Source organism: Mustelus asterias, unplaced genomic scaffold (genome assembly GCF_964213995.1).
Source record: "Mustelus asterias unplaced genomic scaffold, sMusAst1.hap1.1 HAP1_SCAFFOLD_774, whole genome shotgun sequence".
NCBI lineage: Eukaryota > Metazoa > Chordata > Chondrichthyes > Carcharhiniformes > Triakidae > Mustelus > Mustelus asterias.
The window spans coordinates 1-72,089 of NW_027590721.1; the positions used below are offsets into that span (position 1 = coordinate 1).

Consider the following 72,089-nt stretch of genomic DNA (forward strand, 5'->3'; position numbering starts at 1 on the left):
TGTGTGATAGAGAGGGTGTTTGCAGGCGACGATTTGTGCGACAAAGTCGATGTGAGATATAATGAAAGACATGAAGCATTTTTTTTGGGAGTGGAGTTTGGAAACTCAAATGACAAGCATCTGAGCGGATTCGGAGGAGAAATAGCAAACGGTATCGTGTGTGCTGATGAGACCATCATAGCTTCCTGCAATTGTACATTGTCATTCGTGTTATTCTTAGAACGTGTGTATATTGGGTGGCCTAAAGGAGGAGTAAAGGTGTATTTTATTGTAATCCATTTTTCATTGTTTCATAAATGTTCCTTTCTTGTTGCTAAAACTAAGTAGTGGTTCTGTGACTCTGTTAGTCCACGTTTATTTTTTTTTCTTTTTAAAAGTTGCAATCCTTTGAGCCAGAGTTTAATTCTGGGATCATCCCATCCCGTTATAACATCGACTGGAATTGTTACAGAAGTGGGGACCTGTCTGGAATTTCAAAACGTTGAGAAAGGGTAATTGGATTCTTAGTAAAAATTCAGTGGTAATTTTCACACGTGGAAGGCCAGTTACTGGATGCTGAACGGTAAAATTATTTTGGTGTTTATTGTACCACAGTTGGAATGCAAAATCCCGTTTATAAATTGCTCAGACGTTCCTGAAAATGGAAGGTGTAACACTGATGGGTTTACAGAAAGTAACTAAGACTTAGTTAACTGAATTGGCAGATAATTTGGAATGAGAGTGACTTGTCGGGGAAAGGAAAGGTGAAATTATTGAAAGTCCAGCGAAACATTTAAAATTGCAAGGGTTGTCTGACAGCCAAGTTCTTCAAAAAGTGGGGAAATTGGACACAAGACGGAGCTGGAGAAATTAATCGCTGCCGACTGCGTATTTCTCTGTTCAAGCCGAACAAAGATCCATCACCATCCAGTTATTAAATAACCTCCAAACAATTACCACTTATAGATATAGACACAAGAGCCAAACTATGAGACAGAAGAGAGAAGAATGCAAAGTGTTTAAGGAAGATTGAAACAAAGTGAGAATTCGCTACCCCTCTCCGCATGGCAGCATCAGGGCTGCCTGAGCACCACATGCGGTATTGAGAAGTCTGAGCTGAACCCCATGCTGATTGATCTGAGAAAAGTCAGGTATGGAAAGGTCTGGTCTGAGCACTTTCCTGAACTGAGAACATTCAGAAATTCCGTAAATGAGGTCCTTGAGAAAAACATTAATTCAATCTCAGAACTGGAACAAACTGTCAGCGGGTTTTCAAAGCAGTTACTGGAGTCTGAGAACAGAATTAGAAAGTTTGAAGATAACAACATAAGCAACGACAAGCTACTCTTTCATTTACTCTATCGAAATAGGCAGGTAGAGGAAAGATGTGAGTACCTCGAAAAATTCAGGAGACAGAATCCCCTGTGAATTTATGGGGTGCCAGAAAACTCAGAAGGCGGGGACATTATCCATTTGGTAAAAGCTCTTTCAATGAGCTACAGAAACTGCCAGTCGATGTTCTACTACAACTAGAGCGGGTTCATAGATCGTTGCAGCAAAAGCCGTTGAATACTAATGCACCCTGAGATAACCGGTGGTAAAGTTGCTCAGATTCCGGACACAAGAGTATATTCTCACCAAGGTTTGAGGGGAGAAAAATCTCCAATTGAAAGGAAGGCGATTCATGCGCGATAACGACGACTCACCACATCTGGAGTGGTAAACATGTGAATATACAGCTATTAAAAAGCAGTTTAGGGAGAAAAGCATAAGGTTTCAAAACATTAACCGGTGAGGCTGAGAGTCCACCTCAAGGATGCAAGCAAAACCTTTTCATCTGCATTGGAGGCTGCAGAGGGTTTGCAACATCTGGGCATCAGTGCGAGCCGATTGGAGGGTAAGCAGCTGGAGCGATCCTTGCACCAACCGCATCGCATGTTATTTGCTGATATTATTTTCCAAGTGGCTGAGATTTATTTTTTATATGCACTTTGCTTTATTCAGTGATGTTCAGAAAGTTTTAGCCAGTTCACATAACGGGTGGGGATATGAACACTTTGATGGGCGGGGTGGAGCAGTCTCAGCTGACCGTATCCATGGACACGGCTGCGCTTGTTTAGATGGGAGAGTTAACTCATGTGGCTTATCACCAATGGAGCTGTACTCCTCAGAGTCGGAACATCTGCTCTGGAGAATTGTTCTTATACTCAAGTAGACATTTAATGGGTTGGATAGCGAGCCACTTTTGTTGGTTTGAGCACATTTGGTTTTCAGCACTTGGAAATGGATCAAATTTGCAGTTAACCTTTTTATGTATATAGTTTTTATCTCACAGTAATCCCAAGGGAACCATGTAAAAGCCATTGTATTGGCAGTACATTTTTCTTTCTTTTTCTCCTTCCCCCTCTCTCAATGCTTTCTTCTCTGATACCAGGCTACTTGCCCAGCTGATACTCCGGTCAGATCAATTAAATGCAGATTATTATGGATGTGTTCAAGGTAATTAGCTAGAATGTAAACCTGATATAAACCTCTTAAGGGAAAAATGCTCTCAGCTGAAACATCAAAGCTGCAAAATTGCATTTTTAAAGGAAACACATTTGTCAGATAAAGAACATAGTAGCTGGGCAGATCTTGGGAAAACCAGGTCTTCTTTTCCTCTCACCCATCAGGGGAATAAGGGGTTTAACAATCTTATTTAACAGACTGGTGAAGATTTGTGTCCACTCACAACATACGGACAATGAAGGCAAATTCGTATTGCATAACGGAACAGGAGAAGGCACGGAACTTTCATTCATGTGCCCCAAATGAGAATGATCCCCAATTCATGAAAATATTCTTCAACCTTATCTCAGCTAAAAGTACAGGATTGTCCTTATTGGGTGAGATTCGAATTGTGTTCTGTCCCAAATGGGAGACTGGCTCTCAGCATCATCAAACCCGTGCTCCAATATAAGCAAATCACTGAGAAATCATGTTACTGAATCTAGGCTGCTGGACATATGGAAGCTTCTGCACCCGAGTAACAGAGACTTTATATTTTACTCCAAAACTCACTGCTTTCACTCTCGCATTGACTGTTTATTTACAATTGAGTCAGAGTCTCATAGAATCATTGACAGTGACATTCTCGCTATAACTCTCTCAGATCATAAGTCCATAGACTTGTGACCTGGGTCAAAAATCTACTGCAAAGAGATGGCATTTGAATGCATCTTTCTTAAATGATGATGAGAAAATAATTACAACGTTGTCTATAACTTAATACTGTCCCTGACCCGATGAAACAGTGTAAAGGAACATTTAAGGGGCCGCATCATATCATTTACTTGTTCCAAAAGGAAGAAGAATAAATTAAAGTGATCAAATGCAAAAAGGTAATTCATAATTTAGAACAGCAACACAATAAGCAGCACTCATTAGCTTTGATGGTCACCCTCACAAAGGCACGCCGAGCTCTCGATACTTGGCTTTCAGAACAAGTTGAAGGGTGTTTATGAGTTGCAAAACAGAGACATTACGAGCATGTTAACAAGGCGAGCCTTGGTAGTGGGGAAGGAAGCCACCAGGTCCATCGAGTCTGTACCGACTCTCCAACAGAACATCCCACCCAAGCACTTTCCCGTAACTCCACATATTTACCCCCGCTAATCCCCCTAAATGGATTAGTTAACAGAGGATTTGAACTATTTAAAGAATAAACTTGAAAAAACAAACTTGGCAGCGGTTCAGTGAAGTTCAGGCATTCGAAGTATTTGTGGACTATGGTGGAAAATACACAGAACAAGAAAATGAGGTTCTGGTCATTTAGAGTTGCTTCAGTGAAAAAATATAAAGGACAACAGACGAAAGATGATTGGGAAAAACAGGAATGCAATGTGAAGGTTGTGATGCGATCAGCCATGGACTTGTTCATAAGAACATAAGAAATAGGAGCAGGAGTAGGCCATCTAGCCCCTCGAGCCTGCCCCGCCATTCAATAAGATCATGGCTGATCTGAAGTGGATCAGTTCCACTTACCCACCTGCTCCCCATAACCCCTAATTCCCTTACCGATCAGGAATCCATCTATCCGTGATTTAAACATATTTAACGAGGTAGCCTCCACCACTTCAGTGGGCAGAGAATTCCAGAGATTCACCACCCTCTGAGAGAAGAAGTTCCTCCTCAACTCTGTCCTAAACTGACTCCCCTTTATTTTGAGGCTGTGCCCTCTAGTTCTAGTTTCCTTTCTAAGTGGAAAGAATCTCTCCATCTCTACCCTATCCAGCCCCTTCATTATCTTACAGGTCTCTATAAGATCCCCCCTCAGCCTTCTAAATTCCAACGAATACAAACCCAATCTGCTCAGTCTCTCCTCACAATCAACACCCCTCATCTCTGGTATCAACCTGGTGAACCTTCTCTGCACTCCCTCCAAGGCCAATATATCCTTCCGCAAATAAGGGGCCAATACTGCACACAGTATTCCAGCTGCGGCCGCACCAATGCCCTGTACAGAAGCAGCAAGACATCTCTGCTTTTATATTCTATTACCCTTGCGATATAGGCCAACATCCCATTTGCCTTCTTGATCAATGGTGGAGCAGTTTAGAGGAACCGAGGGGTCAACATTTGCTCCTAATGTGTATGGTCGTATGAATTGCAAACTTGAACCTGTGCAGAACAGATGAGGATGGACGACAAATTCAAACAATATTTAACCCTGATTCCGAGACTTCGATTTTCTGATTCCCAAATTCTGACAACTAATTATTCAGACTCTTAGAAGTGAAATAATTAGTTTGCAATCTTCACTGTCATCACTTACCTTTTAGGTTACTGGGTACTTCCGATAAACCTTGTGGGATGTTCATGTAAACAAATGCATCAGGACCTGATTAAAGGAATTACAGTCATGAAATCAGCTATGTGCAATATCAGAACAATCTGCAATGGTTAATTCACTGCGCGATTTTACTGTACCAAGTGTCGGTAATTCTTTCAGTATTTTCTCCAACTTTGGTAACCCACGGTGCATTTCCACAAAGGATTCCCACATCACCCTGAGAGCCCGAGGGCCTTTCTCTATCACCAGATTTAGGAGAAGTTTGGAACAGTCCACGAGGTTCCCACTGTCTGCGATTTCCTTTACTTTCTGTAAAGAATAATAAGGAGCGTATTGGAAAACAGAGTGAAAGGTAAGCACTGGGAATGAGAAGGAAAGGATCTGTTCAGGGATTTCCCAGGTGTTTTGAGGACAGGAGGCAGTCCCTGGACTGGGTCCTGATCCCTTCTTAACACTGAATAAAGATCACATTTTGATTCGGTCCTTAATTTAAACGACATATGAATAAACCAAATTTTTAATTTTAAATAATTTTCAAAGAGAGTGAGAAATCCCAGAGAACCAGCAATAATTTCAATGGGATTAATTCCATCTGAACTTCCGTGCCCAACATGACATCAGATTACTGTTAGACGATATGATCCACTTTATGATGTTGTGGCAGTGTATCATGTAAATGGTAAACACCGCTGCCATGTGTGTCGATAGTGGAGGGCGTGAATGCTGATGTTGGTGAGATGGGGTGTCAATCAGGTGGCTGTTTTGTCCAGGATGCTGTCGAGCGTCTTGAAAGTTGTTGGAACTGCGCACATCCAGGCAAGTGGAGACGATTCCATCACACTCTGACTGTGCCTTTTAGACGATGAAGAGGTCTTGGGGAGTGATGAAGTGAGTCACACTCCACAGAATCTGACCTGCTCTCGTCACCAGTATTTTGTGCCTGGTACAATTCAGTTTCAGGTCAGCTGCACCCCCCCAGCATCGTGATAGTGGGGGATTCAATTATTGTAATGAAATTCAATCGCCAAGGAGGGAGGGGTGGAATCTCTTTTGATGGCATTTGTAATTGCCTGGCATTTTTGTAGCGCGAACGTTACTTGGCATATCGCAGCCCAGGCCTGACTGGTGTCCAGGTTTTCTTGCATATGTGCACTAATTGCTTCAGCATCTGTGGAGTTGCAAATTGTGCTGAAAATAGTGCAATCGTCAGCAAACACCCCACATCTGAGATTAAGTTAGAAGTACGATCACTGATACGTCTTTCTCCTGCCAGAATATTGCCATGGCCCAAAGCATTTACAGTTTACATTTACTTTGGTTATTTCATGATATCATTTGGAGTGAACTGAATTAGCTAAGGACTGACATCTGTGATGACAGGGACCTCAATAGACAGTCACAATAGATCATCTACTGGCTCCTAAAACAGAAAAGGCTCGAAAATCTCAGCAGGTCCGACAGCATCTGTGGGGAGAGAATAGAGACAAAGTTTCGTGCCCAGATAATCCTTCGTCAGAGCTCTGATGAAGGGTCATCCAGACTCGAAACGTTGGCTCTATTCTCTCCTCACAGTGCTGTCAGACCTGCTGAGATTTTCCGGGGTTTTCTCTTTTTGTTTCACATTGCAGCATCCACACTATTTTGCATTAATTCTTTCTTTCACCTCCTGCGTTCTTCTGGCTAATAATATTTGCCAATGTTTCAGCTTTATCTTTTGTACTGGAATGTTCAGACATACTGAAACATATTTAATTTAGGACGTGGATATTTGGGGCGCCTAATACTCCAGATGGTTAGTTAATAATTCACACCAGCCATGGACGAATCCGGCAGGGATGCAGAGCTTTGGATCCGATTCATTAGTTTTCGGGTCACTTCCCTCATGCTTGTTCTGCTGTTTGCTATAAAAGCATTCCCGTGTTGAACCTTCACCAGTTTGACACCTGTTGTTGAGGTACCCCCGGGCGCTATCAATGGCATCCCCTCCTGCACTGTTCATTCACTAGGACTGATACACTGGCAATAGCAGAGCAGATGATATGCTGGGCAGTGAAGGTCGAATACAATTCTGCTGCTCCTACTGATTGATCACACTGTCTAATGGCTGCGCAGTTTTGACTCAACTGACCTGTACAAAACCTATCACATTTAACTCGTTGGTAAATCCACACAACACCTGAAGGTAAGTCAGGACTTTGCCTCCTAATGGAAAGTTTGTTGGTCACTCCGACAGCTTTGACCATGTGCATCTGGACCAGACAGCCTGATCAGGAGGAGGTCAAGTAAGTTAAACCTTTTGTTGATTCACTCACCGCCTGCCGCAGACCCAGTGCAGCAGCTATGCCCTTTAGGACGTTGCTCGCTCGTTCAGTGGTGGCGCTACTGAGCATGACTTGTTGATGGATATTTCAGTCCCCACCCAGAGTATATTTCCTGCCCTTGCCATCCTCGGTGCTTCCTCCAAACACTGTGTCACATAGAGGAGCACTTGTTCATCAGATAGTGGGCATTGTAGGCTGAAACCAGCAGGCAATTTCATTGCCACGCTTCCAACCGGATTATGAGACTTCAGGGAGTTCAGACTCAATGTTGAGGAAATCCAGGGCAATCCGCTCCCCACTGGATGTCTTGTGGGTCTTTCCTGTCAGCGGGACAGGTCATACCCAACAATGATGATGGTTGTATTTGGGACATTGTCTGCAAGTATGATGTTAAGAGGTTCATTGTTTCAGGGAACTGGTTGACTAGTCAGTGGGATAGCTTTCCCAATCTTAGCACTGGCCCCACATGATGAAATTTGTAGGGTCGACAGGGTTGGGAATGTAATTGTAATTTCCGGGTGAGTCATTCGGTTTCAATACTTTTAGACTTTGCAGCCATTTAATAAAACTGAGTTGCCTCTGAGACTCTTCAAGACGTAATCACACTGTTTTAGAGCTGGGGTCACACGTAGTCCAGACAAGGACAGCAGATCTCAGTCTACAAACGACATTATTGATTGGGATGGGTTTTTACATCAATGGATAATGTTTTCATGGTCAGCATTACCGAAACTAGATTTCAATTCAAGATGTATTAGTTGATTTTCATTTCCAAAATCTTCCACACTGGTTATTTGAAAGCATGTGCCCACAGTATTAGCCCGGATCTATGCATTATTAGTCAATGCCGTTATCTACATTGAGGAAGGGGTGTGGTGGTAATTTGGCAACAAGTGCAGGTTAGAGGCTGCGAATTCTGCAAGGGTTACCTGTGCATATGTAGAAACATGGAAACCAGGAGCAGAAGAACATTTATCATCTGCCATTCATCGAGATCATAGCTGACCATCTATCTCAATGATGTGGAGATGCCGGCGTTGGACTGGGGTAAACACAGTAAGAAGTCTCACAACACCAGGTTAAAGTCCAACAGGTTTATTTGGTAGCAAATGGCTTTGGTAGCTAGTGGTTTTTGCGACCAAATAAACCTGTTGGACTTTAACCTGGTGTTGTGAGACTTCTTACTGCATCTATCTCAATGACATATTCTCGCCTTCTATCCGTATCTTTTAAAAATGCATTTCTTTCTTGAATATATTCAGTGACTTGGCCTCCAGAACATTCAAGGGCAGATAATTCCACAGGTCCACTACCCTTTAAGTGAAAAACAATTCTCCTCCTCTCCTAAATAGTCTCCCGTATCCAGAGACTGGGCCCCCTGGTTCTAGATTCCCCAACCATGGAAAACTTACCCCGTGTATGTAGTCTGTCCAGTGCTGTTAGACTTTTATACATTTCAATCAGATCTCCTCTCATCCTTCTGAACTGTAGTGAAACTGGCAAACTTGAACAAATCCCTCCTCTTCGGACAGTGCGGCCAACTCTTGTGTCAGCCTCCGCTATATTTTCTCGATGGCAAATATATCCTTTCAAACCTGCACGCAATACGACAGTTGTGGTCTTGCCAAGGCGCTGTACAGCTGCAGATGGACATGTCTAATTATGATCAGAAGTCCTTTTGCAATGAAGGCACCATTCCATTTGCCTTCCGAGTTGCTCGAGGCATCTGCCTGTGCACTTTCACTGATTGGTGTACAAGGACACCCAGATCCCTCTGGCTGTTTACACTTCCGATTATTTCACCACTTGAATAATACTCTGTTTTTCCACACCACAGTGTATAACCTTACATTTAGTGGCATTCTACTGCAACTGCCACTCAATTATCTGCTCACCCACTCACCTTGTCCAAACCACTTTGACAACTCCTTGTATCCTCCATTCCCTTAATCCCACCCAGTATTGTTTCATCAGTAAATTTGAAACTATTACATTTGGTTCCCTCATCCTGATCATTTATATATTTTGAGAAAAGCTGGGTGTGAAGCCCTGATACCGGTGGTACCAAACAAGTCACTGCTGCCATTTATTCTCACTCTCTTTTTCTTGTGTATAAATCAATTTGGATCCACACTAACAAATTATCCCCTAACCCATGTGCTTTAATTTTGCCCTCTGACTTGTTATAAGGAATCATATCAAAAGCCTTCTGAAAGCACAAAAGCGATTCTTCTACTGGGTCTCTCTTAACTATTCTACTAATTACATCCCCAGAAAACTCCTGTCGATTTTTAAAGCATTATTTGCCTTTTATAAACACATGCTGGGCTTTTTTCGATCCCGTTAATGTTTTCGAACTAGTTTTTAAAGTTTTTCTGGCAACTTCCCCACTACTGATGTCCGGCTAATTGGTGTGTAATGCTCTTTTTTCTCTTCCTACATTTTTAAATAGTGGGATTACATTTACAACCCTCAATTCTGTAGGAATTTTGGACAATGACCACCAGTGCATCCAATATTTTCAGAGCCACTTCCTTTAATACTCAGATGTCGAGTATCAGGTTCTGGTGATTTGCCACTCTTTAAACCCATTAATATTCCCATCACATTTTTCTTACAAATACAGATTTCGTTCAATTCCGCCTGTTCATTTGGTTCCCTAACATATTTGAAAGTTGTTTTTTCTTTTCTGTGCCCTCTTTTGTGATGACAGAATGAAAGTTTATGTTCAATTCATCTGCCATTTCTTTATTTTCCTTGGTTCTGATAAGAAGGGACCTCCATTGTCTTTATTTATTTTTTTCTCTTCGCATATTTACAGAGACTTTTACTGTTAGTTTCTACTTGTCTGCAATTGTAATCTCATAATCTACTTCCTGCGCTGGATCATTTTTCAATCTTTTGCTGAATTCAAAACATTTCCCATCATCAGCCTTGCTGCCTTTCTATGCCAATTTTATATGGCTCCACGTTGGTTTTAATATTATCCCTAATTTATTGAATAAGCCACGTTTGAGCCACATTTCAGCAGTTTTTTTGTGCCAGACAGGATGTAAGCACTATTGTAATTCATGAAAACGTTGTTTAAAAATAAACCATTCCCTATCCACCTTCAACCACTTTAGTAAGGTTCCACCATCTATCTTTGATAATTCGCTTCACATACACTCTTAATTTCATTTGTTTAGATTCAGAGCCCTAGTTTCAGATTCAAATATTTAACTCTCGAACTTAATGAAACATTCTGTCATTTAATAGGTGCTCTTCTCCAAGGGAACTGCACAAGATTGTGAATTAATCCTTCATTACTCATTGCACAGTATCTGGTTTAGAATAGCCTGTTCGCTGGTTGGCTCCTCAATGCATTTGTCTAAAAAGAACACTCGAGGAACGCCTCCTCTACTATACCATTGCTAGTTTGGTTTGTCCAATCTCTGTGTAAATTAAATGAATACTTTGCGTCGGTATTCACAAAGGAGAGGGATGTGTTGACTGGGAGTGTCTCGGAGGGGAGTGTTGAACCGTTGGAGAAAATCTCCATTACAAAGGAGGAAGTGTTAGGTTTGTTAGAGAATTTAAACACTGACAAATCCCCAGGGCCTGATGGAATCTATCCAAGGCTGCTCAGGGAGACGAGAGATGAAATCGCTGGGCCTCTGACGCAAATCTTTGTCTCGTCACTGGACACAGGTGAGGTCCCAGAGGATTGCTAATGTGGTCCCGTTATTTAAGAAGGGTAGGAAGGATAACCCGGGTAATTATAGGCCGGTGAGCTTGACGTCCGTGGTGGGGAAGTTGTTGGAGAAGATTCTTAGAGATAGGATGTATGCGCATTTAGAAAGGAATAAACTCATTAACGATAGTCAGCATGGTTTTGTGAGAGGGAGGTCATGCCTCACTAACCTGGTGGAGTTTTTTGAAGAAGTGACTAGAATGGTTGACGAGGGAAGGGCCGTGGATGTCTTCTATATGGACTTTAGTAAAGTGTTTGACAAAGTCCCTCATGGGAGGCTGGTTAAAAATGTTGGATCTCATGGGATAAAGGGGGAGGTGTCTAGATGGGTGGAGAACTGGCTTGGTCACAGAAGACAGAGGGTGGTAGTGGAAGGGTCTTTTTCCGGCTGGAGGCCTGTGACTAGTGGTGTTCCGCAGGGCTCTGTATTGGGACCTCTGCTGTTTGTGATTTATATAAATGATCTGGAAGAAGGTGTAACTGGGGTGATCAGTAAGTTTGCGGACGACACAAAATTGGAGGACTTGCAGATAGTGAGGAGCATTGTCAGAGGCTTCAGAAGGATATAGATAGGCTGGAAATTTGGGCAAAGAAATGGCAGATGGAGTTCAATCCTGATAAATGCGAAGTGATGCATTTTGGTAGAAATAATGTAGGGAGGAGCTATATGATAAATGGCAGAACCATAAAGGGTGTAGATACGCAGAGGGACCTGGGGGTGCAAGTCCACAGATCCATGAAAGTGACGTCACAGGTGGAGAAGTTGGTGAAGAAGGCATATGGCATGCTTGCCTTTATAGGACGGGGCATAGAGTATAAAAGTTGGGGTCTGATGTTGCAGATGTATAGAACGTTGGTTCGGCCGCATTTGGAATACTGCGTCCAGTTCTGGTCGCCACACTACCAGAAGGACGTGGAGGCTTTGGAGAGAGTACAGAGGAGGTTTACCAGGATGTTACCTGGTATGGAGGGGCTTAGTTATGAGGAGAGATTGGGTAAACTGGGGTTGTTCTCCCTGGAAAGACGAAGGATGAGGGGAGACTTAATAGAGGTGTATAAAATTATGAAAGGCATAGATAGGGTGAACGGTGGGAAGCTTTTCCCCAGGTCGGTGGTGACGTTCACGAGGGATCATGGGTTCAAGGTGAAGGGGGGGAGGTTTAACACGGATATCAGGCGGACATATTTTACACAGAGGGTGGTGGGGGCCTGGAATGCACTGCCAGGCAACGTGGTGGAGGCGGACACACTGGGAACGTTTAAGGCTTATCTAGACAGCCATATGAACGGAGTGGGAATGGAGGGATACAAAAGAATGGTCTAGTTTGGACCGGGGAGCGGCGCGGGCTTGGAGGGCCGAAGGGCCTGTTCCTGTGCTGTATTATTGTATTGTTCTTTGTTAAGTCTTCTATGATTTCAGTTGGACCCTTATTGCATGAATTCTGGATTTCGTGTTTAACACCTGACCTTCTACACCCCACAAAGGCTGCAGCATTCCATGACGTCAGATCATCAACACCGTCAATTAGAAATGGATAAATAAATAAATCCTGGCCTGGATGGTGACACGCACTTCCAGGGAAAAATAAATTAAAGAAAGAGAAGCTCAACTTGTTGATGTTGGGGATTGAGGAGAAAGGGGTAAGAAACTTTTCCAGGTTGTTTGCAGTTTTAACATTTCAATATTAAGTTGTCATGCAGTCAAAACAAGGATATTACCAGAGTTGAGAAATTATTGTCAATGTGAAAATTTGTGAATGTTGGAATAATTCCACTCGGGCAGGGCAAAATACGGGATGTGTTCGTGCAAGTTTTCAAGATGCTGAAAGCAAGTAATGAAATCAATGTACAGCAACAATGGGGAGCAGTTGGGATTTTCGTTCCCAAAGTTTTCATTTGAGTCCCTTTCCCAGTTTTTGTTTGACACATTTCCATCATTCCAACTCTTTTGTGTTTTGAGCTGCTTTTCCCCACCTGCCTTTGTTGCCTCTCACTCGACTTTGTTCACTGCCACTAACACCATTTTCTTTTTTTTTCAGAATTATACCCAAACCGTTTCCTTTTCACAGATGCTGACAGATCCTCTGGCTATTTTCATCTCTGCAGATCGTTTTGAGATCACAATATTTGCTATGTGTCTCCTTTTCTTTCCTATTTTCCAGTTTCCTTCCTGTCAAATTCTACAAAGATCTTGTTGCATTCATTATCATTAGTAGCGTGGGAATAAAATTATGTGGTATTGTGTATTGAACAACAAAATACTGATTTGAATCAGTGAGATAATCCTTCCTCCTCCTGCAATCAGATATTTTTGTTTGGGACGCAGAAGTTAGAACATAGAACATAGAACATAACAGCGCAGAACAGGCCCTTCGGCCCACGATGTTGCACCGACCAGTTAAAAAAAAAAACTGTGACCCTCCAACCTAAACCAATTTCTTTTCGTCCATGAACCTATCTACGGATCTCTTAAACGCCCCCAAACTAGGCGCATTTACTACTGATGCTGGCAGGGCATTCCAATCCCTCACCACCCTCTGGGTAAAGAACCTACCCCTGACATCGGTTCTATAACTACCCCCCCTCAATTTAAAGCCATGCCCCCTCGTGCTGGATTTCTCCATCAGAGGAAAAAGGCTATCACTATCCACCCTATCTAAACCTCTAATCATCTTATATGTTTCAATAAGATCCCCTCTTAGCCGCCGCCTTTCCAGCGAAAACAATCCCAAATCCCTCAGCCTCTCCTCATAGGATCTCCCCTCCATACCAGGCAACATCCTGGTAAACCTCCTCTGCACCCTCTCCAAAGCCTCCACATCCTTCCTGTAATGTGGGGACCAGAACTGCACACAGTACTCCAAGTGCGGCCGCACCAGAGTTGTGTACAGTTGCAACATAACGCTACGACTCCTAAATTCAATCCCCCTACCAATAAACGCCAAGACACCATATGCCTTCTTAACAACCTTATCTACTTGATTCCCAACTTTCAGGGATCTATGCACACATACACCTAGATCCCTCTGCTCCTCCACACTATTCAAAGTCCTCCCGTTAGCCCTATACTCAACACATCTGTTATTCCTACCAAAGTGAATTACCTCACACTTCTCCGCATTAAACTCCATCCGCCACCTCTCGGCCCAACTTTGCAACCTGTCTAAGTCTTCCTGCAAACTACGACACCCTTCCTCACTGTCTACCACACCACCGACTTTGGTGTCATCAGCAAATTTGCTAATCCACCCAACTATACCCTCATCCAGATCATTAATAAATATTACAAACAGCAGTGGCCCCAAAACAGATCCCTGAGGTACACCACTTGTAACCGCACTCCATGATGAATATTTACTATCAACCACCACCCTCTGTTTCCTATCCGCTAGCCAATTCCTGATCCAATTTCCTAGATCACCCCCAATCCCACACATCTGCATTTTCTGCAGAAGCCTACCATGGTGAACCTTATCAAACGCCTTACTAAAATCCATATATACCACGTCCACTGCCTTGCCCCCATCCACCTCCTTGGTCACTTTCTCAAAAAACTCAATAAGGTTAGTAAGGCACGACCTACCTGCCACAAAACCATGCTGACTATTACCTATCAATTCATTACTCTCCAAATAACTATAAATCCTATCCCTTATAATTTTTTCCAACATCTTGCCGACAACAGAAGTGAGACTCACCGGTCTATAATTCCCGGGGAAGTCTCTGTTCCCCTTCTTAAACAATGGGACAACATTCGCTAACCTCCAATCTTCTGGTACTATACCAGAGGCCAACGACGACCTGAAGATCAGAGCCAGAGGCTCTGCAATCACTTCTCTTGCCTCCCAGAGAATCCTTGGATAAATCCCATCCGGACCAGGGGATTTATCTATTTTCAGACCCTCCAGAATATCCTGCACATCCTCCTTATCAACTGTAATACTGTCTATTCTACTCCCTTGCAACCCAGTGTCCTCCTCAGCTATATTCATGTCCCCTTGCGTGAACACCGAAGAGAAATATTGGTTCAATGCTTCACCAATCTCCTCCGGTTCCACACATAACTTCCCTCTGCCATCTATAACTGGCCCTAAACTTGCCCTAACCAACCTTCTGTTCTTGACATACCTATAGAACGCCTTAGGATTCTCTTTAACCCTATCCGCCAAAGTCTTCTCATGTCCCCTTTTAGCCCTTCTAAGCTCGCTCTTCAACTCCCTCTTAGCCAATCTAAAGCTTTCTAGTGCACTACCCGAGTGCTCACGTCTCATCCGAACATAAGCCTCCTTTTTCTTTTTAACCAACAAAGAAACTTTTTTGGTGCACCACGGTTCCCTAGCCCTACCAATTCCTCCTTGCCTGACAGGGACATACCTATCACAGACTCGCAGTAGCTGCTCCTTGAAAAAACTCCACATGTCGGACGTTCCCAGTCCCTGTAATCTCCTAGTCCAACCTATGTTTCCTAATTCTCTCCTAATAGCCTCATAATTACCCTTCCCCCAGCTAAAACCACTGGCCCGAGGTTCATGCCTATCCCTTTCCATCACTAAGGTGAACGTAACCGAATTGTGGTCACTATCACCAAAATGCACACCAACTTCCAAGTCTAGCACCTGGTCTGGCTCATTTCCCAGCACCAGATCCAATATAGCCTCACCTCTAGTTGGCCTGTCTACATACTGAGTCAAAAAACCTTCCTGCACGCTTTGAACCAAAACTGACCCCTCTAACGAGCTAGAGCTATAACAATTCCAGTCAATATTAGTCAAGTTAAAATCCCCCATAACAATTGCCCTATTACTTTCACTCCTAAGCAGGATTGACTCCGCAATCCTTTCCTCAACCTCTCTAGAACTTTTAGGAGGTCTATAAAAGACTCCCAACAGGGTGACCTCTCCTCTCCTATTTCTAATCTCCGCCCATACTACCTCAACAGATAAGTCCTCATCAAACCTCCTCTCTGACACTGTGATACAATCTCTGACCAATAATGCTACCCCTCCCCCTCTTCTACCTCCTTCCCTACTTCGACTAAAACATTTGAACCCCGGGACCTGCAGCATCCATTCCTGCCCCTGCTCTATCCATGTCTCTGAAATAGCCACAACATCGAAGTCCCAGGTACTGATCCACGCTGCAAGTTCACCCACTTTATTGCGAATACTCCTGGCATTGAAGTATACACATTTCAAACCCTGCTCCACCCCACCTCTGCAATGCCGTGCATTGCAGTCCCCATCCGTGCATCCCTCACTTTCAGCCCCACTACTCAGGATCCCTCCCCCCCCCCGAATCAGTTTAAACCTCCCTGCATGGCCTTAGCAAATTTACCCCCCAGGATATTGGTCCCCTTCTGATTAAGGTGTAGACCATCCTTCTCATAGAGGTCACACCTTCCCCAGTACGAGCCCCAATTGCTTAAGTACCTGAACCCCTCCCTCCTGCACCATCCCCTCAGCCATGAATTCAAACCTTCCCTCTCCCTATTCCTCTCTAAACTATCCCGTGGTACAGGCAAGAGTCCAGAGATAACCACTCTGTCAGTCTTGGCCTTTAGTTTCCACCCCAACTCCATAAATCCCTGCCTAATATCCCCTTCCCCTATCCTCCCTATGTCGTGTGTCCCCACATGTACAATAACTTGTGGTTTATCTCCCTCCCCCCTAAGAGTCCTGAATACCCTGTCAGACACATCCCGGACCCCAGCCCCTGGTAGGCAACACACCAACCCTGAGTCCCTACCTTTAGTTCCGACCCTCCTATCTGTCCCCTTAATTGTGGAGTCCCCAATCACAAGGCCCAGTCTTTTACAGCCCCTAACCACCTGAGCTTTCTCACTCGGCTCACCCCCAGAGATCTGCTCTCTATGCTCAGTTGATTCCTCCTCAACTGTAGCCTCCAGCACCGAAAACCTATTATGGAGGGGAACCGCCCCAGGGGATTGTCTTCCTTAGGTTTACACTCGACCACAGCAGTGAGGAGGATTACATTTTTGGAAGTGCTGTCTTTCAGATGAGACGTTTACACAAGATACAATCTGCCCATTGCAGTGGATGAAACATGTCGCACAGCACCATTTCAGAAAACAGTCAGAGAGTTATGCCCCAATCAACATCGTAAGAAGACGCATTATATGTTCAGTATCACATTGTTAGCTATGGGAATTTGATGTATGAAAATTGCCTGACATGTTTCCTATAATACGACGACTACAACTCAAAACTACTTCATTGAATACAAGGAGTTTGGAGATGCTTGGTAGACGTGAAAAACAATTTTTAAACACAAAATATTTTTTATATGCTTGTGTAATTGAAGATGCCTCAGTACAAAATAATTATTGAAGGAAGCAGTTGGATGAAGGGGCTAGATGAGTAGTTATTGGGTACACCAGACCTCTCTTTCACCCATTGTCCTTCAAGGTGGTAGAGGCGTAGGCTTTGGACGTTCTGTTAAGGGAGTGTTAGTGATTTGCTGCAGTGCATCTTTTACGAGGTGCACATGCTGACATTGTGACGTGGGAGGAAATATTTTTAAGAACAAATTCCATGCAAATCAAGTGGGTAGCTTCATTCTCGATGGTGTCGAGCTGCTTAGATAATGTTGGACACAATAATCCATGATTGTGGAGTGTATTCCGTCACGTTGCCCATTTTTGTCTTGTGGATTATTCACAGACTTTGGGAATTCAGGAAGAGAGCCTTGCAGCAAATTCCCAGCCTCTGACTCTTCTAGTTAAGGTTGTGTTCAATTGTAACTCTCATGGTTGTTGAAGGGGGTTTCCGCAATGGTCATGTGACTTAGTGTCAAACAGGGATGGAGTTGTGTGGCAGGAATATCACTGACCATTTACTAGACTGGATATTGTTCAGTTCCTGATATCTGAGGAGTTACAGATTAAGTTGTACATTTTAACATCAACACTAAAACACCTCCACTTCTGACCAATTGATAGCAGATAGGTCATGAAACAGCTGGATATATTTTCAGAGAACACAGGACGTTGAGGAACTCAAGTATGAGGGCCATGGGTCTGCTAGGATTGACCTCGAACAATCGCAACTATCATTGTGCTAGGTATGACTGCAGCCATTGCAGAGATTTAGCGCAGTTCCCATTCATTTCTATCGCCTGAGCATTCCATGATAGAGTTCAATCAAATAATGTTGTGATGTGAGAGGCAGACACTCGTGTTGGTCCATGAATGGACCAAGGGTTTAATGAGATCAGAAGGCAAGTGATACTGGCAGTACCTAAAAGGAACTTCAATTATCATGTTATTAAACGCTTAAAGTGTATTTATTCATGTTATAAAGAGGCTTGCATTAAGAATGCAATGTAGTGACAAAGATCAAACAAAGAACAATACAGCACAGGAACAGGCCCTTCGGCCCTCCAAGCCCGCGCCGCTCCCCGGTCCAGGATTGAATCCTGAATCCAGGATCCCCGCCCAATTTTCCAGCCTATCTACATACCAATATCCTATCCACCGAGCTGTCCCTCACAGCTACGATGCTTTGTTCATTACAACCTATTAACTATCCCCCACCCCCCCATTCCAGACCATGTGATCTCCAGGGAGAGGCGAAAACCCAGAGTGAAAAACCCCAGGGCCAATATGGGGAAAAAAAATCTGGGAAATTCCTCTCCGACCCCCTGAGGCAATCGAAACGAGTCCAGGAGATCACACTGGCCCTGATCGGAAAATGCTTCCCAACCCTAGTCATTTCCACTTCCACGAACACCATATGAATTCCCTGCCCCCGAGACAGGTTCCCAACTATCCGCAGTCTCGCTCTGTACTGGCACCAGCAAGATGATCATAGAATGAAGCCTTGAAACGAGAAACAAGGAACAATTAGCCCGCGCCGCTCCCTGGTCCAAACTAGACCACTCTTTTGTATCCCTCCATTCCCACTCCGTTCATATAGCTGTCTAGATAAGTCTTAAACGTTCCCAGTGTGTCCGCCTCCACCACCTTGCCCGGCAACACATTCCAGGCCCCCACGACCCTCTGTGTGAAATATGTCCTTCTGATATCTGTGTTAAACCTCCCCCCCTTCACTTTGAACCTATGACCCCTCGTGAACGTCACCACCGACCCGGGGAAAAGCTTCCCACCGTTCACCCTATCTATGCTTTTCATAATTTTATACACCTCTATTAAGTCTCCCCTCATCCTCCGTCTTTCCAAGGAGAACAACCCCAGTTTCCCCAATCTCTCCTCATAACCAAGCCCCTCCATACCAGGCAACATCCTGGTAAACCTCCTCTGTACTCTCTCCAAAGCCTCCACGTCCTTCTGGTAGTGTGGCGACCAGAACTGGACGCAGTATTCCAAATGCGGCCGAACCAACGTTCTATACATCTGCAACATCAGACCCCAACTCTTACACTCTATGCCCCGTCCTATAAAGGCAAGCATGCCATATGCCTTCTTCACCACCTTCTCCACCTGTGACGTCACCTTCAAAGATCTGTGGACTTGCACACCCAGGTCCCTCTGCGTCTCTACACCCTTTATGGTTCTTCCATTTATCGTGTAGCTCCTCCCTACATTATTCCCACCAAAATGCATCACTTCGCATTTATCAGGATTGAACTCCATCTGCCATTTCCTTGCCCAAATTTCCAGCCTATCTATATCCTTCTGTAGCCTCTGACAATGTTCCTCACTATCTGCAAGTCCTGCCAGTTTTGTGTCGTCCGCAAACTTACTGATCACCCCAGTTACTCCTTCTTCCAGATCATTTATATAAATCACAAACAGCAGAGGTCCCAATACAGAGCCCTGCGGTACACCACTAGTCACAGGCCTCCAGCCGGAAAAAGACCCTTCCACTACCACCCTCTGTCTTCTATGACCAAGCCAGTTCTCCACCCATCTAGCCACCTCCGTGACCGTGGAAATCCCGTCGATGTCACGCTCCAGCGCCTGTTCAGGTACATTGAGGGAGAATTTCGCATGGTCAATGCACCTAACCATCACATCTTTCAGACTGTCGGAGGAAAGCTGAACACCCAACGGAAATGCACACAAAAACTCGGCAGCACGGTTCCAAAGTAGTTAGCAGTGCTGCCTCATAGCGCCAGGGACCTGGGTTCAAATCCCGGCTTGGGTCAGTGTGTGGAATCTGCACAGTCTCCCCGTGTCTGCGTGGGTTTCTTCCGGCTGCTCTGGTTAGGTGCATTGGCCATGCTAAATTCACCCTCAAGTGTTCCCGAAAAGGCGCTGGAGTATGGCAACTAGGGGATATTCACAGTCACATCTTTGCAGTGTTAATACAAGCTTACTTTTCACAATAATGAATAAACTTTAAAACGTGGAACATGCAGACACCACGGAGACAATGACTCAAACCAGGAATCGAACCCGGGTTCCCAGCGCTATGAGGCAGTAATGCTAACCACTGTGCCACTTTGCCGTCCCAAACTGCAAAGTATCTACAACTTTAAGTCACTGGCAATGACTCATTTTATCTCTGCCACTTAGTGGAAGGAGGCTTGTGGGGTGCAAATTTTCCATATGGATTTGTCCTGTTTTGGGCAAATGGGATAGACATTTTTTACACGTTGTTGGGTAGATGCATTGTAGCTGCACTGGAACAGTTGTGTTTTTAGGAGAGCAGCAAGAGAGACCATAGCTTCTTACTGTTCAGCAAATTATTCTTCCTCTAATTTCATCAGGTCTGCGAAGTGAAAATGGGCAAAATCACTAAACCCACTATATCCTGGACTTACATGACTTTCTTTCACACCAATATGATCGCATGTTGCAAACATCAGACAGAGTCTCGCCACTCCTTCAATCACCTGTTCTAGTCTGTCCCGGTAGAATTTGGTCAACAGCAACAGTTGGTCATCTTCACAGTTTGTCAAGAACTCAGTGATTTTAGAGTTTGGATCTGTGAACAGAAATTGGAAAAAAATGAAACACAATGAGTTCCTATCTAGACTGTTTTAATTTCCCGTAAACTTAAAACAACCCACTTAAATGTCATGTGAGCCATGTTATCAACTATCTTTCAGAAAACATTCATGATATTTATCTCATTTGTGAATAAAACCCATGTATCCAGCTGACCTCCAAATCACTTCATACCCCTGGTTAGTAAGAAGCAATTCACATCAACTTTCCAATATCAATTACCTTTTTTGCAGGAAATGTTTTTGCGTTTCGAAGCATTTTTCAATTTCATTCCTGAAAGGTTTTGCCTTTATTTTAACTGCAATCGCCACAGCCGGGATTAGTCTATTCAGGAGCTTGTCTCATAAGAACATAAGAAATAGGAGCAGGAGTAGGCCATCTAGCCCCTCAAGCCTGCCCCGCCATTCAATAAGATCATGGCTGATCTGACGTGGATCAGTACCACTTACCTGCCTGATCCCCATAACCCTTAATTCCCTTACCGATCAGGAATCCATCCATCCGCGCTTTAAACATATTCAGCGAGGTAGCCTCCACCACCTCAGTGGGCAGAGAATTCCAGAGATTCACCACCCTCTGGGAGAAGAAGTTCCTCCTCAACTCTGTCTTAAACCGACCCCCCTTTATTTTGAGGCTGTGTCCTCTAGTTTTAACTTCCTTACTAAGTGGAAAGAATCTCTCCGCCTCCACCCTATCCAGCCCCCGCATTATCTTATAAGTCTCCATAAGATCCCCCCTCATCCTTCTAAACTCCAACGAGTACAAACCCAATCTCCTCAGCCTCTCCTCATAATCCAAACCCCTCATCTCCGGTATCAACCTGGTGAACCTTCTCTGCACTCCCTCCAATGCCAATACATCCTTCCTCATATAAGGGGACCAATACTGCACACAGTATTCCAGCTGCGGCCTCACCAATGCCCTGTACAGGTGCATCAAGACATCCCTGCTTTTATATTCCATCCCCCTCGCAATATAGGCCAACATCCCATTTGCCTTCTTGATCACCTGTTGTACCTGCAGACTGGGCTTTTGCGTCTCATGCACAAGGACCCCCAGGTCCCTTTGCACGGTAGCATGTTTTAATTTGTTTCCATTGAGATAGTAATCCCATTTGTTATTATTTCCTCCAAAGTGTATAACCTCGCACTTCTCAACGTTATACTCCATTTGCCATATCCTCGCCCACTCACTCAGCCTGTCCAAATCTCTCTGCAGATCTTCTCCGTCCTCCACACGATTCACTTTTCCACTTATCTTTGTGTCGTCTGCAAACTTCGTTACCCTACACTCCGTCCCCTCCTCCAGATCATCTATATAAATGGTAAACAGTTGCGGCCCGAGTACCGATCCCTGCGGCACGCCACTAGTTACCTTCCTCCAACCGGAAAAACACCCATTTATTCCGACTCTCTGCTTCCTGTCGGATAGCCAGTCCCCAATCCACTTTAACACACTACCCCCAACTCCGTGTGCCCTAACTTCTATCCCTACATGCTCTTGTCCTCTGGACATAAAATCCAACATTAAATTGTTTGTTTTACTTTATGCTCCCTTTTCACGATATTTTAACAATCTATATTCAGGAATTCCCAAGGTTCTGTAGAGCTTCCAAGTTTCTAGGTTTTCCACATTTGGAAAGGGCCCTGTTCTATCCCTTATTGAAAGTGAAGGACCTGATATTTGCCTGCATTTTAATCTATTTGCCACAAACGTGCCAATTCACTTAATTTACTGATATTTCATTGCATAAGGCGGGTAACTACAGGTCGGTTAGCTTAACGTCCGTAGTTGGGAAGATGCTCGAGTCCATTATTAAAGAGGAAATAACAGAGCACCTGAATAAGAATGGTTCGATCAAGCAGACGCAGCATGGATTCATGAAGGGAAAGTCGTGTTTGACGAATCTACTGGACTTTTATGAAGATGTCACTAGTGCGGTTGACAGAGGGGAACCGGTGGATGTGGTGTTTTTAGATTTCCAGAAGGCGTTCGATAAGGTGCCTCACAAAAGGTTGCTGCAGAAGATTGGGGTACACGGAGTTAGGGGTAAGGTGTTGGCGTGGATTGGTGATTGGCTATCTAACAGGAAGCAGAGAGATGGGATAAATGGGTGCTTTTCTGGTTGGCAGTTGGTGACCAGTGGCGTGCCGCAGGGATCGGTGCTGGGGCCTCAATTGTTTACCATTTACATAGATGATCTGGAGGAGGGGACTGAATCTAGGGTATTCAAGTTTGCTGATGACACGAAGGTGAGTGGGAAAGCGAATTGCGTGGAGGACGCGGAAAGTCTGCAGAGAGACTTGGATAGGCTGAGCGAGTGGGCGAGGATCTGGCAGATGGAATATAATGTTAGCAAATGTGAGGTTATCCACTTTGGAAGAAATAATAGTAAATTGGAATATTATTTAAATGGAGAAAAATTACATTGTGCGACTGTGCAGAGGGACCTGGGGGTCCTTGTGCATGAATCGCAAAAACTCAGTCTGCAGGTGCAGCAGGTGATCAAGAAGGCGAATGGAATGTTGGCCTTTATCGCGAGAGGGATGGAGTATAAAAGCAGGGAGGTCTTGCTGCAACTGTACAAGGCACTGGTGAGGCCGCAACTGGAGTACTGTGTGCAGTTTTGGTCCCCTTATTTGCGAAAGGATATATTGGCCTTGGAGGGAGTGCAGAGAAGGTTCACCAGGTTGATACCGGAGATGAGGGGTGTAGCTTATGAGGAGAGATTAAACAGATTGGGTCTGTACTCGTTGGAGTTTAGAAGGATGAGGGGTGATCTTATAGAGACATATAAGACAATGAAGGGGCTGGATAGGGTAGAGGTGGAGAGATTCTTTCCACTTAGAAGGGAAACCAGAACTAGAGGGCACAGCCTCAAAATAAGGGGGGGCCGGTTCAGAACAGAGTTGAGGGGGAACTTCTTCTCTCAGAGGGTAGTGAATCTCTGGAATTCTCTGCCCATTGAAGTGGTGGAGGCTTTCTCGTTGAATATGTTTAAATCACGGGTAGATAGTTTTCTGATCGATAAGGGAATTAGGGGATATGGGGAGCAGGCGGGTAAGTGGAACTGATTCGCTTCAGATCAGCCATGATCTTGTTGAATGGCGGGGCAGGCTCGAAGGGCCAGATGGCCTACTCCTGCTCCTATTTCTTATGTTCTTATATTGCCAGCTATATTGACGACAATGTTTCAATAACTTTGTGTCATAATCAGTTTTATATATCCATTTTTTTATTCCAACATCTAGGCTGTCAATAAATTTGGTTAATAATTGTAAGTCTAACACAGATGCTTCTGGAACACAGCAAGTTGCATCCTGACAGTCAGCCTAAATCACCATTTACCTCATCTCTATCCCTTGCTTTTCCACCAATTTCACAATGAGGTCACAAATTTGCCTTCAATTGCATGACAGAAATCTTAAGAAACTCTGTCCAAATTCCTTCTGGATGTCCATGTAAACAATGCCTATCGACATGCACTAGACATTGCTTTCAGCACAACTTCATTATATCAGTTTTACTGGTTTATAATTTGCTGCCACTATATTCTTCTCTGTTCCTTGTGTGAACTGCAGGTTCATGAATGAGGTCTGGATTCATTAACAGGACGGTGAAAACTTGGGAGTATTTTCTGAACCTACCATTGTCCAAAGTCAATCTTTTTGAAGATATTGGATATACTCCGCTGTTGAAACCTTCAGCCATTTTTCGATTCTGGTGCTCTGAAATAGACAAATCCAGAGCAGGGTTAAATGGAAACTGTGAAGTGAAAATGCCTTGTTTGTATCTTTAAGCAGCAATGTGATTTCCAAAATTTATATGGGGACAATCTTTTAGTATTTACAATCTCACAAACACCATGTAGATATGGTAGATCTGACGGTGACCCCACAACCTTGGTACTGCCTCTTCAAAAAATCATCTTGATTTCATTTGCCCTTGAAAATCCCTGGCCCATGTCCAGCCTCCTTTTCTCCAAAACACATGACGATAACTTTACCTGATAAATGTAGACACACCTTTCTTGGAACTTGTTTGAATACATCTAACTAGGTTTCCACCTACACCACAATACTGAAACAGCTCGTATCAAAGTCAAACATTACATTCGAGCAGAAATAAAATGGTCAGTGAAGTATCTTCAGCCGACTCTACGTCTCTGAAGCCTTTGGCACAGTTTGTCACATGATCATCTCTTCACTGCCTTCCAGCTGTGTGGAAATTGTCCCTGTCTGTTTGTTTATCCAGTAAATCGCACAGCACATATCACTGGCATTGGTTTATCTTCCCAATCCCATTCTCTGGACTCCCACTGGGTGGGCTATCTATTTATCATAAATGTATTGCTTGCCAGCATATAAAAAATAGTGTTACACATGCAAGATGATCTTACAAACTGCCCTGAAACTTGTTTCTTGTATCCTAACTTGCACCACGTCTCATTAACCCTAGATCCTTGTACACCATCTGGATCGAGCTTCTCAAACATACCCACTGACTCAAACTTCCCAGCCAGATATTATAGCCCAGCCTTAGATGTTGGCAATATTTCCGCACTCCTGAAAGTTTGGCCAGTCCTTATTTGGATTCTTCTATACATGGGCCCCTTGCCTTCAGCTGCCAAGAGACTACGCTCTGGAGTACTCATCCCAAACATCTTCCAGCCTGTGGAACTCTTTCTTTAATTGAGATACTCATGAAGAGCTATGGATATGAACAAACTGGTTTAGCATTGGGAGATATGGTGGCAGAATGGTTAGCACTACTGTCTCACATCTCCAAGGACGTGCCTTCGATTCCCGGCTTGGTCACTGTCTGTCTGGAGTTTGCACATTCTCCCCGTATCATTGTGGGTTTCCTCAGGCTGCTCCGGTTTCCTCCCACAGTCCAAAGATGTGCGGCTTAGGTTGATTATTCATGTAAGATTGTCCCTTCGTGTGGCGGGATGTGTTAGTTAGAGTGATTAATGGGGTAACTGCGTGGGGTTGTGGGGATAAGTCCAACATGCGATTGTTGTCAGTGCAAACTCGATGGGCCGAATGGCCTCTTTCTGCACTGTAGGGTTTCTATTATTTCTGTGAGGTTTCTGGGTGTCCTTCCTTGTACTTCTTTTGTATCTTGGGATGCGGCATCAAGTAGGCAGACTACCAGGGGAAAATTGAAACGTCAAAACACAATCTCTGTAAAGAGATTCAATGTCTATCCCAGACCTTGCAAATGCCCTCCAGGTAAGGAATTTCTCGCTCATGCCGGTGGACATGGCATGCTCCCCTTCCAGGGAAACCAGCAGTAAACCTGGCCACAGAAAATGAGTAAATTGTCTGAAGGAGAACCCTATCGAATCTGGTCTTCCTGGAGCCAGTAATAGCCTACAAGGCCAAAGCAGGAACGGGAGGGGCTTCCCTCCTGTTACCAGACATCCTCCCTATCTTCACTTCCACCACTCCCCCCTTCGCTTCATCTACTGTGGGTGCACTGAGATCGGAAACGGGGGGCAGAACTGCAAAAATTAACAAATTAACATGCTTTTCAGAAAACCAGAAAATGTGTGTAGTCAAGGTGAATTTCCCTGGAAACCTAAATGCCTCAAATGAAGCAAGAACTGAGAGTGTGTGTGTGAACAGAAGCAACTGACAGCGCTAAGTGATTGCTCCTTGCAACATCCCTCCAACGCAAGTCCACATGGTGAGGAGGATTCCGATATTTTGAACCCTCAACCTGGGATTGTGTCTGTCTGAATGATAACGATGGGCTCTATCCTCCCCGGGTTGGGCACTGTCTGATCTCAATCACTACATCTTGCCTAGTTAACAAACTTTCTGATCTTACTGGCTCCATCTACCCCGGGTTACACACTGTCTGATCTCACTTACTCCATCCTCCCCGGGTTACACACTGTCTGATCTCACTGACTCCATCCTCCCCGGGTTACACACTGTCTGATCTCACTGACTCCATCCTCCCCGGATTACACACTGTCTGATCTCACTGACTCCATCCTCCCCGGGTTACACACTGTCTGATCTCACTGACTCCATCCTCCCCGGGTTACACAGTGTCTGATCTCAGTGACTCCATCCTCCCCGGGTTACACACTGTCTGATCTCACTGACTCCATCTTCCCCGGGTTACACACTGTCTGATCTCACTGACTCCATCCTCCCCGGGTTACACACTGTCTGATCTCACTGACTCCATCCTCCCCGGGTTACACACTGTCTGATGTTTTACTACTTTCCCCATTTCTCTGTCCCGGGTCTGTTCACATTTTGGGTGAAAAGCGAAAATTGGCAATTTGCTCTCCGAGCTGAGGATAGATGTGCAGAAACAGCGTGTGTTTGAAAAGTGTAACAGTAACAGGAGGTATACTCAGTGTTATAATGCTGTGCCTATTCAGACTAAAATCACCCAGAAACACTCAGTTTTGATGCTCTCTGTATTCAGACTCGAATCACTCTGATATCCTCTCTAATAATGCTGTCCGTATTCAGACCAGAATCTGCACGGTGGCACAGTGGTTAGCACTGCTGCCTCACAGTGCCAGGAACCAGAGTTCGATTCCCAGCTTGGGTCACTGTCTGTATGTAGTTTGTACAATTCTCCCCATGTCCACGTGGGTTTACTCCAGGCGCTCCGGTTTCCTCCCACAATCCAAAGATGTGCGGGTAAGGGCATTGGCCATGCTAAATTGAACATAGAACATTACAGCGCAGTACAGGCCCTTCGACCCTCGATGTTGCGCCGACCAGTGAAACCAATCTAAAGCCCATCTAACCTACACTATTCCAATGTCATCCATATGTTTATCCAATGACCATTTAAATGCCCTTAATGTTGGCAAGTCCACTACTGTTGCAGGCAGGGCATTCCACGCCCTTACTACTCTCGGAGTGAAGAACCTCCCTCTGACACCTGTCCTATATCTATCACCCCTCAATTTAAAGCTGTGTCCCCTCGTGCTAGCTATCACCATCCGAGGAAAAAGGCTCTCACTATCCACCCTATCTAATCCTCTGATCATCTTGCATGCCTCTATTAAGTTACCTCTTAACCTTCTTCTCTCTAAAAAAAAACAACCTCAAGTCCCTCAGCCTTTCCTCATAAGACCTTCCCACCGTACCAGGCAACATCCTAGTAAATCTCCTCTGCACCCTTTCCAACACTTCCACATCCTTCCAAAAATGCGGCGACCAGAACTGTACGCAATACTCCTAGTGTGGCCGCACCAGTTTTGTACAGCTGCAACATGACCTCCTGGCTCCGATACTCAATCCCTCTCCCAATAAAAGCTAACACTCCGTACGCCTTCTTAACAACCCTATCAACCTGGGTGCCAACTTTCAGGGATCTATGCACATGGACACCGAGATCTCTCTGTTCATCCACACTACCAAGTATCTTACCATTAGCCCAGTACTCTGTAATCCAGTTACAATTAAATTTACAATTACAATTACAAAATTACAATTGCAATTAAATTGCTCCTCAGTGTCAGAGGGACTGGCTAGGATAGATGCATGGGGTTGTGGGGATAGTGGTCAGTGCAGACTCGATGGGCCAAATGGCCTTCTTCTGCACTGTAGGATTCTATGATTCTATAATCACCCAGATCTACTCAGTGTTGATGCTGCGTCGGAAGCTTTTTCCCAGGGTGGAAGAGTCAATTACTAAGGGCTATAGGTTTTAGGGCGAGGGGCAGCGTTTAAAAGAGATGTAGTAGGCAAGTTTTTTTTTACACATGTGGTGGGTGCCTGGAGCCGCTGCCGGAGGAGGTAGTTGAAGCGGATACGACAGTGACTTTCAAGGGGCGTCTTGACAAATACATGAACAGAAGGGGATAGAGGGATATGGCCCGTGGAAGAGTAGTTTTTTTAGTTCAGGCAGCATGGGCGGTGCAAGCTTGGAGGGCTGAAGGGCCTGTGTCTCTGCTATAATTTTCTTTGTTCTTTTTTTCTGTGTCTATTTTCTAACTGTTTCCTCTTGCGCTCAGGCGGCAGGCCGATGCATGCGCAGAGAGAGGAGCCGCACTCTGGTCATGCACATGCATAGTGCTGGTCATGATGGTCCGTGCACATCTGTTAACACCAAGGCCAGGGCTTCGATGCTTCCCCTTCTCTGATTGGTGGATCTAGGTGTCAATCACCCTCCCTTAAACAGCAAGGAAGCTCAGTCTCATTCTGGTCACTGACTGACACAAAATAAAATCCAGAAAATATTAGAGACAAAAACAGAATAAAAATAGGAAAAGGAGAAAGAAACAAGTAACAGTTCCGGCGGAGAGAGAGATAGAGAGAGAACAGTTCAAAGAGGAAAGTTTTAAACGGAAATTAATAAAGCCTCACCTTTTCACTGTCCTTGTGCCAAGATCCATTGGTGTCCATGGCACCAAGGAGTTCCTCCCTCCTTTCCTTCCAAACACCTTGTGACTGACTCCCTCCCTATCTCTTCAATCTTCCCCATTCACTTTTCCTATTCTCCACTGCTCTGACCAATTGTGAGGGACAACATTACTTTTCATTGATCAGACTCTGTTCCAACATCAGCAGGAGTTAATTGAGGAACCTCACCCCATCAAGGAACCACACCAGGTATTTACAAACTTACAGGAAGAGTAGTAAGTGAACATTCAATGAGATGATTGTTCACCCGTTACTGAACACAATCTACCAGGTTGATAATTCACCGAACATCCACTGCTCAGTTTCCTGAAAATTATTACAGATTTCAGAAACCATAAATTTGCACAATTTGTTTTTTTGAACCACTCAAAACCACAATTGGTTCCCACCTCCACCTCTCACTCCCTTTCCCTTCTTCTCCCACCTTTTCCCTATTCTCCCTCCCAGAGGTGCAGCAGTTGCTGACACAGGAATACCTTCTGCTCTTTGCTCAAATGAGGGGGACATTTCTGCAAGGTGACTGAGACTGTGGAGCGCTGGCATGCAAGGGAAAAGCTCAGAGATTGAAATGCCAGTGAAATTCTGCATCTTGCAACATGCATCTTAACAAAATAGACCAGATCAACAAAGGGATAACTACAAATGTGGCTTCTTAAAAATGAACAGAATCTCAAAGAAAAGTTAAACAAAGCAAAATATGATGAAATGAGTTCAAACACTGTCTGGTCCCCGCAGTCCCCACCAGATAAGGAAAGCTTCTATGTTTCAAGCAGATATCGCATTCTCCCATTTTAGGGACACCTGGCAGGGAACATAGCTGCCAGGTCACTGGTGACAAGGCGGCTATGGCAGGTGAGGAGGACCTAGAAACTATCACCACAAAAGAGGTAGTGTTGGGCAAGCTAATGGGTTAAAGGCAGACAAGTCTCCTGGCTCTGATGGAATGCATCCCAAGGTACGAAAAGAGATGGTGGGGAAAATAGCAAATGCACTAGTGGTAATTTAACAACATTCGCTGGACTCTGCGTAATTCCGGCAGATTGGAAAACAGCAAATGTGACGCCACTGTTTAAAAAAAGTAGTTAGATAAAAGGCGGGTAACTGTAGACCTGTTAGTTTAACTTCTGTAGTTGGGAAAATGCTTCAATCTATCATCGAGGAAGAAATAGCGAGACATCTGGATACAAATTGTCCCGTTGGAAAGACAGCATGGGTTCATGAAAGGCAGGTCACGTTTGTCTAATTTGGTGGTATTCTTTGAGAACATTACGTGCTCAGTGGACAATGAGGAACCTGTGGATGTGGTGTTTCTGGATTTCCAGAAGAAATGTGACATGGTGCCGCACCAAAGGCTGCTGCATAAGATAAAGGTGTGCGGTGTTACGGGTAATGTAATAGATAGAGGATTGGTTAACTAACAGAAAGCAAAGAGTGTGGGTAAATGGGTGTTTTTCTGGTTGGCGATCAGTGACGAGTGATGTGCCTCAGGGATCAGTGTTGGGACCGCAATTGTTTACGATTTACATTGATGATTTGGAGTTGGGGACCAAGTGTAGTGTGTTAAAATTCGCAGATGATACTCTGATGAGTGGCAGAGCAAAGTGCGCAGAGGACACTGAAAGTCTGCAAAGGCATATATATAGTCTAAGTGAGTGGGCGAGGTTCTGGCAGATGGAGTACAATGTTGGTAAATGTGAAGTCATCCATTTGGATATGAATAACCGCAAAATGGACTATTGTTTAAATGGTAAAAAATTGCAGCATGTTGCTGTGCAGAGGGACCTGGGTGTCCTTGTGCATGAATCACAAAATTTGGTTTGCAGGTGCACCAGGTAATTAAGAAGGCAAATGGAATTTTGTCTTTCATTGCTGGAGGGATGGAGTTTAAAAACAGCGAGATTATGTTGCAGCTGTATAAGGTGCTGGTGAGGCCACACCGAGAACACGGTGTACAGTTTTGGTCTCCTTACTTGAGAAAGGACATATTGAGAGGGTGCAGAGGAGATTCACTCGGTTGATTCCGGAGTTGAGAGGGTTGGTTTATGAGGATAGACTGAGTAGACTGGGGCAATACTCATTGGAATTCAGAAGAATGAGGGGAGATCTTATAGAAACATATAAGATAATGAAGGGATCAAGTGAATCTCTTGAAGAGTATAAGGGGTGTAGGAGTAGAGTTAAGAGAAGTCAGGAGGGCAAAAAGGGGACAGGAAATTGTTTTGGCAGATGAGGCAAAGGAGAATCCAAAGAGCTTCTACAAATACATAAAGGGCAAAAGAGTAACAAGGGAGAGAGTAAGGCCTCTTAAGGATCAACAAGGTCATCTATCTGCGGATCCACAAGAGATGGGCGAGCTCCTAAATGAATATTTTTCATCAGTATTTACTGTTGAGAAAAGCATGGATGTTGGAGAACTTGGAGAAATAAATATTGATGCCTTGAGGAGTGTACATATTACAGAAGGAAATGCTGGAAGTCTTAAAGTGCATCAAGGTAGATAAATCCCCGGGACCTGATGAAGTATATCCCAGGACGTTGTGAAGGCTAGGGAGGAAATTGCGGGTCCCCTAGCTGAGATATCTGAATCATCGATAGTCACGGGTAAGGTGCCTGAAGATTGGAGAGTGGCAAATGTGCCTTTGTTTAAAAAGGGCTGCAGGGAAAAGCCTGGGAACTACAGGCCAGTGAGCCTCACATCTGTGGTGGGTAAGTTGTTGGAAGGTATTTTGAGAGACAGGATCTACAGGCATTTAGAGATGCAAGGACTGATTAGGGACAGTCAGCATGGCTTTGTGAGTGGAAAATCATGTCTCACAAAGTTGATTTAGTTTTTTGAAGGGGTAACCAAGAAGGTAGATGAGGGCAGGGCAGCTGATGTTGTCTACATGGACTTTAGCAAGGCCTTTGACAAGGTACCACGTGGTAGGTTGTTGCATAAACTTAAATCTCACGGGATCCAGGGTGAGATATCTAAATGGATACAAAATTGGCTTCTTGACAGAAGCCAGAGGGTGGTTGTCGAGAGTTGTTTTTCAAACTGGAGGCCTGTGACCAGCGTTGTGCCTCAGGGATCAGTGCTGGGCCCACTGTTAATTTGTCATTTATATTCATAATTTGGATGAGAATATAGGTTAGTAAGTTTGCAGCTGACACCAAGATTGGTGGCATAGTGGACAGTGAAGTTATCTCCAATTGCAACGGGATCTTGATTAATTGGGCCACTGGGCTGACGAATGGCAGATGGAGTTTAATTTAGACAAATGCGAGGTGATGCATTTTGGTAGACTGATCCAGGGCAGGACTTAATTAATTGTAGGGCATTGGGGAGAGTTACAGAACAAAGAGATCTCGGGGTACAGGTTCATAGCTCCTTCAAAGTGGAATCAGAGGTGGACAGGGGGGGGAAGAAGGCATTCGGCATGTTTGGTTTCATTGGTCAGAACATTGAATACAGGAGTTGGGACGTCTTGTTGAAGTTATACAAGACATTGGTATGGCCACACTTGGAATACGATGTACAGTTCTGGCCACCCTATTATAGAAAGGATATTATTAAACTAGAAAGGGTGCAGAAAAGATTTACAAGGATGCTACCGGGACTTGATGGATTGAGTTATAAGGAGAAGCTGAATAGACTGGGACTTTTTTCTCTGGAGCGTAGGAGGCTGAAGGGTGACCTTATAGAGGTCTATAAAATAATGAGGGGAATAGACAAGGTAGATAGTCAATATCTTTTCCCAAGGGTAGGGGAGTCGAAAACTAGAGGGCATAGGTTGAAGGTGAGAGGGGAGAGATACAAAAGTGTCCAGAGGGGCAATTTTTTCACAGAGGGTGGAGTGTGTCTGGAACAAGCTGCCAGAGGTCGTGGTGGAGGCGGGTACAATTTTATCTTTTAAAAAGCATTTAGATAGTTACATGGGAACAATGGGTGTAGAGGGATATGGGCCAAATGCGGGCAATTGGGATTAGCTTAGGAGTTTAAAACAAAAAGGGCGGCATGGACAAGTTGGGCCGAAGGGCCTGTTTCCATGCTGTAAACCTCTATGACTATGGGAATTGATAAGATAGAAGCAGGGAAGTTGGTTCCACCGGCAGGTGAAACTAGAACTAGGAGGCATGGCCTGAAAATAAGGGGTGCAGATTTAGGACTGAGTTGAGGAGGAACTTCTTCACACAAAGCGTTGTGAATCTGTGGAATTCCCTGCCCGGTGAAGCAGTTGAGGCTGCCTTATTGAATGATTTTAAGGCAGGGATAGATAAATTTGGAGGCCATTTGGTCCATCCAGTCTGCACCGCCCACAATCCCACCCAGACCCTATCCCCGTGTTTACCCTGCTAATCCCCGACACTGAGGAGCAACTTAGCATGGCCAATGCACCTATCCTGCTCATCTCTGGAGAGTCGGAGGTACTCCCCGCAGACACGGGGAGAATGTGCAGACTCCACACAGTGAGCCAAGGCCGGCAAAGTCAGCGAGGTGAAAGTTGTGCAGTAGAAGCCCAGACAGGGCAAAAGGGAGGGGAGGGGATTTCCATGAGACACAAACATTGTGGGTTCCAGTTCTCTCTGTCTACAGAGTTTGGGATTTGGGGCTGCTGTGGCAATACACGTGTTGCACTGTGAATGTGCACGTATCCTCGTATTCAATCAACCTCTGTCAGTTTCCTTGCATTTGTTGATTTACAGCCGCACAAAGCAATTTAGTTTCATGTGCTGCAAATGCTCAGACAGGGCCCAGACTGAAATAATGAAGAGAGATCTGGTGCTGTGTTTACTCAGACAAGCGCTTGATTGCAGTAATTTAGATGCTGCAGCAGTGTTTACACAGACACGGCCTGGATTGTAATAACAGATCTTTCTGTGAAACATTGAATCATCCAATTGCTGCAGTGCAGGAGGAGGCCATTTGGTCCATCCAGTCTGTACCGCCCACAATCCCACCCAGACCCTCTCCCCGTGTTGACCCTGCTAATCCCCCTGACACTGAGCAGCAACTGAGCCTGGCCAGTGCCCCGGTGCTGCTGATGTTTGGAGAGTGTGAGGAAAGGGCCGCAGACACGGGGAGAATGTGCAGACTCCACACAGACAGTGAGCCAAGGCCGGGAATTGAAGCCGGCTCCCTGGCGCTGTGAGACCGCAGCACCAACCACTGAGCCACCGCGCCGCCCACAATGTAACTGACCGTCCCCGCTCTGTTAATATGATACAAAGACGGGCTGTATTTACACAGGAAACCGCCATTTTAATCCTCAAGCTGAATGTTGTTGGAGTTGAAACTTTTTCTGGGCCGTTAATTCCTCCCCGTGATTCACAAACCCGGAAATACCCGGATACGCAGCAACAAACCGCAGTGCGCCTGCGCGCAGTGGGAAGCGGGCCGCACCCTCCCGGAGTAAAGTTGGCGCAGGCGCACTCGGGGCGGCGAGGGCTGCTTTCCGGCGATTGGTCAGCTCCCGGTCACGTGCTGTGAGCGGGCAGTGACTTCAGACCCCCCTCTCCAGCCGCGCGCAGAAACCGTCAACGGCCGCGCCACGTGACCGCGAGCCGCTCTCACTGAGTGGGCGGGACCTCACCGCACCCTCATTCCCCATTGGTGCGTTCTGCTGTCCGTCACATTAACACAGCCAATAGGAAGCCGCTCCAGCAAAATGATTGGCAGCCAGTGCGGGCGCACTCGGGCAGCTTGTGATGAAGCAGCGACTCGCTGCCACTGGGGACAATCCCAGTCAGCGAGAGTCGGCGCCGCTGAAGCGGAGACTTTTTCTCTCATTTAATTCCTTACCGTTACTCAAAGATTCGGTGTGAAGCCGCTGGGAAAGCCCCGCACACGCAGTGAGAAACGGCGCGGCGCCTGAACTCCGCACTCGAGACGGCGGCGGCTGATTGTCCGCTCGCCGATTGGCCAGATCCAGGTCACGTGCTGTGCGTCGGCAGTGACGTCAGAACGCCCCCTCCAGCCGCGCGCGGAAACCGTTTAACGGCCGCTTCCAGCCACGTCACTGAGTGGGCGGCACCTCATTGCGTCATCATTCAGATTTACATACAGCATGGAAACAGGCCCTTCAGCCCAACTTGTCCAGGCTGCCCCTGTTTTTAAACCCCTAAACTCGTCCCAATTGCCCACATTTGGCCCATATCCCTCTAGACCCATCTAACTAAATGCTTTTTAAAAGACAAAATTGTCCCCACCTCTACTACTGCCTCTGGCAGCTCGTTCCAGACACTCACCACCCTCTGTGTGAAATAATTGCCCCTCTCACCTTCAACCTCTGCCCTCTAAGGTTAAGACTCCCCGACCTTTGGGAAAAGACATGAACTATCCAGCTGATCTGTGCCCTCATTATTTTATAGACCTCGATAAGATCACCCCTCAGCCTCCTACGGTCCAAAGGAAACAAGTCCCAGTCTATCCAACTCCTCCTTAGAACTCAATCCATCAAGTCCCGGTAGCATCCTAATAAATCTTTTCTGTACCTTTCTAGTTTAATAATATCCTTTCTATAATAGGGTGACCGGAACTGTACACAGTATTCCAAGTGGGGCCTTACCAATGTCTTGTACAACTTCAACAAGACGTCCCAACTCCTGTATTCAATGTTCTGACCGATGAAACCAGGCATGCCGAATGCCTTCTTCACCACTCTGTCCACCTGTGACTCCACTTTCAAGGAGCCATGAACCCGTACCCGAGATCTCTTTGTTCTGTAACTCTCCCCAACACCCTACCATTAACTGAGTAAGTCCTGCCCTGGATCAATCTACCAAAATGCATGACCTCGCATTTGTCCAAATTAAACTCCATCTGCCATTCGTCAGCCCACTGGCCCAATTGATCAAGATCCCATTGCAATCCGAGATAACCTTCTTCACTGTCCACTGTGCAACCAATCTTGGTGTCATCTGCAAACTTACCAACCATGCCTCCTATATTCTCATCCAAATCATTAATATAAATGACAAATAACAGTGGGCCCAGCACTGATCCCAGAGGACACCGCTGGTCACAGGCCTCCAGTTTGAAAAACGACCCTGGACAACCATCCACTGGCTTCTGTCATCAAGCCAATTTTGTATCCATTTAACTACCTCACCCTGGGGCCCATGATGGAGGTTGTGCAACAACCTGCCATGTGGTACCTTGTCAAAAGCCTCATTGATTCATTGCACAATCCATCACTGCACCCTCATTCTCCATTGGTGCATTCTGCTGTCCATCAGCTGAACACAGCCAATAGGAAGCCGCTCCAGCAGAATGATTGACAGCCAGTGTGGGTGGAGTCGGGCAGATTGTGATGAAGCAGCGACTCGCTGTGGATTCGCTGCCATTGGGGACAATCCCAGCCAGCAAGAGGCAGCAAGGGCGGCACCTTCCGTCCCCAAGCGCAGCATTCGCACCATCCCACTTTCTCTTCCATTTGGGCAGCACCACAAACAGCTTCTTGTTGTCTCTTCCATTGGCAGCACCCCCGGGTGCTCTTGGTGCTCCCGTTCCAGCACCTTTCCTCTTAATGATGGGGGAATGAGGCTCTCATAGCCCAGAATAAACATCCAGCAACACCGACAACTCCCAGCTTCCGCACACTTATCACCGTAACTCCGGGTGCTTTCTACTCATCCTCCCTCACTGGACAAGTTCCACTCCCTGCCTCATAACCGGATCATTCCGGGTGACTTTCCGTAACTGGTTAGCGGAACTTTATCTACTTGTGTGAAGTGCATTGTCTGCACATTCCAGTGGGAACATCTTTATCTCCAGGCAAAGGCAGCCTTGACAGAGCATCCGCATTGCCGTGTTTCTCACTGACAGCACCAACAGCCACCTCTGCAATCAAACTGCTGCCATGGACGGTATCCCAGTGAATGGTCCAAGGATGGAAGATAAAATATAGGAATTATGAATGGGAGTCAGTAATTCAGCCCTTCGAGCTCAGTCACAACATCATCATGGCAGAGCTTTTAGTTTCTTGATGCAAAGACGATGCCTCAGCCTTCTTTTTCCACCCGAGCAAACTTTTCCTCAGCTTTCGTCAATGATCTAGAAGCGAATACTATGGATCTTCCTCTCCGTTTGACAGAACGTTAGACAGGACAACCTCAATCCCATTGGGCGAGGCTTCGCATGTAAGCTGCAGCGGTAACTTTGGGTTAAATTGAACTCGCATTTCCAATCTCTTCAAAGCCTGCTTTACCACCAGGGAGGCCTCCTTTTGTTCACTTCCACGGCTCTCCTTTCACCAGCAACTGGAGCATCAGTTTCAATGCTGCCGCCAGGTCCGGATTGAGCTTGTTGTCATAGTAATTGATTAGACCCAAAAACAACCTGAATTGGGACACATTGTCTGGTCTTGGGGCCTTCATGATGACCTCCATCTTAGGCTTTGTGCATCCATTTCATGACCCAGGCATTCAATGGAGTCCTTGAAGAACTCATATTTCTCTCTTGATTTGCAGGCCGTGCTCCTGCAACCTCTAAGGTATTCTCCAAGTACTTGGAAAATAGTCGAATCCATGAGCAAGATACCATCCAGGTAAGTCTGGATTCCTGTCATTCCACTCAGGATTTGGTCCATGGCCCTCTAATCGAGATAAGGGCGCATGTAATCAAGATGGGGGCACTCCAAACCGAAATTGGGGGCATTCCAAACCGAAATTGGGGGCACTTATAATTCACCTGGGCACTCCTCATTGACAGGAGCACTGCGAGCTGATATGCGGGCACTCAGAATTGATACTGTCACTGCTCTAAATCTAAATGGGAGCACACCTAATCGGGATAGAAGTCTCTCTTATTCGAGATACGGCGTGCTCCCAATCGAGACAGGGGGGCACTGCGAACGGCGACGGTGGCGGGGGGGGGGACGACTGCCAACGGCGATGGGGGGGGGGCACTGCTAACGGCGATGGTGGGGGGGGCACTGCTAACGGCGATGGAGGGGGGCACTGCTAATTGAATTAATCGCTGCTCCAAATCTAAATAGGGGGCACCCCGAACTGATATAGAAGGCTCCATTATTCGAGATACGGGACACTCCTAATCGAGGGAGGGACAGACCTAATCGAGGTAGGCAGCATTCCTAATTGACCGGGGACACTCAGAAATGACGGGGGGGCACTCCTCACTGAAATAGTCACTGGTCCAAATCTAAACAGGGGGGCATTCCTAATCGAGATAGAAGGCTCTTATTGCAGATCGGGACACTCCAAATCAAGATGGGACACTCCTAATCGTTAGAGGGTCACTCGCAATCGAGATAGGGGGCACTCCAAATTGAGATAGTTGGGACTTCAAATCGAGCTAGAGGGAACTACTAATTGACACGGGCACTCCTGTGAACCTGGCACTGAACCCAGCCAGGCCTGTGACACTGAATCCTAAAGGACAGAGTGAACCCAGCCAGGCCTGTGGGACTGTATCTCAAGCGACAGACAGAACCCAGCAATGCCTGTGACACTGAATCTCTAAGGATAGAGTGATCCCAGCCAGGCTTGTGACACTGAATCTCAAAGGACACAGTGAACACAGCCAGGCCTGTGAGACTGAATCTGAAAGGACAGAGTGAATCCAGCGAGGCCACTGTTCGACCACCCTGAAGCCTCCTATGCTCCAGGAGAAAATGTCCCAGTCTTTGCAGCCTCTGCTTATAACTCAAACCATCAAGACCCTGCAGTATCCCAGTTGTTCTTTTCTGCACACTTCCTAGTTTAATAATATCCTTGGTATAATAGGGTGACCAGAACAGTACACAGTATTCCAAGTGTGGCCTTACCAATGTCTTGTACAACTTCAACATGATGTCCCAAATCCCATTCAGCATTCTGACCAATGAAACCAAGCATGTGGAATGCCTTCTTCACCACTCTGTCCACCTGTGACTCCACTTTCAAGGAGTTATGAATCTGTACCCCTAGATCTCTGTTCTATAACTCTCACCAATGCCCTACCACTAACTAAGTAGTGCGCTGGTTCGATCTACCAAAGTGCATCATCTTGCGTTTATCTAAATTAAACTCCATCCACCATTCATCAGCCCACTCGATCAAATGATCAAGATTCCGTTGCAATCCGAGATAACTTTCTTCACTGTCCACTATGCCACAAATCCTGGTGTCACCTGCAAAATTACTAACCATGCCTCCTAAATTCTCATCTAAATTATTAATATAAATTACAAATAGCAGGGGACCCAGCACCGATCCCTGAGGCACCCCGCTGGTCACAGGCCTCCAGTTTGAAAATAGAACAACCCTCCACAACCACCTTCTGTCTTCTGTCATCAACCAATTTTGTATCCATTTGGCCACCTCATCCTGGATCCCATGAGATTTAACCAAATCCAGTCTAGTTTTGCTTTTAAATGTTTACATTTTCAAACACTGAAACCTCTTGCCCTTGTTGGGAATATCAGTGCGGTTTGAGAAAAGCAAACACTGATCCCACACTCAACACCCCCCAACACAGGACTGAGCAGAGAGTGTGAAATGTGACTGGTGTGAGTGTGGATTATCTTTTAAAAGTGGGTAAGAAACACTCCTCCATTTTCAAATCTTTACCTTGTTTATGTAGCGTCTCGGACTCCCCTGACACTCACTATCCATCTGAATTAATCTCTATTCCTCACTGTCTAACTGTTACTCTCTGCATTGCTCCCTCTCTCTCTTCCTCTCCCTCTCTATCCCTCTCCCTCTCTATCCCTCTCATCCACTCCGTTAAGGAGTCTAATCACAGAGAATTCAAACACTCTTTCTGTTTCTGTCTTGGCAGAATTAGCAACATGAGTGCAAATTTCAAGATTGGATTCACACAATACAGACAGAACAGTATTTATATAATGGCTTCTGCAAATGCTGGTGAGCTCAGTACATGTGGTAGCTTAATGTTACAATAAGATAGAATCTGTATTCAGACAACTGTTACTCTCTGCATTGCTCTCTCTCATTCTCCCTACCTCTCTGTTACTCTGTATCTCTTCCTCTCTCTCTCTATCCCTCTCATCCACCATGTTGTTTATCATTAAGGGGTCTAATCACGGAGAATTCAAACACTCTTTCTGTTACTGTTTTGGCAGAATTAGCAATATTAGTGGATATTTCAAGACTGGATTCACACAATACAGACAGAACGCTGGTGAGCTCAGTACACGTGGTACCTGAATGTTACAATAAGATAGAATCTGTATTCAGACAACTGTCACCCCACAGGGTCCAAACTTCACCGTGTCAATTTGATTTGATTTGATTGATTTGTATTGGGATGCAGTGAAAAGTATTGTTTCTTGTGCGCTATACAGACAAAACATACCGTACATAGAGTACACAGGGGAGAATGAGAGGAAAGGGTGCAGAATATAGTGTTGCAGTTACCGATAGTGTGGAGTGAAAGATCAGCTTAATATATGGTAGGTCCATTCAAAAGTTGACATTCTCTCCAAGCACTAAAGCTTCCCACAAAGCAAGGCTCACAAATTCAACACCAGTTTCCTTTGTCCCCTCTCCCATCATGCTGTGTTCGGAGTCTCTGATCGATGCTAAGGGCCTAGTATTTGAGGCTCTGAGCTGAACCCACAATCTGTCTGATTCTGAGAGAAGATTACTGCCCACTCATATATATACCCTTGAAATATATCTGTTGTGTACAGAGTCACTTCTTTTTTCCCTGTGTCTGCTACCCTTAAAGAACTACTGAATAATCTTTAAACATCTGTATTATCACAGAACAGGGCCAACATGGGGGAATCTAGTATCAGGGAGGGCACAGTTTAAAATTCATACAGCGCCCATTAAAGATGAAGATGAGGAGGAATAATTTGTTCTCTCAGGGGGTGGTTAGTGTTTAGAATTCAAAGTTAAAATTCATTTATTGGTCACAAGTCAGTCTTACATTAACACTGCAATGAAGTTACTGTGAAATTCCTCTAGTTGGCGCCTGTTCGGATCAATGCACCGAACCAGAATATGGGAGGAAACCGGAGCACCCGGAGGAAACCCATGCAGACACGAGGAGAACATGCAAACTCCACACAGACAGTGACCCAAGCTGGGAATCAAATCCAGGTCCTTGGCGCTGTGAAGCAGCAGTGCTAACCACTTTCCCCAGAGAGTGAGTTGAGCATTATGGGGAGACAGGCAGCAAAGTAGAGTTCAGGCCACAGTCAGATCAGCCATGATCTTATCAATGGGAGGAGCAGCCTCAAGGGGCAGAATGGCCTACTTCTGCTCCTATTTGTTGTGTTCTGTGTGGTACCTTCAAAGGCCATTGTACTCAGCATTGCAGGAACTCTGCCGAACACACTCTATCTCAATCACTTCCTCTCCCTCTCTGTGACTCTCACTCCATTCCTTTCCTCCCCTCTCTCTGTTACTCTCTCTCTATCTCTATCCCTGTTTCTCTCTTGCCCACTCCAGCTGGATGGAGAGTGGGAAAGAGAGGCTGATATGATGGGAGTTTTCATCTGTATCTAACTGCATTTTCTGAACTGTCCTGTCCTTGTTTGATGAAACAATGAAATGGGAGATTGTATTTGTTTGTGTGCGTGTCTGTGTGTGTGTGTGTGTCTGCGTGCGTATATTGGTGTATGTATCAGTATGTGTGTGTGTGTATCAGGGTGTGAGGTGGTCTGCATAGGTGTATTTGGGTGTGTGTGTGTGTGTATTCTGCATGTATGTGTGCGTGTGTGTATATGTGCATGGGAGGGGTGTGTGCTTATGTGCGAGTGTGTGCGAGTGTGTGTGTCTGTGTTTGTGAGAGAAATTGAGTGTGTGAGTGTGTAAGTGTTTGCCTGCATGGGGGTTATGTGTGAAACATAGAAACGAGAAGCAGGAGGAGGCCATTCGGCCCTTCGAGCCTGCTCCACCATTCATTTTGGTCATAAGAACTAGAAGCAGGAGTAGTCCATCTGGCCCCTTGAGCCTGCTCCGCCATTCAATAAGATCAAGGCTGATCTTTTCGTGGACTCAGCTCCACTTACCCGACCGCTCACCATAACCCTTAATTCCTTTACTGTTCAAAAATGTATCTATCCTTGCCTTAAAACATTCAACGAGGTAGCCTCAACTGCTTCACTGGGCAGGGAATTCCACAGATTCACAACCCTTTGTGTGAAGAAGTTCCTCCTCAACTCAGTCCTAAATCTGCTCCCCCTTATTTTGAGGCTATGCCCCCTAGTTTTAGTTTTACTGCCAGTGGAAATAATTTCCCTGCTTCTATCTTATCTATTCCCTTCATAATCTTATATGTTTCTATAAGACCTCCCCTCGTTCTTCTGAATTCCAATGAGTATAGCCCCAGTCTACTCAGTCTCTGCTCATAAGCCAACCCTCTCAACTCCGGAATCAACTTAGTGAATCTCCTCTGCACCCCCTCCAGTGCCAGTATATCCTTTCTCAAGTAAGGAGACCAAAACTACACAGTACTCCAGGTGTGGCCTCACCAGCACCTGATACAGCTGCAACATAATCTCGCTGTTTTTAAACTCCATCCCTCTAGCAATGAAGGACAAAATTCCATTTACCTTCTTAAATACCTGCTGCACCTGCAAATCAACTCCTTGAGATTCCTGCACAAGAACATCCAGGTCCCTCTGCACAGCAGCATGCTGCAATTTTTTACTATTTAAATAATAGTCCATTTTGCTGTCATTCCAACCAAAATGGATGCTCTCATATTTACCAACATTGTACTCCATCTGCCAGACTCTCGTCCACTCACAAACTATCTATATCCCTTTGCAGACTTTCAGCGTCCTCTGCGCACTTTGCTCTGCCACCCATCTTAGTGTCATCTGCGAATTTTGGCACACTACACTTGGTCCCCAGCTCCAAATCATCAATGTAAATCGTAAACAATTGCGGTCCCAACACTGATCCCTGAGGCACACCACTAGTCAGTGATCGGCAACCAGAAAAACACCCATTTACCCCCACTCTTTGCTTTCTGTTAGTTAACCAATCCTCTATCCATGCTAATACATTACCCGTAACACTGTGCACCTTTATCTTGTGTAGCAGTCTTTGGTGCGGCACCTTGCCAAATGCTTTTTGAAAATCCAGATACACCACATCCACAGGTTCCCCTCTGTCCACTGCACATGTAATGTTCTCAAAGAATTCCACCAAATTAGTCAAACATGACCTTCCCTTCATGAATCCATGCTGCATCTTACCAATGGGACAATTTATATCCAGATGTCTCGCTATTTCTTCCTTGATGATAGCTTCAAGCATTTTCTCTACTCCAGAAGTTAAGCTAACTGGCCTATAGTTACCTGCCTTTTGTCTACCTCCTTTTTTAAACAGTGGCTTCACATTTGCTGTTTTCCAATCTGCGGGAACCATGCCAGAGTCCAGCGAATTTTGGTAAATTATCACCAGTGCATTTCCCCCACCATCTCTTTTAGTTCCCTGGGATGCATTCCATCAGGGCCAGGAGACTTGTCTACCTTTAGCCTCATTAACTTGCCCAACACTACCTCTTTCATGATAATGATAGTTTCGAGGTCCTCACCTGCCATAGGCTTCCACTCATCAATTCTTGGCATGTTATTTGTGTCTTCCACTGTGAAGACTGACGCAAAATACCTGTTCAATGCCTCAGCCATTTTCTCATATCCAGTTATTACATCCCCCGTCTCATCCTCTAAAGGACTAATGTTTACTTTAGCCACTCTTTTTCATTTTATATATTTGTAGAAACTTTTGCTGTCTGTTTTTTTTATTCTGAGCGAGTTTACTCTCATAATCCATCTTATTTTTCTTTATAGCTTTTTTTGTGGCTTTCTGCTGACCTTTAAAGATTTCCCAATCCTCCAGGTTCCCACTAATCTTTGCCACTTTGTATGCATTTTCTTTCAATTTGATACCCTCCTTTATTTCCTTCGATATCCATGGCTGATTATGTCTTTTTCTACAGTCCTTCCTTATCACTGATATATACTTTTGCTGAGCACCGTGAAAGATCGCTTTGAAAGTTCTCCACTGTTCCTCAATTTTCCCACCATAAAGTTTTTGCTCCCAGTTTCCCTGAGCCAACTCCTCCCTCATCCCTTTGTAGTCTCCTTTGTTTAAGCACAAGACATTGCTTTTGGATTTTACCTTCTCACGCTCTATCTGTATTTTAAATTCAACCATACTGTGATCGCTTCTTCCAAGAGGATCCCTAACTGTAAGATCACTAATTATTCCCGTCACATTACACAGGTCCAGATCAGGGATAGCTTGCTCCCTTGTAGGTTCCATTACATACTATTCAAGGAAGGTATCGCAGATACACTCTATGAACTCTTCCTCATGGCTAATCATCAATTTCAATATCCTGATCTCCCCTTCCCCTCCCTAATCCCGCGATCCCTTTAGCCCCAAAAGTTATATCTAATTTCTTCTTGAAATCACACGTGAACATGTGCAAGTTCCGGGCCATCTCCGTGTGTGCGTACATGCGTTTGTACGTGTGCATGATTGAAGTCAATGGTGAGATATGGTTAAAATTCCATATGTTTATTGTTATTCCCATACATTGGTAAATTCAAGAATCTCACACCAACCTTTGAAATCTTCAGACTATTTGGGTGGACAGGATAACCATGAGAGCACAAAGTGCCTCCAGCTGCTTGTGTGAGACTCACTGACCTGAACTAAGTTCCTGGGACAAGATGAAAAGACACCAGACAGTGAGTTTGATGCAACAGGTTAACAGAATTTATTCAGTCAATGATTGAACAAAGATGCTGAATAGGCAATTGATTGACAGCTCCTCACGTGACCTGCCGAGCTGACCTCAGCGGGCTCGAGCCTGCTCAGTGTCTGAGCCACATTCCCTTAGCAACGGGCTGCGCCTGCGCAGTGATTGAGCTGCATTCCCTTAGCAACGGGCCGGGCCTGCGCAGTGACTGAGCCGCGTTCCCTTAGCAACGGGCCGGGCCTGCGCAGTGATTGAACCGCATTCCCTTAGCAACGGGCCGGGCCTGCGCAGTGATTGAACCGCATTCCCTTAGCAACGGGCCGGGCCTGCGCAGTGTCTGAGCCACATTCCCTTAGCAACGGGCTGCGCCTGCGCAGTGATTGAGCCGCATTCCCTTAGCAACGGGCCGGGCCTGCGCAGTGACTGAGCCGCGTTCCCTTAGCAACAGGCCGGGCCTGTGCAGTGATTGAGCCGCATTCCCTTAGCAACGGGCCGGGCCTGCGCAATGACTGAGCCGCGTTCCCTTAGCAACAGGCCGGGCCTGCGCAGTGATTGAGCCGCATTCCCTTAGCAACGGGCTGCGCCTGCGCAGTGATTGAACTGCATTCCCTTAGCAACGGGCCGGGCCTGCGCAGTGATTGAACTGCATTCCCTTAGCAACGGGCTGGGCCTGCGCAGTGTCTGAGCCACATTCCCTTAGCAACGGGCTGGGCCTGCGCAGTGATTGAGCCGCGTTCCCTTAGCAACGGGCCGGGCCTGCGCAGTGACTGAGCCGCGTTCCCTTAGCAACAGGCCGGGCCTGCGCAGTGACTGAGCCAGGTTCCCTGAGCAACGGGCCGGGCCTGGGTGAGGAGGCTGTTTCCTTATTGTGAGTGTCCCCGCTCAGGGGAAAGATCAGCAACATTGGTGACCCAGTAACATGGAGAGAGTCTGTGTGAATCTGCACATTGTTAATGACCCTTCAATAAAAATAACACAAAGCTCACCGACATCAGACAAGGGATAAACTGTCTGAAAGGTGGGCTGTCCCATATTGAAGCGGCCGAATGGCCTCCCCCAGCTCCAGGAGCTGCACAAGCTCTGAGCTCCGGCAGCAGCAAGAGGAGGAGGCAGACATTCAGTCCCTGCAGCCTGAGCTGCCCGTTGATCAGGGAGACAAACTCCATCCAGCCGCCTGGGCTTCAGATCCACACCTTCTGGCAGCAGAAATATAAGCTTTCGAGGCTCTGAGCCCCTTCTTCAGGTGAGTGGGAATTCTGTTCACAAACAGAACTTATAAAGACACAGACTCAATTTACATGAATAATGGTTGGAATGCGAATACTTACAACTAATCCAGTCTTTAAGAAACAAAACAATGGGAGTGGAGAGAGCATCAAGACAGGCTAAAAAGATGTGTATTGTCTCCAGACAAGACAGCCAGTGAAACTCTGCAGGTCCACGCAACTGTGGGAGTTACAAATAGTGTGACATAAACCCAATATCCCGGTTGAGGCCATCCTTGTGTGTGCGGAACTTGGCTATCAGTTTCTGCTCAGCGACTCTGCGCTGTCGTGTGTCGCGAAGGCCGCCTTGGAGAACGCTTACCCGAATATCAGAGGCCGAATGCCCGTGACCGCTGAAGTGCTCCCCAACAGGAAGAGAACAGTCTTGCCTGGTGATTGTCGAGCGGTGTTCATTGTCTTGATGCTCTCTCCACTCACATTGTTTTGTTTCTTAAAGACTGGATTAGTTGTAAGTATTCGCATTCCAACCATTATTCATGTAAATTGAGTCTGTGTCTTTATAAGTTCTGTTTGTGAACAGAATTCCCACTCACCTGAAGAAGGGGCTTAGAGCCTCGAAAGCTTGTGTGGCTTTTGCTACCAAATAAACCTGTTGGACTTTAACCTGGTGTTGTTAAACTTCTTACTGTGTTTACCCCAGTCCAACGCCGGCATCTCCACATCATGAGCAGAAATATCCCCATCTCAGAGTGAAAATTGTTCACAGAATCCCCACAGTGCAGAAGGAGCACATTCAGCTCAGCAAGTCTGCACCGACCACAATCCCACCCAGGCCCCACCCCAATAACACCCACATATTTACCCTGTTAACCCCCTGACACTAGGGTCAACTGAGCACGGCCAATCCACCTAACCCGCACATCTTTGGACTGTTGGAGGAAACCAGAGCACCCGGAGGAAACCCATGCAGATACGGGGAGAATATTCAGCAGCTAATATCTGCAGCTATGTGTGGGAGAGAGTTCCACACTTCCCCCACCCTTTGTGTGAGCAAGTGTTTCCTAAATTTATCTCCTGAATATCCTGGCTCTGATAATGAGATATTTGTCCCCTTGTCCTGAGCTCTCACATCAGTGAGTAAAATTTCTGTCAACTGATAATTCCATTCAAAACCCTAAAATCCTCAGTTAGAGCAGTTGGAGGGAGAACAGGAGGGGAGGTTATTTGCGGCCTCACTCTTTCAGATAGTTCTTTCCAGATCAGAACTTGCTGTTTAAAAGATAGCTCATCTCCCTTCTGGTTCCTTTACCAATTACAGAACGCCATAAATCTGTCCTTATCTGCTTCTGACCCTTTTGTCAGTGGAAACACTTCTCATTATCAAAGCCTCCTCATTTTGAACTCCCCTGTTCAGACGCTCTTTATTCTTTGCTCTCGGAGAATAGCGCCAGTTTCTCCATGGTCTACAAAACTGAAGTTTTTCTTCTCTGTCAATGGAATCGGGACGTCACCGGCATTTGTTGCTGATCCCTAATTGTCGATAAGAAGGTGGCGATGAGCCACCTTCATGAACCTTTGCAGTCATTTGGTAAAGATCCTGATTCTTGGAGCTGTGCCAGAAATGCTGCTTTACATTCTTTCCAGAGACCTCAAATTGGGTGCAGTGCTGAAGCTGAGGCTGAACTGGTGAATGATAAACATAACCTTCTCTCGCCTTTTGTAGTTTATGGGGGTGATTCCCCCAGTCCACTAGCAGTGCAGTGAGCCGAGAGACGCAAGCGAAGACCGTGTAGCGGGCTTCCCGCTGGGTGCCACGGCCTCCGTGTGTCACTGGCCAGATTTTTGGCGCAGTCAGCTTTGTGCCAGAAATCGGTGCGGAGCTGTATAAATTATACTGATGACCATTTGCATAGCGGGCCTGGGACTGAAGTCTTTGGGGCCGCAAGCATCTCCCCCCAGTCCCCCTCCAGGCCAGTGGGGGAGGTTGGGTGGGGGGTAGAGAGGTCATGGCTGGCCCAGACATGTCTGCGAGACCAGTGATCAGGGTGTGTGGGGGAGGGGTGGGGGGTCGCACGGTCAGTAATGTGTGTGGGGTCGCGGGGCTGGACAGCAATCGGGAGGCTGGCAGTGTGGATTACTGCGCCAGCCCCAGTCTCTGCTCTGACAAAGCAGCGTCTGCACAGTGACCCGCTCAGTGCTCTGCCACCGGCCTCTCCGGCTGGAATAGGCTCCGCCCTGGGTTTTGAAGGAGATTCACGCGAGTGCATTCTGCAGTGCGCACAGTGTGGGAGATTTGAAAATCCCACCAAAATAAACCCCAGCGGGAATTACTCCAGTTTTTACGCGAATTCGGCATTTGGAATTTTTCCCAGCTTTTTAAACAGTGTTGTCTTTAAAAATCTCTGCCCTTTTTCCCAAGTCTCTCTGTTTTTGGGCTCCCTTTCAAATTGCAGCACAAATGATCATGAAGGATTTCAGTTGGAAGTGAAGCTGGGAGCTGCAATTGAATAAATGGAGAGCAGCGGGTGGATACGTTCTTCATTTGTATTTTGGGAAAGGGGAAGCTGGTGATTGCGGATTCAGACAAGGTGATGGTTGTGAAGACTGTCCACGCTCCATTGTAAGATCTTTCTCTTTTCTGTTCCAGCCATTCCTAATTGGCTAAATGTGTGAACTTGACTGCCGCTTTGACCCTGACTACTTCTCCATGGACATTAATATCTTCTTTTACTGTCTGCCAGGCAGTGAACTGAAAGTGTTAATTTGTATATTACTGCCTTGGTCCCCAGTTGGCAAATGTCTGGCTTTTAATTTAAACACATCAGAAATAGTGTCAGTTGTAGACTGCATGGCCCCTTGCCCCTGCTCTGCATTGAATATAATCGTGGCTGCTCTTCTGCCCCAACTCCACTTTCCCAGCTGCTCCTCATATCCCTTCACTCGATAAGAGATCAGAATATTTTCAGTGCTGGATCATCCACCTTCTCTGGGGTAGAGAATTCCAAAGATTCACAACCCTCTGAGTGAAAACATTTCTCCTCATCCCAATTCTAAACAATCCACGGCTTATCCTGAGATCCTGCACTGCTGTTTTCAATTTCCAAACGAGTGGAAAACAATTACTTAGTGTCTACATTGCCCAGCCCTTTCAGATACTTGTATGTTTCAGCGCAATCACCGCTTATTCCTCTCAACTCAGTGTATAAGCCAAAATTATTCCGTTTGTCATCCGAAGAGAACTATCTCATCCTGCATTTCATATCCCTTTGAGGCCTCATTTCTCTTTAGCACTGTGTCTTCTTCCAGACCGAGAATTTTCAACCTCCTGTTCACATAGGTCTATGGTTTTTCCCCTCTGAGATCTCAGCATTCCTCCACGTTTGGCCTCCTGTGTATCTCCACTCCCTTTGACCTGCAGCTCTGAAATTCCTTCCCTGAACTCTTTGCTTTTATGTCTTTTACCTGGAGATGATAATCACTTTTTCATCCAACTTCCCACAGAGAAAATACTCAGAACTGAAGTGGATGGCCTCACACTGCCTATTCATAGATTTCCAGTTTTTTTATGCTGTAGCTTTACCAACTCACTTAGTCCCTCTGTGTTCCCGATTTCTAGGAATTAAATACGGTCAAATTCTGATTCAATTACAGCTAGTAGGTTAGGAAACTTAAAGAATGAGCTAAAATACAAGTTCAGATGAAGGGTCATCTTGACTCAAAACTTTGGCTCGATTCTCTCTTTTCATTTGGAGGCCCACACTGTCTGTAATTTACACACAGTAAAACAACAACCTGAATTGTTGTCTTGTCCTGCCAAGTGGGTGCAGGAGAACCAGTGGACCTCACCCAACAGAGATGGAGAGTTGGAAGCAGTGTTAGAGTGCACACTGCTCTCACCTGTCTTACTCTTATCAATTTAACATCAAAATTGATATTTAACCTCGTGGATCCGATCTAGAATCCTCAGCATGTTGGATCAGGTTATAAATCAGTAATTTCCAAATCTGTATATTTAAAATCACTCGATAGCAAATCTTTTGTTCAGAGATTTGGTTGAACCCAGAATAAAACTATCAGTAAGTTTAGGGGCCTGATTCTATAACTGGCACAGGATGGAACATTGAAAGTGTTTTTGCTAAACTATCGTTTCTAAAGTTTGTCCTTTGAACCCGATTATCTGATCATTCTCTGAATAAAAATGTTGCACCATCTGAAATAAACAATCCAAGATCAACTGATTAAAAGGGAGGTGCAAATCCTCCAGAAGTTTCACACTTCATTATTCAACCAACATTTAAATACAGTAACAGGATGAAATTATTCCGCCCCTTGAGCCTCTTCCTCTATTTAATTAAATGTTGCCTAATCTGCATCTTAACTCCATTTACCCTGAGTAGATGTCACCCTCGATAAGGACAGTTGACGATGACCTGCCATAGATTCACTTCACTTGTCATCCTGAGTTAGTGAAATTCTGAGCATCTTCTTGAATAACTCCATTGGGCCAGAATCTGGTGTCTCAGTTGCTGGTTTACAATAATAAATGTAACTGGAGTGTTAGTGCTCATTGCCCAACAGCTGCAGCCATTGTTGCTCAGAGATCATTCAGTTTGGAAGTTAAATGGTTAATCTCCATGTAGAGAAACAGCCCTTCTCTCAGCTCATTGACAAGGAACTGGCTCCTGGGCTCTGGGGTGAAACCACAAATATCAGGAAATCAATGTTTGCTCAAAGTTCCGAAGTCCCAGTTGGAATTTGTTTCTTATCATTTGACTGATTTACTGAACATCTCTGGAACAAGGAGAGTTAAAGTAAAATTTCGAATGAAACTTGTTGACAGTTGAATTAGCCGCAGGTTGTCAAACAGGTTGAATTTGATGCCTGGAATGGGGCCGCTCCCTTCTCTGCAGTAAGTGGGGAATGTTTAAATTGAATTCCATGCTGAGGATGGGCAGCAGCTTTCACACAGAGGGTAAAGCTGTGAGCCTCACTGAAAAGGGATACAGTCACATTTCCAATTTGTTTCATTTCAGCAAGTTGCAAGAAATTTCTATCTCATTGATGCAGAGGATCAGGGATAGAACTGACACACACTACACGGAAATGAAGAGACAGGGATGTTTTGCAGACAGAAGATAAGATTAATGTAACTTCTTACATTTAATGCCTTGACCAATATTCTGTACATGCAGCTTGTCCTGGATTCCAACATATCTCTGTTTCTTTGGTCTCTCTTTCCCCAATCCATCCATTTATTGTGTATTTCATCGGCTTATTTGCCTTTTCTAAATGCATTACCTCACACTACTCTGGATTAATTTTATTTGACACTTTTCTGCCCAGCTGTTCAGTCCACAGACATCTTCCTTCATTCTAAAGCTTTCTGTCTCACTGTTAACGACTCAACCAATTTTCATATAACTTGCAAACTTCTTAATCATGGCTCCTATATTGAAGTCATGATGTGGAGATGCCGGCGTTGGACTGGGGTAAACACAGTAAGAAGTTTAACAACACCAGGTTAAAGTCCAACAGGTTTATTTGGTAGCAAAAGCCACACAAGCTTTCGAAGCTCTAAGCCCCTTCTTCAGGTGAGTGGGAATTCTGTTCACAAACAGAGCTTATAAAGACACAGACTCAATTTACATGAATAATGGTTGGAATGCAAATACTTACAACTAATCAAGTCTTTAAGAGACAAAACAATGTGAGTGGAGAGAGCATCAAGACAGGCTAAAATGATGTGTATTGTCTCCAGACAAGACAGCCAGTGAAACTCTGCAGGTCCACGCAACTGTGGGAGTTACAAATAGTGTGACATGAACCCAATATCCCGGTTGAGGCCGTCCTCGTGTGTGCGGAACTTGGCTATCAGTTTCTGCTCAGCGACTCTGCGCTATCGTGTGTCGCGAAGGCCGCCTTGGAGAACGCTTACCCGAATATCAGAGGCCGAATGCCCGTGACCGCTGAAGTGCTCCCCAACAGGAAGAGAACAGTCTTGCCTGGTGATTGTCGAGCGGTGTTCATTCATCCGTTGTCGCAGCGTCTGCATAGTTTCCCCAATGTACCATGCCTCGGGACATCCTTTCTTGCAGCGTATCAGGTAGACAACGTTGGCCGAATTGCAAGAGTATGTACCGTGTACCTGGTGGATGGTGTTCTCACGTGAGATTATGGCATCTGTGTCGATGATCCGGCACGTCTTGCAGAGGTTGCTGTGGCAGGGTTGTGTGGTGTCATGGTCACTGTTCTCCTGAAGACTGGGTAGTTTGCTGCGGACAATGGTCTGTTTGAGGTTGTGCGGTTGTTTGAAGGCAAGAAGTGGGGGTGTGGGGATGGCCTTGGCGAGATGTTCGTCTTCATCAATGACATGTTGAAGGCTCCGGAGGAGATGCCGTAGCTTCTCCGCTCCGGGGAAGTACTGGACAACGAAGGGTACTCTGTCCACTGTGTCCCGTGTTTGTCTTCTGAGGAGGTCGGTGCGGTTTTTCGCTGTGGCGCGTTGGAACTGTTGATCAATGAGTCTAGCGCTATATCCTGTTCTTATGAGGGCATCTTTCAGTGTCTGGAGGTGTCTGTTGCGATCCTCCTCCTCCGAGCAGATCCTGTGTATACGGAGGGCTTGTCCGTAGGGGATGGATTCTTTAACGTGTTTAGGGTGGAAGCTGGAGAAGTGGAGCATCGTGAGGTTATCCGTGGGCTTGCGGTACAGTGAGGTGCTGAGGTGACCGTCCTTAATGGAGATGCGTGTGTCCAAGAATGCAACCGATTCCGGAGAGTAGTCTATGGTGAGCCTGATGGTGGGATGGAACTTGTTGATGTCATCATAGAGTTGTTTCAGTGATTGTTCAGTGATTCGATGATCCGGCACGTCTTGCAGAGGTTGCTGTGGCAGGGTTGTGTGGTGTCATGGTCACTGTTCTCCTTGTTGATGATGTTGATGTCAAGATTGGTGAACAATCACTGAAACAACTCTATGATGACATCAACAAGTTCCATCCCACCATCAGGCTCACCATAGACTACTCTCCGGAATCGGTTGCATTCTTGGACACATGCATCTCCATTAAGGACGGTCACCTCAGCACCTCACTGTACCGCAAGCCCATGGATAACCTCACGATGCTCCACTTCTCCAGCTTCCACCCTAAACACGTTAAAGAAGCCATTCCCTACGGACAAGCCCTCCGTATACACAGGATCTGCTCGGATGAGGAGGATCGCAACAGACACCTCCAGACGCTGAAAGATGCCCTCATAAGAACAGGATATGGCGCTAGACTCATTGATCAACAGTTCCAACGCGCCACAGTGAAAAACCGCACCGACCTCCTCAGAAGACAAACACGGGACACAGTGGACAGAGTACCCTTCGTTGTCCAGTACTTCCCCGGAGCGGAGAAGCTACGGCATCTCCTCCGGAGCCTTCAACATGTCATTGATGAAGACGAACATCTCGCCAAGGCCATCCCCACACCCCCACTTCTTGCCTTCAAACAACCGCACAACCTCAAACAGACCATTGTCCGCAGCAAACTACCCAGCCTTCAGGAGAACAGTGACCATGACACCACACAACCCTGCCACAGCAACCTCTGCAAGACGTGCCGGATCATCGACACAGATGCCATCATCTCACGTGAGAACACCATCCACCAGGTACACGGTACATACTCTTGCAATTCGGCCAACGTTGTCTACCTGATGTGCTGCAAGAAAGGATGTCCCGAGGCATGGTACATTGGGGAAACTATGCAGACGCTGCGACAACGGATGAATGAACACCGCTCGACAATCACCAGGCAAGACTGTTCTCTTCCTGTTGGGGAGCACTTCAGCGGTCACGGGCATTCGGCCTCTGATATTCGGGTAAGCGTTCTCCAAGGCGGCCTTCGCGACACACGACAGCGCAGAGTCGCTGAGCAGAAACTGATAGCCAAGTTCCGCACACACGAGGACGGCCTCAACCGGGATATTGGGTTCATGTCACACTATTTGTAACTCCCACAGTTGCGTGGACCTGCAGAGTTTCACTGGCTGTCTTGTCTGGAGACAATACACATCTCTTTAGCCTGTCTTGATGCTCTCTCCACTCACATTGTTTTGTCTCTTAAAGACTTGATTAGTTGTAAGTATTTGCATTCCAACCATTATTCATGTAAATTGAGTCTGTGTCTTTATAAGCTCTGTTTGTGAACAGAATTCCCACTCACCTGAAGAAGGGGCTAAGAGCTCCGAAAGCTTGTGTGGCTTTTGCTACCAAATAAACCTGTTGGACTTTAACCTGGTGTTGTGAAACTTCTTCCTATATTTAAGTCAGTGTAGGAGGATCATTTGCAACCTCAGGAAGGTTTTTCTTCTGCAATTCACTCCAGCCCCAATTAAGTCTCCCATGTGGGGTTTATGAGGCCTGGCCAATGGTGATGGAACCAGTAAATGTTTGTTCGCAATATTGGAAGTGCTGGATACCCGAGGTACAATGGCTGCTTACGGGTGGAGCACTCTTCAGGAAGAGGACTTGTGTTTAGTTTACAGGAAGTCAGGAAACTTCTTCGCTCCTTTCGCTCGGATTATTGCTCGTTGAATTTGGAAATGGGAGGCTCTGACGAAGAACTACAGAGGAATGTGCAGATCTGTGAAGAGTGGAGAAATAAGCAGAGGACCTTCCTTGTGCCGATCACTGCTATATTTAGGACTAATTATTGATATTTACCACAAACAGCAAGGCGCCGAGTACGGAGTCCTCACTGGATAGTCATTCAATTACAAAAAATATCCATCCACCATTACAATTTGATTCTAGCCACTGAGCCAGTTTTGGATCCAAATGACCACTTTCTTTCCCTTGGATCCAATGGCTTTTACTTTTCTGAACAGTTGTCAGAAAAACCTCACTAAAACCCACGTAGACTGCATCAAACAAGTGTCTCTCTAATCTGAAAAACATTCAGTGAGGATAGTCAGACATCACCTTTCTTTTACCAATTGATGCCTTTCCAAAGGAGCATTTATAATAACTGTCGGAAGGTCTTTGAATAATTTGTCCACCAAGATCAAACTGACTGACCTGTAATTACCCCTTGCTGCTTTTTAAATAACTGTACAACATTAGCAGTTCCCCAATCTGACAACATCACGCTGCAGCCAAAGAGCACTGGAAAGTGATGGTTAAAGCTTCTTCTTTTTATTCCCTTACTCATCTTGGCAGCCTGGGATGCATTTCATCCAAATCTTTCAAAGATGGTGAATATCTCAACACTTCATCCCTCACTAAGTTTAACACATTCAATATTTCACAACCCTCATCTTTAACTGAGAGGTCTGCTTCGCTTCCCTGTTTTGTGAAAACAGACACACAGATCATTAAGAACCCTGTGCATTTCGTCTCTCTCCATCCACAAGTTACCATTTTGTTTTTTAATGCTTGGTATTCTTGTCTGAGTTATCTGTTTGCATTTTTTGTCTTTATAAAATATATTTTGTCTTTCCTTTTTACAGCCCCCTTATTGTTTCCTGCCCTCTCTTTGCTTTTGCGAGTTCCTTTTTAATTCCAGCTCTGTAATCGCAGACTGACACATTCCCAGGTTCAGGATAACGTACTGGGGCCACAGTAAAATCTGGGGCAGCTCCCACAAAGGGAAAAGGCTGCTTTTTAAGACCCCTCACCGAGAGAATGAAAACTCAAAATAAACCCTCAGGCTACACGTTTGACGTATGTTCACGCTAAATGTTAACTGTGATTGTGAATGGAGTAAATAACATACAGAATTGGGAGAAACTTATTTGTTTTGCACTTTGTGTGCTGTCAGCTTTGAGTAGTCTTGTAATATACTTTTGTAAACTTCATGTGTAGAGTATATTGTTGGACAAATGCATTTTGATTGCTCTTTGCCCCCCAACCTCAATTCATCTCAGTTAATTCTGGGACAGTTGAAATCCACTTTGATCGCTGCCATTTTGTTTCTGCACTTGGAAAGGCCAGGCCTATTCGGGAAAGTCAGCATGTGCCTGTGTGGCACAGGTTATGTCGTACTAACTTGATTGGTTTTTTTGAGGGGTGATGAAGGTGATCGATGAGGGTAGAGTAGTGGATTTAGTCTACATGGACTTTAGTAAGGCTTTTGACAAGGCCCCTTATGTTAGGCTCATCCAAAAGATTTACAAGCATGGGATCCACGGTGACTTGGCCACTTGGATTCCGAATTGACTTGCCCAAAGAAGTCAGAGTTGTGGTAGAAGGGTGTTTTTCTGGCTGGAGGTCCGTGACTAGTTATGTTCCACAGGGATACGCACTGGGACCTATTGCTTTGGGATATATATAAATGACTTGGATGATAACATGGATGGGTCAGTAAATTTGCAGACAACTCTAGGTATGTGGAGTTGTGGATCGTATAGAAGGTTGTCAAAGGATACAGCGGGATATAGATCAGTTGCAGATATTTGCAGAGAGATAGCAGATGGAGTTTAATCCGGGCAAGTGTGAAGTGCTGCACTTTGGAAGGTCAAATGTTAAGGGTAAGTATACAGTCAATGGCAGGACCCTGGAGAGCATTGATGGACAGAGGGATCTTGGGGTTCAAGTCCATAGCTCCCTGAAAGGGGCTATACAAGTAGATATGGTCGTAAAGAAAGTGTACGGCATGCTTGTCTTTATTGGTCGGGGCATTGAGTTTAAGAGTTCGGATGTCATGTTGCAGCTTTATAAAACTTCGGTTCGGCTGCACTTCGAGTATTGTGTTCAATTCTGGTTGCCACGTTGCAGGAGGGGTGTGGAGGCTTTGGAGAGGGTGCAGAAGAGGTTGACCAGAATGCTGCCTAGATTAGGGGATATGATCTATAAGGAGAGGATGGACAAACTCGGGTTCTTTTCTCTGCAGTGGCAGAGGCTGAGGGGAGACCTGAAAGGAATCTATAAAATGATCATAGGGTTGACATTTACTAGAAGATTTTCTACCGAGAGTTACTACTAAGAGGCCTGCACTTAACGTGAGAGGGGGATTGTTCAACAGAGATGTGAGAGGCATATTTTTTACTCAGAGTGGTAGGTGTCTGGAACGCGTTGGCAGGGTTGCCAGTGTAGGTGTCTGGAGCGCGTTGCCAGGGGTGGCGGTGGTAGGTGTCTGGAACTTGTTCCCAGGGGTGGCAGTGGTAGTTGTCTGAAACGCGTTGCCAGGGGTGGTGGTGGTTGGTGTCTGAAACGCGGTGCCAGGGGTGGTGGTGGTTGGTGTCTGGACCGCGGTGCCAGGGGTGGTGGTGGTTGGTGTCTGGACCGCGGTGCCAGGGGTGGCGGTGGTAGGTGTCTGGACCGCGGTGCCAGGGGTGGCGGTGGTTGGTGTCTGGAACGCGTTGCCAGGGGTGGCGGTGGTAGGTGTCTGGACCGCGGTGCCAGGGGTGGCGGTGGTAGGTGTCTGGAACGCGTTGCCAGGGGTGGCGGTGGTTGGTGTCTGGAACGCGTTGCCAGGGGTGGCGGTGGTTGGTGTCTGGACCGCGGTGCCAGGGGTGGTGGTGGTTGGTGTCTGGACCGCGGTGCCAGGGGTGGCGGTGGTAGGTGTCTGGACCGCGGTGCCAGGGGTGGTGGTGGTAGGTGTCTGGACCGCGGTGCCAGGGGTGGCGGTGGTTGGTGTCTGGAACGCGTTGCCAGGGGTGGCGGTGGTTGGTGTCTGGACCGCGGTGCCAGGGGTGGCGGTGGTAGGTGTCTGGAACGCGTTGCCAGGGGTGATACGATAGGGGAATTTAATAGGCTTTTAGAGAAGCACATGAATATGCAAAAAAGAGAGTTATACGGACCAGGGGCAGGCAGAAGGGATTAGTTTAATTTGGCATCATGTTCAGCACAAAATCGTGGGCTGAAGGGCCGTTTCCTGTGCTATGTTCTATGCAGAGAAACATAGAAGATAGGAGCAGGAGGAGGCCATTTAGCCCTTTGAGCTGCTCCGCCATTCACTACGATCATGGCTGATCGTCCAACTCAATCGCCTCATCCTGCTTTCTCCCCAGAACCTTTGATCCCATTTGCCCCAAATGCTATATCCAGCCGCCTCTTGAGTACATTCTTCTCAGCAATGTCACTACATATTTGCTCTTTGACTTCCTTTTGACTGTCTGGGGTAGATGTTATACTCCCAGAACTGTCAGTGTCCCTTTCTTGTTCTTCAGTTCAATCCATATGACCTTATTTGATGATACCTTTACGAATGAAAATATTATACATTGATGTTAATATTAGTAGAAGAGTGGTAACTACTTTCACCTCCTACAGTGTTCATTGGTCAACTGCTGACACAATGAGAACTTTGGTCACTGTATTCAAGTTAGAGCTTCAACCAGGGCACTCATCTCATGGAGATTGTCACTGTCCAGAGGAATCATATCCACTTATAATGTATAAGTGCAGAGATATAATTCATACATTACCAGAGCTTAATATCAAAACTCCATCAAATCAAACACATCAAACATAAATGTTAACATAGTACAACCCTGCCAGGCTGTTAGAAACCAAGTGAAGGATCATTTAATTCACCATTGATCACCAAACTCCACATTTCCCTTGAGAATATTCTCTGCCATGGGAATTAGTCTGGTTTCATCCTGCACTGGGAGTAAATCTTTAACCAATGGGATTTCCCAGTGTGGAGTCTCAGTGAACAGGATCCCACCTGTAACCAGGTTGTGGAGACCAGTGGGACTCTCTGGATTTCACTGGGCAGCTGTCTGTGTCACACCGGCTGTGGAGAGTTAATGATCACTCTTGGGAAATGCCTGATCCCAGAGCTAACAGATGTTGTATGATGGAAAGGTGGATTTATTCACTGGTTCGGCTAAAGGCAACACTTCAGTCAAATTGATCTTAATCGTGTTTATCTCCAGATGAATGTGGATCCAGATTCACAACAATATTTGACGATTGTGACACACCAAGGGCTATTCAGATAGACAAGACTTCCATTTGGCATCATGTCTGCACCTGTGCTGTTCCAATGTGCCATGGATCAAATTCTAAGCGGATTAGAAAGAGTCCAGTGTTTCATAGGCCATATCTAAGTTACTGGAAAGAATGAGGAAGAACATCTCCACAACCTAGATGCCACACTCCAGAGACTAGAAGATCATGGATTAAGATTACGGAAAGATAAATACGGAAGATTTCCAATCTTCTATAGATGCAAAGAGACTGCACAAATTGCCTTCAAAAGTCAAAGCCATTTCTGACGCACCTGCACCTCAACATCAATCATCTTAATTCTCCTTTGGGCTTATTAAAGTATTTTTCATGAAAGGTTTGTCACTAATCTAGCGACTATTCTTAAACATTTACACAACTTTTTGTGTCATAAGAGGAAACAGAAATGGAAATGGGTGGATGTGTGTGAGAAAGCCTTCGTACAAGCTAAAGAGGTACTAGTAAAGTCAGAAATCCTGACACACTTTAATCCAAATTTACCTTTGCAACTGGTACATAACGCATCGCCTTATGGGATGGAGGCAGCAGTTTCTCACGCAATGCCCGATGGGAAAGAGAAGCCGATAGTTTTTGCACCAAGACCTTGAACAGAGCAGGAATGAACTCTGCACACAAACAAAAGGAAGCTCCAGGAATCATTTTCAGAATCAGGGCAACACCGATGTGGAAGGAAATGTACTGAATTAATGGATAATCAGTCACTAACAATGTTTTTTGGGCCTCATACTAGGATTCAATTTCTCACAGTCAGCCGGACATACCATAAAATATCGTCAGTCAAGTTTCCAGAGGGAAGCTGAGTTATTAAAGAAGTTATTTTTAGTGGTCAGGGCTCGATACCCAAATCGAGGAGAGAGCAGCGAAGTGTTTGGCTTGTGCAAAAGTTCAGAGCCTGTTGCCACGAGCTCCATTTCACCGAGGGGAATGCCCGCAAGGACCATGGTCAGCTCTGCTGAGGGCTGTTGGCTCTATTCACTCTCCACAGATGCTGTCAAACCTGCTGAGATTTTCCAGTGTTTTCTGTTTATGTTTATTTATTCGTGTCACAAGTAGGCTTACATTAACACTGCAATGAAGTTACTGTGAAAATCCCCAAGTCGCCACACTCCGGCGCCTGTTCAGGTTACACTGAGGGAGAATTTAGCGTGGCCAATGCACCTAAGCAGCACGTCTTTCGGACTGTGGGAGGAAACCGGAGCAACGGAGGAAACCCAGGTCAACAAAGGTTGAACGTCCAAAGTCCACACACAGTGATCCAAGCCGGGAATCGAACCCGGGTCTCTCGCACTGAGAGTCACCGGTGCTAACCACTGGGCCACCCATCCCACCCTTTGGTTCAGATTCCAATATTCACAGTATTTTGCTTTGATTTCAACAAAAGCGATTTGCATTCTTATAGCTCCTTTAATGCTATAAAATATTCCAAAGTCCTTCACTGGAGCAAAATGAGGCAAGTTTATTGTCTTACTGTCCTTACTGGACAGGAGAGTAAAAGCTTGATAAAAGAGGCAGATTTGTAAAAGATTTCTAAGGGACAGATGGGAGTAAATTCTGGAGCTCTGGACCCAGGCAGATGAAGGCACGGCTGACAATGGAGGGATGAAAGAAATGAGGGACGCAGAATTGAAAGAACGCTGAAACTTTGGATGGTTCCAGCGTTGGAGAATGTTAAAGATATCGGAAGGGATGAAATCGTTCAGAAAATTGAAGATGGGAATGAGAACTTTAAAATCAAGGCATTTCTGGACTGAATCCCAATGTCGGTCAGTGAACACAGGGGGCAGGGTCGACAGGCAGCCTGGAGTGAATAAGATCCAGTTTCATTATATGACTGAGCATGGGGAAATAAATTTCTCACTGTGCAGCCCCACTTCCATTCAGCAGGTAAACAGTTAATGTGTTCACCTTTAAAGTTATCAGGTCCTGCATTGAAACATCTGACACTGGCCCTTTGTTTGAAAGACTAAACATAAGAAAATCGATGGACTTTTTAAACAGTTTCAGGTTGAAACCCAGTGATTCGTTCTGGAGGCATGACTCCGATTGAACTCACTGTGTGACAGCAATTAATTACAAATTGTTTGTAACTAACTTTGTTCACAGTTCAAAGAGTTTTTAAATTGGCTCAATGATGTGTTTTCTGAATAGCAACTTCCAGTCGGAGGACAGAGACAGAGACAGAGTCGTTTCAGCACAGCAGGAACCATTCAACCCATCGAGATGTAATACAAATCTCAAATTACAGAGATCAGATCCAATTACTGAACTGTGATTTGCTGAAAGAAAACCAGGAACAACATTACGTTTGGTAGCAAAGAGTTTACAAAGAGAAAACTAGCAGACTCCACACGGAAGCAGAGAATCTGCAGGTCAAGGTAAGATTTGTCTGCTCCTGTACTTTATGTATTTCTTTATTTTAAACCATTTTCTCAGTCAGATTATTTTACATGGGCTGTTGTAGCCATTCCCCTTCCATGAGGTTTTATACAGTGACTGAGCTGGAGCAGTGATGAAGGTGATCTGTTTAACAGTGAGGCTCCCAGAATCAGACCACTCCTGTTCCACACCATTATTTTCATTTTTAAGAGGGATGGAATGAGGTGAATCAGAGCATTCCCACATCCCAGTTCAGACCGGGCTGGGCCCTGGACCTTCCTCGATATGGGTTTTTGTAATTACAGGGAATTAATTTTAGAGCTCTGGCGCCCTCAACGCTACGACAACGGATGAATGAACACTGCTCGACAATTATCAGGCAAGAGTGTTCTCTTTCTGTTGGGGAACACTTCAGCGGTCACGGGCATTCACCTCTGATCTTCAGGTAAGCGTTCTCCAAGGCAGCCTTCACGACACACGACAACGCAGAGTGGCTGAGCAGAAACTGATAGCCAAGTTCCGCACACATGAGGATGGCCTCAACCGGGATCTTGGGTTCATGTCACACTATCTATAACCCCCACGACTCGCCTGGGCTTGCAAAATCTCACTAACTGTCCTGGCAGGAGACAATACACACCTCTTTCATATGTGCTTAACCCTGTCTCCACTCACATTGTCTGTACCTTTAAGACTTGATGAACTGTAAAAACTCGCATTCCAATCATTATTTTGTAAATTGAGTTTGTGTCTTGATATGCCCTGTTTGCAAACAGAACTCCAACTTACCTGGCGAAAGAGCAGCACTCCGAAAGCTAGTGGCTTGTGCTACCAAATAAACCTGTTGGACATTAACCTGGTGTTGTGAGACGTCTTACAGTGTTTACCCCAGTCCAACGCCGGCATCTCCACATCATGCCCTCAACATACAGAGTTTAGCTGCACAGTCTGCATTTCCCTGCTCCAACCAATACTCGGGTAATGACCGCACTCTCAAGTGTTTGGTTAAAAGTCAAAATATCAGATGTACACTGTGACTTTTTGTAATGTTACAGATAGAAATTCACTGCACATACTGAATTGGAAATGATAACCTCTCTAATCAGCCTCAAACATTGTTTCTAGCTGAATTGGGTGCAGACTTGTCAAACTGGTTCAATTGGTTACTCTCTCCTATAAATAGAAACCTCGAAATAATCTCATAACTTTTACCAGAGGGTGAAACTCAGACACGGGTATTATAAACAGGGTCAGCTCAGATGATTGGTATGATTTCTACTGAGATAACCAGGCTGCATTGAATTGACAAAGGCAGAACCTGCACAGTGACAGTAAAGCCGGTGTGGTTGAGGTCAAGTGGGAATGTAGTTTCTGAACTGATTGTGAAGCATCTCTTTCTTCCTTCCATTTAAATGTGTCGCCTCCCAGGGAGATTATTCTCCTCCACTCCCTGCCGTGAATCCATCCTTTGAGGCTGTAGCTATTATCTAACTGTGAGCTCCCCGCAGTGAATCCATCCTTTGCAGCTGTAGCTATTATCTAACTGTGAGCTCCCCACAGTGAATCCATCCTTTGTGGCTGTAGCTATTATTTAACTGTGAGCTCCCCGCAGTGAATCCATCCTTTGTGGCTGTAGCTATTATCTCACTGTGAGCTCCCGCAGTGAATCCATCCTTTGTGGCTGTAGCTATTATTTAACTGTGAGCTCCCCGCAGTGAATCCATCCTTTGTGGCTGTAGCTATTATCTCACTGTGAGCTCCCTGCAGTGAATCCATCCTTTGCGGCTGTAGCTATTATCTAACTGTGAGCTCCCCACAGTGAATCCATCCTTTGCGGCTGTAGCTATTATCTAACTGTGAGCTCCCCGCAGTGAATCCATCCTTTGCGGCTGTAGCTATTATCTAACTGTGAGCTTCCCGCAGTGAATCCATCCTTTGCGGCTGTAGCTATTATCTAACTGTGAGCTCCCCGCAGTGAATCCATCCTTTGTGGCTGTAGCTATTATCTAACTGTGAGCTCCCCGCAGTGAATCCACCCTTTGCTGCTATAGCTATTATCTCACTGTGAGCTCCCCGCAGTGAATCCATCCTTTGCGGCTGTAGCTATTATCTAACTGTGAGCTTCCCGCAGTGAATCCATCCTTTGCGGCTGTAGCTATTGTCTAACTGTGAGCTCCCTGCAGTGAATCCATCCTTTGCGGCTGTAGCTATTATCTAACTGTGAGCTCCCGCAGTGAATCCATCCTTTGCGGCTGTAGCTATTATCTCACTGTGAGCTCAGGCAGTAACTGAGAAACAGTTTATTCAACACTGGGACCCTCACAGCTCAACTTGTTTCTACTCCCCACCATCCCTCTCATTTTGAATAAGAGGTGATGCGATTAACCAGGGACAGGGAGCACAGGGTCTCCACAGACAGTGAAGAGATTGTGGGAGGACCTTCTTGGGGCACAATGTGAGATAATACTCTTTGGATTTAAAAGCGACAGATTTGAATGGAGTAGGAAATGAATTACAGATGGTCATGCTGAGACTGATTCTTGATACAGAAATCAGTATATGTTGGATTCAGTTTGAATAAGTTTTTACAGGTCGCTATAATGAGGTTAGTTGGAGCTCAGTGTGTTCAGCTTTGAATTCCATTCCAAGCGCCCACAATGGCTCCAGGTGGAGCTGAGCTGTAATTGTTAGGTTAATACCTGAGGTGCAGCGACTGAGCTGCTGATAGACTAGTTCAACTGGTTATATTTCTGAGGATGAATTAGCATTGGGTATAATTTAATATTCTGCCCCCATTTTTTTATCTTACTCTGTAAGATCCTGTCAATTCCATTCATTAAAATGATGATAAATCCTGTTAAAGGAAAGAAAGCACTGTTCATGTTCTGAAAGATTGATGGGTAGGAAACAAATACCCGTTCAGTAATACAGCGGGTTACTTGTGGTACCATCAGGATTGAATTGTTAGATCAAACAGTGCGTTAAACTGGGAGGGGATGGTTTGAATCTTTTCTGGTTCAGAACAGACCCCGACATCCTTGAAGGGAATGAGATAAATGATTGTAGGAAGAAGATGTCAGAGTGAGAAAAATTGAACCTTGTTCTCACAAAAAGCCAGTGCAGATATCAGAGCCTGCTGATTGAGTTTTAAACTATTTTAATATCCATGAAAATAAATAATATCAAGGTGTAGTAATCTTACCAAGGCCAGTTTTCCATCACCATACACCCATTTATTTACAGCGGCAGTTGAGTGCCATTCGACTGCTGTAGAGTGTAAATAAGCCCTGAGTCAACAACTGCTGGCCTGTGTGGAGCCAACTGATTTTAACGCCCCCTTCCCTCACCTCCCCCCTCCCCCACCAGCTGCTCCTTCCCTAGGGGAGCTGATACTCAGAGGAAAAGAGGTCCAGCAGAGATCTATTGATGATTCCCCATGGCCATCATAACATCCCTCTCTCCCCCCGCAATTCAATTTATTCCCTGCACCCCCACCAGCAAGCATCCTTTCTGCTGCTTAGTGACCGGCCTTGGGTCAGCTGGAGGTCGGACCAGATCAGTGGGTGTGAAGTGGATGGGGGACCTTTGCTTCTGGAGAAAGTGTGGCAAAGTCACCGATCTGGTTCCTTTTGAGGCCCCGCTTCACCAGGGCCACTGGACTTCTGCACTTCCATGTCGGAGTCCGTAGCAGGAGACTAAGGAAATCTGGCATATCCGCTACAACTCTCACCAACCTTTACCGATGCACCATAGAAAGCATTCTTTCTGGTTGTATCACAGCTTGGTATGGCTCCTATGTTGTCCAAGACTGCAATAAACTGCAAAGAGTCGTGAATGTAGCCCAATCCCATCACGCAAACCAGCCACTGACACTGTCTACACTTCGCGCTGCGTCGGCAAAGCAGTCAGCATAATAAAGGACACGACGCACCCCAGACATTCCCTCTTCCCCCTTCTTCCGTTGGGAAAAGTATATAAAAGTCTGAGGACATGTACCAACCGATTCAAAAACAGCTTCTTCCCTGCTGCCATCAGACATTTGAATGGACCGACCTCGCATTAAGTTGATCTTTCTCTACACCCTCGCTATGTCTGTAACAGTACATTCTGCACTCTTTCCTTTCATTCTCTATGAACAATATGCTTTGTCTGTATAGCGAGCAAGAAACAATACTATTCACTGTATCTGAATACATATGACAATAACAAATCAAATCACTTGGAGGGGCCAGCGTGTGTTCGATCTCCATTTATGGCTCGTCGCTGGCAGTGGCCATGCCTGTGACTGGTACTGTGGCCTGTACTGACACAGGTTCTCTATTCTGGTGATGGTTCAGGTGCTTCCTGATAATCTTGACCTGCACTTGGACTTTGTACAACATGAGCCCTGTCTTTTCTGTTATAATCTTGGGGGTCCAATGGTTGCCGTCCTTGAAGTTCCTCACATGGACTGGATCATCGGTCTTAAATGCTCTTTCTGTTTGCACAGAATCCTGGTTCTTCTTCTGGGTCTTCTTTTGGGACTCCACCTTCCTTGCCAGGTTGATTGGCCATGCTAAATTGACCTGAATGTCAGGGGATGAGCAGAGTAAATATGTGGGGTTACTGGAATACGGTCTGGGTGGGATTGTCATCGGGGCAGACTCGATGGGTCAAATAAACCCCTTCTTCAACCTCGGGATTTTATGAAACCCCAGATTGAAAATTAGGATAGTCTGATGAGACATTTTGTAACCTTCATTAATGTGTCCAATGAAAATACAGTAATTTAAACATTTCCAACACTCCTATTGAAATTCCCTGTTCGCTTCACTGGATGGACTGTCCCAGGATTGAGGAAATTGCCATTCTAATTGAAACATTTCCAACCGTCTTATTGAATCTTTCTTTCAGTTCTGGTTTATGGGCTGACCTGGGAGTGAGAAAATTGTCGTTCTCGTTCACCTGGCACTATTTGTCACTTTTTTTTTCATTCCTGCTTTAATCAGATCTCCGGTGAATGCTGGATTGATTGAGAAAATCCACAGCTGGAAGTAAGCAAGGAGTGTGGACTGCGGGACTAAGAGGTGAACCAGCACAGGATTGTGAGAGTGCCAACCGGAGAGAGACCTTGAGATTGAAAGAACTTCCATATATTTTCTGGAGAGGAAGGTGAGAGAATGTTGCATTTATTCCGGTCCTGTAGACAGTGCAGAAAGGTTACAAGGTGAGGTCAGAAATGCTGAGTGAGAGGTATGGAGAGTCTGAGCACTGAGTCCAGTTATCGAGGATATAAAATGTTATTTACTGTCAAGCTGATCAGTTTTTGTCTCAAACTTTAATTTAATAAAACCGCAGTGTTCGGCCTTGTTATATCAGTTGTGCAATATTGGAATCGCAGCTTCAGTGTTAACTTAAAACAAACTGACTATTTTGGGTTAATCTTCCTCTGAACTGAACTGAGGGTGTGTGATGGTGGTTTTGTTATTTCCATTTTCAGTTATATTTGCTGATGGATTTCCTCTGTTGCCAGGGTAACAATCTGACTGATCTCAGTACGAGATCTGACGAAGGGGCATCGCTCCGAAAGCTTATGGTATTTGCTACCAAATAAAACTGTTGGACTTTAACCTTGTGTTGTGAGACTTCTTACTCAGTACGAGAGGCAGAGGTACGGACACCAATTAGTGGAGAGAAATCGGATGGGTGGGGGCCAGGCGAGGGGATCACCATGTGAGAGGCGGGATTCTGGAGATAGACAAAAGCAATCAGCTATGCAAGGCAGAAGGAGAGGGAGACCAGGGCAAACAGACACAGACAGGAGTGAAGGAGAAAGGAAAAAGCAGAGAGGTGGAGAGAGAGAGACACTCTTGCAGACAGGCAAGGAAGTTCGAAACTGAGATGGCAAGTGACAAAGCAGCAAGGCTAAACATGGAAGCGGGTGGTGGGGCAATTATGTTAATTAAAGAGGGCATTAGTCGTGCAGTCAGAGGTGACCTTTAGTTCTTGAAGATCGAAGTGTAAAATCAGTTGGGTGACCCTAAGAAACAGCCAGGGGCAAAATCCATTGGTGTGAAATGTTTGTAGGTCACCCAGCAGCAGATGGAATGTGAATCTCAGGCACGTCAGGAAGTTTGAGGTGTGTTTAAGAAGGGTAATGCAGTAGTCAATCTACATCGAGACTCGGTGAAACATAATTAGTAATGTTGTGGGGGATGAATTGTTTGAAAGTATCCTGAGCCATTTTCTAGAATAGTATATTGAAGAACCAACTAGGGAATCGAAAAACAGTAGACTACATGTGTTAATGAATGATCTTGTAAAGGAGTCTTTCGGAAAGTGTTATCAGAGCAATGAACAAAGAAAAGTACAGAACGGGACAGGGCCCTTCGGCTCTCCAAACCTGTGCCGATCCTGATGCCCTAACGAAACAAAAACAAACCTCCAGCCCTTACTCGATCTGCCTGCTTCCACCACCTCCCTCAGGCAGTGCATTCCAGGCACCCACCACTCTCTGCGTGAAAAGGTTTGCCTGCACATCTCACTTAAACTTCCCCCCCCTCACCTTGAACCTGTGCCCTCTTGTAATTGACACTTCCACCTTTGCAAAAGGCCTCTGTCTATCCATCCTGTCTATGCCCCTCATAATTTTGTAGACCTCTATCTGGTCTCTGCTCAGCCTCCATCTTTCCAGTGTAAACTATCCTAGTTCGTTCAATCTCTACTCATAATGAGCACCCTCATGCTGGTGAACCTTCTTTGCACTCTCTCAAAACTCCAGGTCCTGCTGGGAGTGTGGTGACCAGAACTGCACACAATACTCCACATGCGGCCTAACCAAGGTTTTATATAGCTGCAACATGATTTCCCAGCTCTTGTACTCGGTGCCCTGGCTGATGAAGGCAGGCATGTCATATGTTTTCTTAATCACCGTGTGTCGCCACATTTAAGGAACTGTGGACCTGCACGCCTAGATCCCGAGATATGTTAATGTTCCCAAGAGTTTTGCCATTCACAGTATAATTCATGATAGAATTTTACATTTAAGTTTGAAAGTGATTAAGTTGCATTAGAAACTAGGGCATTAAATTAAAACAAAAACTCTGAAGGTGTGAGGATCAAATTGAATTTGGTGGACTGGAAAACTATGTTTAAAGATATGACAGCTGTCAGACAATGGCTAACATTTATAGAATTAATACATAGTTTACAATAGCAATACAATCTGAAACCCAGAAAGGAATGTGTTCCAATCATGGCTAATGGAAACAAAGCAAGGATTGTGTCGGATCAAAGGAAGCAGCATATAAAGTTGATGTGGATTTATGGGTGTAGGAGTAGGTTGAGAATCCAAACAGGAATGTCTGTCATCCACTCCAAAAGCAGAGTTCACTGGCAGTCCTTGCCACAGCAGCATTTTCTTCCTGTGGTCGGCACATTGGTAAAGGAAGACGACATGTGTCTGTGTCTGCGTTTGCATTGTCTTTCATGGACGAAAAGAAATTGGTTTAGGTTGGAGGGTCACAGTTTTTTTTTTTTTAACTGGTCGGTGCAACATCGTGGGCCGAAGGGCCTGTTCTGCGCTGTAATGTTCTATGTTCTATGTTCTATTGTCCTTCCCTGCCAGCCTTGATCACAATGTTATACTGGTTTGGTGACAGTGTGAGAGCCCAGTGCTGTATTCTCACTGAGGCCTTAGAACATAGAACATAGAAAGCCACAGCACAAACAGGCCCTTCGGCCCACAAGTTGCGCTGATCATATCCCTACCTCTAGGCCTATCTATAGCCCTCAATCCCATTAAATCCCATGTACTCATCCAGAAGTCTCTTAAAAGACCCCAACGCGTTTGCCTCCACCACCACCGACGTCAGCCGATTCCACTCACCCACCACCCTCTGAGTGAAAAACTTACCCCTGACATCTCCTCTGTACCTACCCCCCAGCACCTTAAACCTGTGTCCTCTCGTAGCAACCATTTCAGCCCTTGGAAATAGCCTCTGAGAGTCTACCCTATCCAGACCTCTCAACATCTTGTAAACCTCTATCAGGTCACCTCTCATCCTTCGTCTCTCCAGGGAGAAGAGACCAAGCTCCCTCAACCTATCCTCATAAGGCATGCCCCCCAATCCAGGCAACATCCTTGTAAATCTCCTCTGCACCCTTTCAATGGCTTCAACATCTTTCCTGTAATGAGGTGACCAGAACTGCGCGCAGTACTCCAAGTGGGGTCTAACCAGGGTCCTATAAAGCTGCAGCATTATCTCCCGACTCCTAAACTCAATCCCTCGATTAATGAAGGCTAGTACGCCGTACGCCTTCTTGACCGCATCCTCCAGCTGCGAGGCCGATTTAAGAGTCCTATGGACCCGGACCCCAAGGTCCTTCTGATCCTCTACACTGCTAAGAATGGTACCCTTCATATTATACTGCTGCTTCATCCCATTGGATCTGCCAAAATGGATCACTACACACTTATCCGGGTTGAAGTCCATCTGCCACTTCTCCGCCCAGTCTTGCATTCTATCTATGTCTCGCTGCAACTTCTGACATCCCTCCAAACTATCCACAACACCACCTACCTTGGTGTCATCAGCAAACTTACCAACCCATCCCTCCACTTCCTCATCCAGGTCATTTATGAAAATGACAAACAGCAAGGGTCCCAGAACAGATCCCTGGGGCACTCCACTGGTCACTGACCTCCATGCAGAGAAAGACCCCTCCACAGCCACTCTCTGCCTTCTGCAGGCAAGCCAGTTCTGGATCCACAAGGCAACAGCCCCTTGGATCCCATGCCCTCTCACTTTCTCAAGAAGTCTTGCATGGGGGACCTTATCGAACGCCTTGCTGAAGTCCATATAGACCACATCCACCGCTCTTCCTTTGTCAATGTGTTTGGTCACATTTTCAAAGAACTCAACCAGGCTCGTAAGGCACGACCTGCCCTTGACAAAGCCGTGCTGACTACTTTTGATCATACTAAACTTCTCTAGATGATTATAAATCCTGTCTCTCAGGATCCTCTCCATCAACTTACCAACGACTGAGGTTAGACTCACCGGTCGGTAATTTCCCGGGCTGTCCCTGTTCCCTTTCTTGAATATAGGGACCACATCTGCAATCCTCCAATCCTCCGGAACCTCTCCCGTCTCCATCGACGATGCAAAGATCATCGCCAAAGGCTCCGCAATCTCCTCCCTCGCCTCCCACAGTAACCTGGGGTACATCCCATCCGGTCCCGGCGACTTACCAACCTTGGGGGGAATGCGCTTGGATTCACTGCAAAGACTCATCAATGGCTTATGGTCTGTGCATATGGTGAATGAAAGACCACAAAGATACTGATGAAAATGTTTGACAGCGAAATCGATGGCTACACCTTCCTTGTCTGACTGAGAATATCCCTTCTCAGCTTCTGTCAGCGTATGAGCTGCAAAACCAATGGCTTGCTCTGACCTGTCCTCCATCAAATGAGGGAGTTCTGCCCCAACACCGTAGGATGAGGCATTGCATGATAGAATGAGTTCCTGTCTTGTTCAAAGTGATCGAGCAGATTAGCTAATTGCAGCAGAGCCTTCACATCCTTGAAAGCTTTCTTTTATGCTGACCCCCACTTTAATTTGGTTTCTTTGTGAAGCAGTATATACAGTGGTCCCAACACTGCTGAAAGATCTGGCAAAAACTTCCCGTAATAGTTAATCAAACCCAAAAATGACCTCAGCTCGGACATATTCTTGGGGTCTGGAGCTTTTTTCCTCCACAAGTGATGAACGCTGCACTATGATTTTGTGAACTAGATATTCCACAATTTGGCTATTACTGGCTCCAGGAAGACCAGATTCGATAGAGTTCTCCTTCAGACAATTTACTCATTTTCTGTGGCCAGGTTTACTGCTGGTTTCCCTGGAAGGGGAGCATGCCATGTCCACCGGCATGAGCGAGAAATTCCTTACCTGGAGGGCATTTGCAAGGTCTGGGATAGAGATTGAATCTCTTTACAGAGATTGTGTTTTGACGTTTCAATTTTCCCCTGGTAGTCTGCCTACTTGATGCCGTATCCCAAGATACAAAAGAAGTACAAGGAAGGACACCCAGAAACCTCACAGAAATAATAGAAACCCGACAGTGCAGAAAGAGGCCATTCGGCCCATCGAGTTTGCACTGACAACAATCGCATGTTGGACTTATCCCCACAACCCCACGCAGTTACCCCATTAATCACTCTAACTAACACATCCCGCCACACGAAGGGACAATCTTACATGACTAATCAACCTAAGCCGCACATCTTTGGACTGTGGGAGGAAACCGGAGCAGCCTGAGGAAACCCACAATGATACGGGGAGAATGTGCAAACTCCAGACAGACAGTGACCAAGCCGGGAATCGAAGGCAGGTCCTTGGAGATGTGAGACAGTAGTGCTAACCACTCTGCCACTATATCTCCCAATGCTAAACCAGTTTGTTCAGATCCATAGCTCTAAATGAGTATCTCAATTAAAGAAAGGGTTCCACAGGCTGGAAGATGTTTGGGATGAGTATTCCAGAGCGTAGTCTCTTGGCAGCTGAAGGCAAGGGGCCCATGTGTCGAAGAATCCACATAAGGGCTGGTCAAACTTTCGGGAGCGCGGAAATATTGCCAACATCTAAGGCTGGACTATAATAT

At 45.6% G+C, this 72,089-nt stretch overlaps 1 protein-coding gene and 1 long non-coding RNA gene across 3 annotated transcripts in view; one reads left to right on the forward strand and one right to left on the reverse strand.

Annotated features, from left to right (window-relative positions):
- Positions 1-2,068: 2,068 nt before the first annotated feature.
- LOC144487403 (uncharacterized) lies at positions 2,069-35,459 on the reverse strand (the record flags this gene model as incomplete). The annotated part of the gene is made up of 6 exons (XM_078205492.1): positions 34,983-35,459; positions 24,443-24,523; positions 20,609-20,772; positions 4,948-5,119; positions 4,793-4,858; positions 2,069-2,255 (listed from the first exon to the last, which is right to left on the reverse strand). Coding segments are annotated over exons 2-6 (653 nt in total), but the record flags the coding sequence as incomplete, so codon positions are not given.
- A 25,776-nt stretch (positions 35,460-61,235) lies between these two features.
- LOC144487402 (uncharacterized) overlaps positions 61,236-72,089 on the forward strand; it is a 14,454-nt gene continuing 3,600 nt past the window's right edge. For both annotated transcript variants that reach the window (XR_013496408.1, XR_013496409.1), the window contains exons 1-2: positions 61,236-61,441; positions 66,431-66,593. This is a non-coding gene — a long non-coding RNA (uncharacterized LOC144487402). The remainder of the gene's footprint in view (positions 61,442-66,430; positions 66,594-72,089) is intronic.